Source organism: Lygodium microphyllum, chromosome 28, assembly GCF_053477565.2.
Source record: "Lygodium microphyllum isolate KBCC chromosome 28, Lygodium_microphyllum_v1.1.10, whole genome shotgun sequence".
Lineage (NCBI taxonomy): Eukaryota > Viridiplantae > Streptophyta > Polypodiopsida > Schizaeales > Lygodiaceae > Lygodium > Lygodium microphyllum.
Genome location: NC_141162.1, coordinates 122,119,980 through 122,192,068, shown reverse-complemented (window position 1 = coordinate 122,192,068; position 72,089 = coordinate 122,119,980). Strand labels below are relative to the sequence as shown.

The window sequence follows — 72,089 nt, the reverse complement described above, 5'->3', positions numbered from 1 at the left end:
GCACATGTAAAGATGCTTCGAAGACATTGAGAAAACATCTCATGGGGTGCACCTATAAAAAATCATCTATATAACATGCATTCAAAGGGTATTAAAGAAATACCCTTTCTTTATATGCTATAAGGCCATAAAATGATCCCTTTTAGTTTACTAAACTTATGGGTGTTTTAAATTATAATTTAAAAATCTCTTTTGTAAATATAATCTTGTAAATTTTACTAATTAGAATACCTTTTTCTTTGAACTCACAAGGTATCTTGCATGTTCTATAAGAAAAATGTATGACACTTGCATAAGGCAAAGAAAGATACAATTAAAGTAGAAATTATATGGTGCATGCAATGGCAATCGAGGCATTAGTGATTATGTTGAAGAAAGATACAACTAAAGTAGAAATTATATGGTGTATCCAATGGCAATCGAGGCATTATAAGTGATTATGTTGTGGAGATAAAGCAGATTGTGGAGGACCTTGCTTCGATAAATGCACTTGTGGATGATGATGACGTGGTTTCTATCATCTTGAATGGACTTGGACCTGCATACAAGTCTCCTGACACTTTTATTTTTGTGAGAGGTAGTTCTATACCTAACTTTGAGGAGTTGGTTTCCTTATTGCATAATTGAAGAAGTAAATTTGGGTCTTAATGCATCTAATAGTGGGAAAAATGTTAGTCAAGACTGTGTATTCTACCATCAAAGAGGTCGTAGTAGCTCATCAAGAGCTAGAGGATCTTCATATGGTTATGAAGACAGTTTTTCTCATTGTCATAGCCCTTTTTGTCATGGATATTTTATGCCTAGAGGCAAGTAGATATTCTTTTTTCAAGGTAGAGGATGGTCTAGTCCTCATAGAGATAGTGCTTATCATTACTCTAGACAGTTTGGCCACTTTGAGAAGGAATGCTACCATAAATAGAATGTTATATCTAGATGTCATGGAAGGACACAATATGGTCATTATGCAAGTGGTTATAAGCAATAGGTGAGGTCACATGGCTTGAGAAGTATGATTGAGGAAGAAAGGTGGCATCAAATGCATTTAGCAATAGGAGTGGATTAATTGATGTTTTTAATTTCAGGGAGCTTAATCAAAAACTTTGTGGCATAATAGGCATATAGGTGACACATGATGGAGCACATGCTTGATAGAATTTATGCATGTAATAGGGCTAAGTGGATGGCTCCTGATTGTAGGCATGAGGTCCTCTCCAAGTATCAGGTCTCTGATGATTCCTTGGTATTGTTTGCATGTAGGATGATCTATGTGAGGGAGACCTTTAAAGGCCCCCTCCCCTTTTGAAATTTAACATCACCTTCCCCAAAGATAAACCATCCGTTAACTCTACATATGTGGATTGAAACGAGCATCTTCTAAAGCAATGAGCCGGTAGGAAAGTGGCACAAGTGCATTCAAAAGATCACCACTATCTCCAAAAAACATGGGAGAAATAATGCTTAGATTGTCCAACAAGTATTCGATGAAATTTTGTTGTCTAAAAGTCACGTTCTTAATTCTCTTCGTTGCATCTACTTCACCTATTGCAAGAAGGTGTTGAGTGTTTTATTAACTATTGGTAGGTTGGTCAAGTTTCAACTATTAAGGTTCAACTAGAGAGTGCCCAACATGGTGGAAGGGGAATCATTTCATCAATGGTTGGACTATGAAGGCAAAAAAATGTCATCGTATAACCCTCATGATGGAAGATGATAGTGGTATTCTCGTTCAAGATGAGGAGTCCATTTCCAAAACTTGTCTCAATAGTTGGCTCTTAGCATGTTCAAGAAAATAGACTTGAAGAGCTACATGTAAATTTTCTCAGTCATGAATGTCCATGCCAGTAGAAAAGTTTCTCTTTTATTGGATAGGCCTTTAAAAGATGAAGAAAGGAAAAACCCTTGGAACAAATGGCATCCCCCCTAAGGTTGCATAGGCCATTTAGTAAAGTCAAACGACATCTTGCTGTGAAAAAGATGAAGAAAGGCAAAACCCCTAGACATGATGGCATCCCCTTGAGGTAGTCATTGCATTGGGAGGTGTGCTCATTGAATATTTCTAGGCTATTGAATGCAGTTTGAAGTCCTAGGAGACTCCTTACTTTGCAAAATGGAAGACTTTATCATTCTAGGTAAATGTTGCACATAATATTTTATCTAAACCCTTTGCATCCAATTTAAATTTCTATTGATTGCACATGGTATACATGTTTGGATGTACTTCCCCAAGCTTTCAAAGCAACCCTTCTCCTTTCTTCTATCTCATCCTCATGTGCACCTTGTTTTAAGAGTGACGGGGAGAGTGGATAATGCAATTGAAGTGTGATTGAGGGACTTGGAGAGCGAATCGCTTCTCTTCTCTCCTTTCCCTTCTTCTTCTTCCATAGTTGGAGGGAAAGAGAGAGTGTATGAGATTGCAATTGAGTGACAGTATCTATGAGGAAGAGTGAGGTACCAATTGGAGAAGCTCTTATCTACTTTTCTTGGAGATCTACTTTTCCTCACTTTGATGGAGTTCTCTAGATCAAATCCAATGCAATGGAGTAGTAGAAGTTGATTAAGGAGCATTGCATGTATTGTGAGGTAGGCGGCAAACCTTCTATGTCATTTGGACTACAATGCATGAAGGTAAGAAGGTGAGTCTTTTACACCCTCTTGAGTCATCTGGCTTTCTTAGTTGCATTAGGATTACAATGGGAAAGCATAATGCCTCAAAGATCAAAATGTGATCCAACTATATGAGAGATGGTTGCACTTTGCATTTGAAACTCTTGAAAGAATAAGAGTCCATCCAATATCCCATCATTAAGCATTTGTGCCAACATTTTAGTTCCATTGCAAGGGCCTCATATGGAATCAATCATAAAAGGTGCTCACATTCTACTGTGCATTAGAATAGGTGCCTCGTGCACTTGAGAGTGGGATGGAGTGGTGAGAAATTGATCTCCCATTTTCATGCCTTGCTCACTTCAAAACTTGCACGGCTAGATTAGGAAGCTAGATCGATGATTGAGGAATCAATTCAAAGATTGAGTAGAATACATTAGAAGTATTTTAAAAAAGAAAATATTTTTGAAAAGCATTTTTTAAAAACTCTGTTTGTTGTTTCTATTTAGGACTTGAAAAGTTATTGGTTTCTTTGATGGATTAACTGCACTTCATGATTAATTTGTTTTGTAAATGTTGTTGTGTGTGTTGTTATGAGGGGATTGTATAAATAGTTAAGTCTCTGTATAAGTTGAGTTAAGTCAACGTATATTAAAATGAGTGTGTCTTTGCATGCTCGTGTTTGAGTTAGAGTGTGTTGAAATGAGTGTCTCTATGTGCTTGAGTGTGTAGCTCTACTTGAGATCAAATTAGATTAAATGTTTTGGGACTCACTATGACACAATCCACCTTGCCACTCTCAACAAACCCATTATCAAAGCCTCATATGCCTTTGTAGAACGTTAGTCCAATATGCTCTCCCTTCCCTCAGTCAACTCCCTCACCACTTGAGTGCATCACCCACTCAAGTACAACCCCATACCATTGAGTGGCCATCACTCAAGGCCACATCACTTGAGTCCATCAACTCAACTCCCAATGACTCAAGTCACCACTTGAGTACACCTACCATTCTACATGCCCATAAGGATCCGATTGCTCGATACCCTCTAGCTAGTCATCCTACTTGACCTCTATATGTGATCCAATTATGTGTAATGAGTGAACTACATACAGAAGCAGAGGGACAATGAATGCTTGTGTATGTGTGCATTAGAGAGCTCAAGAAGTTCATGTTGCCAAAAAATATATTTACAAAGGATCTCAATATGCAATTACACTCACTCGAATCTCACAAACGTTAATCTTCATAGGATGCAACCACTTGACATTGGTTGTTCTTGATTTTCAACTCATTATAGGTGCTTCAACTTTCTCTTACTTAATCTTCTTGAATGGTCCAAAATGGTTCCATGATGCTGAAGTGTTGGGATGCTTTAATGTCTAAAGCTACATTGTTGAGGATAAACAAATGATACAATTCAACTCAAGGATTCAATTGCACATATATGAGTCTTGAAAAAGAGGTTAAAGATGTTATGTAGCTATATTTGTACTTGATGGAGTAGGGAGAGCTCCCTCTCTTGATAATAAAGTAAATATGGCTATTTTATGGAATCCATGACACATTCTCTCTCTCTCTCTCTCTCTCTCTCTCTCTCTCTCTCTCTCTCTCTCTCTCTCTCTCTCTCTCTCTCTCTCTCTCTCTCTCTCTCTCTCTCTCTCTCTCTCTCTCTCACAACCATGTGAGAATGCCTAACCTCCAACTTGATAGCTCTCTAGATCCCTCAATCAACACTAGTTATTCGACATGAAAGTCGTTTGTTTCTAGCACTAGTATTCATCTCACATATTCAACATGTCTTAGGCCAATAGCCTCTCACACATGCCGTGAGTCAACACCTACTCACACAATACTAGCATAGCATTTGATGTTTCTATGGGATGGCTTGTCACACGTCCTGTCACACATCCATCAAGGACCACTATGTGTTCCCTTACATCACCACCATGTCATGAAATCCACTCAACAATTCTGCATGTGTCTTCCACATCAAGTCGTCACCAAGCTATCAACATTGTCCCATGTTCAAGTCACTCACAAGGATTTGACCTAGGCAAAATTGCACTCCATTGATTCCTTTTTTCAAACGTGCACTCAATAGCCACCCAAGTGACCCCTTACATAACCTCCATGTCATGAAATCCACTCAACAATTCTACATGTGTCTTCCACATCAAGTCATCACCAAGCTATCAACATTGTCCCATGTTCAAGTCACTCACAAGGATTTGGCCTAGGTAGAATTGCACTCCATTGATTCCTTTTTTCAAACATACACTCAATAGCCACCCAAGTGTCTTCTATCAATTCACCACCCCCTAATAGTAGAGTGCTTTATTGATTCTCCCACTCAATAATCCAATGCCCTTGATGAGCAGCCCTCAAGAAGAAGTACACCATTTCTCTGAGCTGATGCCTCTATAAACCTACAAGAGTCCTATAGTAGTCAACAAAAATTTGAGTCCATAGGCATCAGGTCCAATCTCCCTTTGGGAAAGAGTGGACTTAGTTGGACATGATAATTCTCGTTCCACTTCACAAGGAAAGTACGGGATGGTCACCCCTAATAGTAGTATAATGTCTACCTAAGAAGAGTCACTTCACAACCAATCAAAGGTGAAAGTGGGCTAACATGGCACATCATTCAAAGAGAGTGGATTTGTTCTTTAAACTTCAATGGCCATTAGGACCTATACTCAACCACAGTTCCATCCCCTAAAATTGTGTTAAGTTAGTTCTATCCTACCAATAGCCCTATCTAGTGCTTAAAGAGTTACCCAACCATAGACGATTGATCGTTAGGATCGATACTTCCTACTTTTTTAATGAGTTTGCTTTAGTTATCTATATGATAAGCAAGGCATACTACCATACTTTTTGACATATAAAAGCAGCTTCCCTTTTTTTATTTGTTGCACAAGGCTCATTAATATAGACATGACAAACACTTCAGAGAACAATGCTTTGCATTATTTCATAAAGTCTATATTAAACCATCACTCTTGCAAGAGTGGAACAAAATTTCTCTCTCCCATAATGGAGGATAATTCTCTCACCTCTCAAATGGGACTTTGCAACCTCATAAGGTCGGACCATATGTGATTGCATTCCTTCTATAGTCACAAGGAATTTATGAGCTAAAAGCTCCCTAAGCTTCCATGAGCCTCTAAAGCCATCCTACATAACAAGGGCACTTATCACTTGGTCCTTTTCCCTACTAGGTGTTACAATGATCAAAAAAGTAAAACACCTAGCTTAAAGCCCCAATAAGCTTCCCTGAACCTCCAAAGCCATCCTACATAACAATGGCACTTACCACTTGGTCCTTTGCCCTACTAGGTGCTAGAGTGATAAAAAAGCAAAACACCTAGCTTTCACAAGAGCATAGGATCCTCATCCTACAAGGTGAGTTTTTCCACATCCCACAAAATGCTAAGGTGCATTGGTGTGGGGATCCCATGGCCTAAACCACCATAATCTCTTTTTCTTCTAGTTGTCTCACAAGCACATATCTCTAAATTAAGATAACCATCACATCCAAAATGTGTAAAAGGAGTCATGCCATGACCATAAAACAATGCTTGTAAACATCTGTTAATCACATTATGTATGCAAAATACCCTTTCTCCTTCTTTGTCACATTCCTAAATAGCAATTATCATTCCAAAATTAATTTCATAGTTTCCTTGGGCTTGTTTAAATCAATTCTCAACCAATACAAATTGTAAAGCCAAAATAACACTTCTATGCACCCTTTTTTAGCCATGTCAGATATATTTCTTTGAGTCCCACTATAATATGTATGACATTTTGCATAATTTAATGAAGAAAAATAAAGAATTTTTAAGAAATTCTTTGAGTTAAATTAATGAACAATAATTTTTTCAAACCTAATTATTTTCATCAGCCTATATGTTGTCATTATGTGGAGCCACCACAACTTTAGGCTGGCATGTGCCCCATTGATATCTTGAGTTGCACAAGTTCCATGGCCTCCTTAGATTGCCCTCAAGCTTCGGGTTAAGCTTCAGCTTTAGCAATTAGCTCATTGATGGTGGGAGCACAAGTGTTCTCCCTATGTCTCTTCAAGGCAATTGAAAACAGACCTTGAGATGTGAGCTTCATAGATGTGTGTGAATAGCCTCCAAACTTAGCTCTAATGTTGCTTAGGCATGTGAACTTCATGAGTGTGTGTGAGCAGCCTCCAAAATTAGCTCTACTATTGCTTAGGGAAAGGCAAGGATATAACAACACTCATGAGTTTTTCAAAGACAATTGAGATTCTCTTTAGCTTTCCTGGGCTCGATTACTAGAAATAGGGCTAAAGTAAGTGACTAGGAGTTGGAGATGTGTAAACAAACTTTATGTAAGCCATAACATTAGTTTCTCACTAAATATGAAATCAACAACAATAAAAAAGAAGGTTCCAACATGCTAGGATGCTAATGGAGATTATAAATAGCAAAGATATGGATTGTGCACTTGGAATCCTATTGTTCTCATGCTTAGGCACCTCTAGGGGTTGAATCTCTCTCCAAAAGTTAGGAATCCATGGGTTTTTGCCCAAAGAGAAAGGTTTATATAGATGTTTAGGGAAGAGAGTGTTTGACAGGCTTTTCCCCTTTTCTCTGTTTTTCAATCACTCTAAATTGAGTTTAACTTTGTTGAGCGTCCTTCTCCCCCAAAAAGCCAATTTGTTTTTAATCCCTCTATTTTCACTAAAAAGCCCAATTTTCTTTTCCACTTCTAATTTCTTTTCCCTTATCCCATTATTTTATTGAACCAAAAGCGCTTTTATTGAACCAAAAGTGCTTTTATTTCTCCACTTTATGCCTCATCCTCCACTTTTAATTTCTTTTCCCTTATCCCATTATTTTATTAAACCAAAAGTGCTTTTATTTCTCCACTTTATGCCTCATCCTCCACATTACTCGACTCAATCCTCCCACTCAATAGCAACCCACCACCTCACACACAAATCTTCACTTAACTTCTCCCACACCATGTAGTCTGAGACCTCCATAGCACATGAGTTGAGAAAGAAAATAGAAAAATATATTCACTTTGAAGGCTAGTTGAGAGGGTGAAGGAATAAAGGAAGAAGAATGAAGCACTCAAGACTACAAAGAGAGAGAAGGGAGGTTTACGCTACATGCACACATGTAGGATGTAAGAATGAACTCTTATTCTTTCAAGAGCTTCAACATACAAATATCAATGGCTCTCTCACATAACCACTACAAGTGTTCCACTCAAAATCAAACATGCATCTACCATTTCTATCCTAGAAAAGATAGATGCAAATTAGTATTGAATGTAGTGATTATCACCTTACCTCTTTGTTATAGTCTCACTCCAAGGCTCATCACATACTCTAGAATCCACACATTACTTTTTGACATCCTTGCCCTTGCCCGCCATCTTCACATACCATCTAGAGAGGAGAATATAGAAAAGAAGGGGGGAAGATAGACAAGAAGAGCTTATTCAAGTTCCTCGATCTCTCTCACTCAACTCCATGCACACCCTTTAGTTCACCTCTCACCAAGAAGGGATGAATAAAAAGAAAGAAATAGAGATAAAGCTTTATGTCATATGCATGGACTCCTTGCCTCTAGCTAACATAGAAGTTGTGAAAAGCTCAATTAACCTCCTAGCCACTTAAGATGATAGCATGTTTTAGCACCATGTTGATATTTTCAAATAGGTCCATGGAGCCTATATTTTGATTGATCTTTGTAAGTCCATTCACACTGATCACACATCCTTTGAGCCTTTGGTCCATATACCCTCATTTCCTATAATAGGCTATTCCTTGACTCCTTAACCCCATCAATGCTTTAACATATTGGCCCACTGCTTGCTATTATAGTGTTATGATTAAGCTATCCTACGGACCATATGTGCTAAGGATGTGCTAACACTTCACCTCTCTAGTTCCTCACTCCCTCTCCCTCTCACTCTCTCCTTCTCCTTCACTCTCTCACAAGCAAGCAAAAACAGAAGCAAGAATAAGAAGACTCAAAATTTGCACACACATGAATAGCTTGTTCTATTATTTTTCATTAATTGTATAGAAGATTCCTAGGGTTTCCATCCTCTTGGACATCCTTCCCACTTTCTCCCCACTTTATGCCCCCCCATGTTTGATTTTATTCTCATTGCATAATTTTCCTAAGGTAGGTGATCCTTTCTAAGGTGGAAAATTGCATTGAGCACCTTACTTTGACTTTATGAGTCCATAGAAATAAATACAACTTGGATGGGAGCAAGGTTGGCTCTCATTTTTATAGAAATTAATTATGTTGTCATTTTGGCAAATACATGTGTCCCATAAATTAATCTCAATGAGGCTCAAAACTCATGCATCCTTCAGGGTAACTTTCAATAGTTGTACTTTGTCTTACATTGGCTAGTTCTTCAAAAATGTAATAGGTTGGCTTTACTTGGTGTAACAACATGCACCACCTATCGTAGGGTTATTCATCCATCCATTTATCTAAACCCATCCAACTTCGCCCATTAGGTCACACTTTTAGGCACTTGTTAGTGAACATCACATAGCATAGGGGTGTGGGCCTATGCTCCCTTCAAGAACATAGGGATGCAAACCCTAGTCCTTAGGTCATGCACATACACTACACCCATCTATCCTTAGACATTCTTATCCTACTTAGGAACTTTTAGGTGTAATGAACATTTTAGGCCCAACCCGATTAGAATCTCATTAGAACAATTCAATGCATTAGGCAATCCTTTGAAACACACCCTAGGCCAATTCACTTAAATCCAATCCACATGTCTAACTTAAGTGCATTAACATATTAACCAATTTAGAATCCACCTAATCTTTTGAATCATCTCATAGATTTAGTTAGACCCAACCTAGATGTAACGACAGTCACTTAGACACTCAAGACATTCTCTCTTAATACTTACATGTAGAAACACATCACAACCTTAAGCATATGACCTCACACTTTGCATGATTAGTAAGGCACTGCATGATCCAATCATCATCAATGTACACCGTGGTATTTGCATTAGAATTAAATTTACATTTAGCCTCTAGGGCCACACCTAATCTAGAATTTCCCTTTCTTACCCTACACAAATCATAGGTATCTAAACTCTAGCCTTATGTTGCACACTAGAACCCACTAACCTACACTTAAACCCACCCACATAAATCACTAAGATATAGTCATCAATTGCATACTTGGTTCACTCACTCACTCACACCTAGACACACCTAGGATAGGGCACATCTAGTTCCAACGCACGTGGATATAGACCACCTAGGACTGCAACTCACATCACGAATTAGATAGACACAAGTCAACTTGATTTTAAAAGAGGGACAACTAACATAATGGCAATAAAATTGTGTTGAAATTACATGTTAGACTAGGGCATTCAAGAGTGCTTAAGACCAGGAGATGGCAAGACTAAACATAACAAGAGAAATGAGCTTATTGGACATTATGATTGAGCTTTAACAAAACTCCCTATCCAAGGATTAGAGGTATGAAACCATTAGGGCTTAGACTTGTGTAATCAAGATCTAAGGATCTAGTCACAACAAATACAAGCCTCAATTTAGGTTTCTACTTACCCAAACAAAAATTACCCAAGATTGCTTTTATAAGGTTCAACAAAGTACTCAATGCTTGAAGCCAAACTTCACTCACTCATTTTGGTTGACATACTACATAAATTGACCTCAACATCAATTGTGCTACTAAACTAGCTTATTCCAAGTTTCCTATCAAGCAAAGCTTGCACTCATTGACCTAATTGCTCATAAGTTTCATTTTAAAAGAAGAGCTATAAGGATTTCATTCCTCAAGGAAACAACCCAATTAGCCTCAATCTATCAAATACAAAAGGTACAAGAATTGGCAGAGACACACAAGTGCACACAATTAATAAAACATAGGAGAGTCATGGGAAAATTGTGCTTCAATAGATCATATTGAGAGTTCATAGGGTGAAAAGACATTTTAACTATAGATTTGTGGTGATCAACATAAGAGACTTGAGGAAACAAAATCCAAAATGGAAACATCAACAAAACCTAAAGCTTCAAAAGTGAAGCATACACATAGCTTAACAAGAGCCAAATTTACCTCCAAGGACTACAAACAAAGGTATAATCTAGAGTGGATAACAAAACTCAACTTTATAGGAGAAGTGATTCATTTGATTACCTAGAGCCTAATTTCCTAGTCAATGTGTTTATGTAGTAGATTAGAAATCCCAACTCTATGATCTCTTAGTTTTGAATGCTCGTGACATCAACTAGAAATCGAAACCATTCCCATCTAGGAATGCACAACAAAATAGCTAAGCTAGCTTGTCAAGAAATGGACCTAGGACTAGTTGCTGTGATGAAAAGTCCCCTAGAGGATGTCCCACATGAAATACAAGAGTCCATCCAAAAGTTAAAAAATGCTATAGAGTTTGTTGACATTCGCCAAATCATTGATGAAGTATCCTTGATCTTTAACAAAATCTTCAACCCCAATGAAAATATACTCTCCATTAGTTGTTAGAACTAAACACAACCACACAAAAAGAACAACCCAAAATGTAAAGAGAAATTTTTGGAATAAAGAGATTCATTTTGAATTTAGGAGAAATGGGATCCTCTAATGATTCCCTATTGGATTTAGTGTAGCTTTGACTTCTTGATAAGTCCAACATGCTCCAAGTATGAATACACATAGCCAATAACTTGTTGAATGACTATGTATAAGCCCTAGGACTCAAGAGCAAGCCAAAATTTCCCTTATTTGCTTTTAAAAAATAGAAAAATATAGAGTAGTGGCATACTTAAGGAAAGTGTAAGCCTTTGGATTTAGGCATTAAAGGGCAAACTTGATTTATAGGCTTGGATACTTAGGTGAGAAATCACATTTCTCTACACTTAAAGACCTCTTCATAATGTGCTTCATTGAAGCCACCTACAAAGATGACCTCATTATATTGCTAATCAATGTTGAGCTGCCGAAAGGAGAAAGCATGAAAGACTATGTGTCTAAGGTGTGAAGTCTTTACAAAACAACTCCACAAATAGAAAGGCTAAGTGCAAAAGTGACAAAAGCCTTCAAGCATCAGAGATGAGAGAGTTTACAAAGCTATGGTTAACCACTCCCACAATCCAATATCAATGCTATACTAAATGAGGCATTCAGAATTGAGGATCTCTTCAAAGAGAGAACCAATGACTAAAAGAGAATAGGAACTCAAGAAATCCAATCAAGTTCAGGTAGCGAAGAGCTTTGTATGACACAATAACTCCTTGTTGCTTTGCAACACAATAATTAGAGCTCATGAAACTTCTAGAAATAGTAAAGGAACCAAGAGCTTATAGACCAAATGCATAATGCATACATTATGGTAGAGACCACTCACCTTCAGAATATTATAGATTCAATCAAGGATGCACCAATTGTGGCCGCATTATCCATGACACAATCTATCATTGAGCCCTTGGAAGGCTACCATACCCGGTCCCACAAGCATGTGTTAAAATCTCAACAATAGAGGCTCTTCCTATCAGAGAACCCCTCACTTAGCATTGCCAACCGATACTCTTCCTATCATAAAACCCCCCCACTTAACATTTCCAGACCCAATAGAAGCTCTTCCTATCAGAGAACCCCTCACTTAGCATTGCCAATCGATACTCTTCCTATCATAAAACCCCCCACTTAACATTGCCAGACCCACCTAATTAAGGGCCAACCATCCCAAGGACAAATATTAATCCTTCAAGGATACAAAACCCCAGAACTAATCAAACATATCCTTGTAGCAATCCCTTAGCACACCTTATGAAAGAGCAATATGAGGATAAAGAGTACACAAGTCCTTACGTTACTTACAATGAAGAGGGTAATGCTATTCTTATAGACTATCACTTGATTCCAAACATGTCTCTAGTATGTGAAAAAGGAAGAGGTATGAACTATCCATGAGAAATAGTTGATTGGTGGAATTGCAATCAATCAACACATACTTCAAATAATTGTCCTAAGAAGCAAGATCCTATAATGAATAATCAAGCAAACCCAAGATGCAATCGGTGTGGCATTACTCATATGTATCAAGATTGTCTTAAACACCAGACCAATTGGATCTATCGAGCCTAACATTTGAAGTAAAAAATTCAAGGCCACACTTAGGGTTAAATTTATTGCTAAGAGGGAGCATATAATTTATGCTCCCATTGATGAAGGAGTGGACTCTAACATCACAAATTATGACTCATAGATTGAGATCAAACAACCAAAGCTCGTGCCAACAAATGCAACCATTAATATGAAGGGTCTCCATATTCTCTCCTACATAAATGCAAAATTCTTATGAATGTGGAAACTAAGAGCATACAATCATGTTCTATGTGCTTCTCAACAACAACCAAGCTATAGGAAAACAAGTATTTCTTGGAAGAACCTTCAAGTATATGACTAAATGTAATGTTGATTAAGGAGTGCAACAAAGACACATGAGTTATAAAGTGTCAATGTAATTATAGCTTTTAGTACATGATATCTTGCTTATTTCCAAGGGAAAGGTAAGAAACCAACCTCAACCACAAATGTAGTGAGGATAGCAGGAAAGTACTTAAGGAACTACTTAAGGGGCAAGTGGAGAAAGGAAAGTCATTCATTACCACTTCTCTTGGAGTAGGGAAAGAGGAAGATAAGGCTATTAAGAACATTGCAATAGGCCCCAAGGTTTCCATAATTGGACATCAAAAGGCCCCAAAAAGAAGGAACAGGAGACCAAGAGCTTATCAACGTAAATGTTGGCGGAGAGCTCACTTAAAGCCATGATGGGTTTCCAAAATCTCATTGTATGATCAAGGTTGATATGCTAGAAATTAATATATATGTTTGCCTAAACCACCCACACATCCACCTCTAATGAGGATGTCCAAGGTAGGAAGAAAAGAAGTAGAAGTAAACACAAACCTAAATCGTAAGCCAAGCTAATTGAGGAGCCCAATTCTCATCATTTAGAGGCCAACAACCCAATCCTTGTCTATTGTAGAGACATCATGGCCTACTTGAACCAAACACAATAATCACAATCAACTATTACTTCACAAGAAAGACCAAAGGTGCCTAAGGCACAAACAAATTAGAAGAAGAAAACTACTAATCAATCCAAGGACCCTAGTAAGCAATTATCTTTGACTACCAAAATGGCTAAACCCATGGAATCAATAGCTATTACTTTCAAATCCTAGGTGGAACCCAAATAGTCGCACCCTCCAAACCAATCAACTTAGCCAAGGAACAACTTTCCAAGATTTCAACAAAAAAGGATACAAGTTTTGAATCAAAACTCACAAACCACTTAGTGATTGAAGTCACCTAACTACAAAGGAAACACGAGCTAAAGGAAATTCCATGGATGATTCGATGTATGTAGTTTCTTCTTCTCTCTTGAGCACTCATAGATATATGAGGTATCAAGCTAGCTAAATCAGTCCAACACCACCCTCTACTTGATAGAATCCTCATGGAGGACAAGGCACATATTGCTGGTAGAATGGGCCAAGGAAACATGGTACTTGATGTCAATGGATATTAAATTATTACTAATCATGATGCCACAACTTCTTGATGTCTATGCTTCATTCCAATACAATACTTTTATCAATGGCTTATTCTTGGATTGAGTGATGTTCTACCGTAGTCCACTAACTTGTATATCAATAAATAATCAATTGCATTTTTTGTGTATAAATAAATTTCTAAATAGAAGAAATATCCACACGCACCACAAGAGCCCAACCCCTGCAATGCTCAGAAGCATTGCAACATGTCTTGTACATGGGAGGAATGAGCTATAACCTTAGTACAAGGTAAAGTGGTGAATCTTAGCATAGGCTAAAGTGGTTAGAATCTGAACTCCTAGTCAAAATTTCCAGTCAACTTGTGGTCAAAATTTTCAAATTCTTTGGAGCTAGATTCAACTACACATTGCTCTCAAGTTTCGGTATAGTAAATGAAGACAAAACATGTGACAAGCAATAGAACCTTGAACTAATCAATTTCCTCGAAAGGAGTGCACAACTTATTCCTTCAAGCTTACAAATCTTCACTAGCAATTGTAGTTCTTCAACAATAATAATTGCTTCAACATCAAGGGTTGAACTCTAATAATATTGGCCTATTATTCATTTTGCGTACTTCACTACATGTTACAATTGCTCTTCAAGTTAATGTTCTTCTTCAACTATCCCTTTTCTTGAGCATTGATCAATTTCCCATCTTCATCCAACAATTTCATTGTTTCACTAAGTACATTAACAAGAACTATTGGAACTATCTTCTAACTATATAATAGCATATGTAAGCACATGCAATTAGATAGTAATCACACTATAACCTATACATGGTTTGTGTCCACAATTGTTGGACAATACTCCATGTTTTCTTAGAATTTGACCCATCTCCCAAACCAATCCTATGCACCAAAATAGAAGACTAGTATTTCCCTAAGAAATGGATGCACATGAGGTATTCATTGCAAGCACAGAAGTTTGTGGAGATTCCTAGACCATCACCATCCTTCAACCATGGTTCTCCCATCTTCTAGAACCTACAATCCAATTCCCATGCCTATTCAAGCTTATCCAACAATAGGACTATCAATCAAGTAGACTAACATTAACAACATCCCCCTCTACAAGTTGTGTCACCAGCTACAACTTCAACCACCAACTATTGAGCACTAGCTAGTATCCTCCAATCTCTTCATCAATCATTACTCCTCCCAAGGACAACATCTAGGCCATCCCAAACATTTCACATATACTGTGCAAGCTGAAGCATGCTACCTATGATGGTGAGTGCCAAGGGACTGTGACTCATCTAGGAGGGGGTAATGTTAACTGTCATGAGCGAAGAAAGATGCAAAATTCAAGTCAAGTTAAGTGGAAGGATGCAACTCAAAGTTTTGAAATTATTTTTGAGAGGATTATTTTTTCATGTTTTTAATATGTTATCTTAGGAACTATCCATATGTAATATGCAGTTACAAATTGTCCCATCCATTAATTGTTGATGCACAAGTCTTATTATTTTTGTAACATTATGTGAGAGTTGAACTTTTTCCTATGCAAATTGTATGATCTTCCAACGTTAGTTAGAGACTTGCAATGAAAATGAGGGTTGTGAGAATGCAACTTCTATTCATTTTTATTTAAATAAGGTCTGATTAACTTAAAATATATGAAAAAATAGAGAGGACTAGTCAAAAGCCTAAACAATGGGTAGGGTTCCCAACTTTTGATGGACACCCTAACCCTAATATGCAAAAACCAAAAAAGTGAATGTAAGAGCCAATTCATGTGTGTGCAACTTTGGGAACAACCCTTTTTCTTGCTTTTGTCTCATCCTCATGTGAACCTTGTTGTGCGTGAAGGATAGTAGGAGAGTGAGATTGAGAGTGTGAGTAACAAACTTGGAAAGAGAAGTTCTCCTCTCTTCTTGCCTTCTTCCTCTTCGTCCCCTTCTTCTTCCATGGCCTAGAGGGTGAGAGATTGACATTGAGTGAGAGTACGTATGACGAGAGTGAGGGACCTATTAGAGAAGCTCTTCTCCACATCTTTGTTCTTTTTCCTCTTTTCCACTTTTTCTCTTATCGATGGAGCACTCGTATATTGGATCGGATGCAAAGGAGTAGTGGAAGTGGATCAGGAGTGCCACACAAATCATGAGGTTTCCAATAATCTTTTAGGCATTTAGACTACAACACACGAATGTGAGTCTACTATACCTTCTCGAGTCATTTAGCTTTCTTGGTCGAGTTACGATAGAGTTGGCTAAGCCATTGTGTGTTTAAAACTCTTGAAATATTAGGAGCTTGTCTAATGTCTTGTCATTGAGGGTTTGTGCTAACAATTTGCAAATTCGATCTTCATCATGGAGATGAAACTTGTGAGTTTGAGACTATTAATAAGTATGCTAGCTCTATCCCTACTTGTCAAATTTGTGATGTCTTGTGTGATAAAAATTTTTGATTGAAAAATTTCTCTTTCAATTACTTTCTTTCGTACAAAAGAGCTTTTATTGCATGGTAATCGTACACCTTGGAGAAAAATTTTGTGCACTAATTAAAGAACAAGATTTGAACCATTGTCTTCTCATCTCCTCAATTGACACATATTGATAAAGCAACAAATTGTCCCCCACCAATGTCAAGAAAGTAACCGAATCCAAATGTGCTTAATGACCACAACATGTATGCTGGTCCAAGGCCCTTTTCCAAAGAGGATTACCTTCACACATACCCAATCATTTACCTTTCTCCAATGGAAACTCTTGGCTAGTGTCCATATCCTTCTTTTTGTTTTAGGAAAACAAAAGTTTTTAGTAGGTTCAATGGTTCTCTAGCCCTTAGTGAAACTTATAAGTATCAAGATGTTGTGATTAATGTCTTCAAAGGTGCTAGGAATTGTGTTCGAGTGCATATAATGTTTGCTAGGATCCTGGAATCTGCTCCTAGGTAAAACTTTCTTCTTTTTTACAAGGACCCTTGCTACTTCTATAGACATTTAAGATGTTGCAAATATCTCCATTCTTGATATATTTTCAAATTAGGAAAAAACAAGGGGTGCACGTGCATGGGCACGAGCATTGGTATTATCTTGTTATTAACATCTCTTTCTAAATCTAGGTCACTTAACTCAAATTAACTAGAGGTAACTTGTCAAAGAAAAATTACGTTGTCACCGCAACATTATAATAGCATATTCCACAATAGTCAATGATAAAGAAAATGAAAGCAAACAATTACCTTTTTCACCTATTGGCCACTTTACCCTTCTTGACTTCTAGCAAAAATATATTCAAAGGTGCCAATGGGATCGTGGCATAGTGGATTGAGTTCTAAGGGTCCATGCGTCCTGCATCCCTTGCTGCACCTTACAAATCTATTTGCCACAAAAAAAAAAAGGTTCGCTGTTTGAATGAGATTTCTCCATAGCTTCCTTGGTTCCCATTTGCATTTGAATCCATTGGGAGAATTGGGACATTATTTGAGCATTAGATTCTACTAATTTGTCAACTGAAGCCTTCGTTTGGGTAGTGGAATCCACCAACTTATCAATAGAAGACTTTGTTTGATTAGTAGACAATACCATCTGCTCCACTAGGTAATAGCTCCATATCCCTTTTGAGCATGTCTATTCTCATATTCACACATGGTATTATTGAGTGCATTGATTTCATCTTTTATTTGAGGCTCTTCAGGGCCCTCTTAATGTGTATTATCCAACATAGAATCTCTAATTTGATGTGCATACTTATCCTGGGCCTTACTCTTTCCATTATGACTTGCCATAGTAGTGTAGTCTTGCAGTATCCCTTGTCAGAAAACTGGCTATAACTTGAGCTAAGAAACTCCAAATTTCAAACTTTTTGATTCAAATTGAAGTCAACGATGCCCTCTTCAAGATGAGTTATAGCAAGTCATAACAGGTTTAGGATAGAAAATCCTGCAATTCAATCTCTTTGAGGTTGAACTGTCCAAGCCTGCACCCTATTTTAACATGTAAGTACCCTATTTCCACATGTACGAATAAAATGGTAGTGCCTAATGGGTATCAAACTGTGTAGGAAGCTAGATAGGACATGTGGGCACCCTATAGTACCTACACATGTACTTCAGTAATGAAGATGGTACATATAATGACCTGTATATACCCTGTAGTGTCCTATAAATCCCTTATTTTACCATGTTTTGATCTTGAAGGTACTTGAGTCTTTGAAAGTGCTTCAATCTTCAATTATCCACTCGTTGTACCTGTGTGAGGGATAAAACGGCAAGACAGGCTCCCTACACGGCTCCCAATCAATGCGGGAGGTAGGCAAAGTTTCCCTCGATTCGGTTGGTTGCATCACTTTGGGATCTTCAATAGTGAGGGAGGGTCACCTCTCTTTTATCTCACTATCTCCCTCGACATCCACCTTTTTCCTCGATGGGAATATCAACATGGTAGTGGCATACTGATCTAATCAATCATCACGATATGCATTACTAAAATTTCTATTCAACTCTTTTCATGAAATGCAAGAGATTTGAATTTTGGCAAAATGAATGGGAAGAGGATCTTACCAACTAGTGACTCACTACTGACTTACCCTTTTACAGTGGATTATGATATATTTTGCCATGAATGAACAATCATTGGCAAATCAATGGATTAGAGTAGGCAATCTTATCAATCAATGGGCTTAATCAATTGGATTGAACGCAATGATCGAATATCAGTTTTAGGAGCTTTTAATTCATTGAGATTGGATCCAATATGCATCAAGTAAACATTGCATTCCATGAATGGGCTGATTTAAGCAATGATTGACTGAAATTTGATGGAAATTATATAATTCTCTAATCTCTCAATGAATTGGATAAAGCTTAGCAATTAGATGAATGAGAGAGATTAAGAATTGAAGAGGAATACCTTTTGTATGTTTGATCAAGGCTTGATTGATCCCCAAATGCTTGATGAAGCCTTTTGTTGTTCAATGTTGCTGTAGTTAGTGCTTGAAAGCAATCTTGAAGCTTTAGATGCTTAAGATTGAAGCATTAAACCTGTTTCCCACAAATTTTGACTCCATAGACGCTCTTCAGCTTCAATCCGTGGCCATTCGTGCTTAATCCTCCAATTTCTTCAAGAATCCTTATTGAAACGAATCCCCGGGCTGAAATGATAAAGAATCTTCAAGAAATTGAAGAGAAATGGAAGCTTGAGTTGAAGCTTTTATGGATATTCATGGCTAGGGTTTCTCAGAAATGGAAGAAGAGGAGAATGCCAACATTGCGAAGAATTTGTTGAAGTTTTAGCTTGCCAGAGATTCAGATCAAGTAATGATCACAGCAGCAGCAGGAATCAGCCAGAGAACAGCTTGAAATTTTCGGGGCTGTTGACAACAGCAAATAGCTCAGTTATGGTGCAACTTGGTACTCCTATTGAGGATGAAGAGTAGAGGAAGATTCAAGCATAAAATGAATATAAAACTTCACGACCTTAGAGCTAGAAGAAGATCTCTACTGAAAACTCCATCGAAGGTTGACAAGAGCTTGAGGAAAGGGGAAAGAGAAACCTCCCTTGAAAAGCAACCACAATTTATTTCCCTTCTAAGTGTGGTTAACTCCCATTTGACCAAGTTACCTTCAAAATTGCATGAAAATTTGATGACAGCTTGCTATTTTGTCCTTCCACCACCATATCTGTCCCAAAGATCTCCAAATATAGTCTTCTTCCAATTGTAGATGTCATGTAGGCCACTTCTAGTCATTGTCCATGTCTTGTACATGTAGTACTTGTCTGAAATTGATTTTTATGATGAAAATTTGGACTGAATATGAAGGAAAAAAAGGAGAAAAATGGATCAAAGACCAATGCTTTGATACCACTTGTCGAGAGGGGAGGTGGAGAGACAGCAAGAGGAGAGATAAGTCTGCAGCAGTAGAGAGAGAAGAAAGAGTGCAGAAGAGAGAGAAAGAGAATGATGAGAAGAGAGAAGTACTAGAAATGGAGACAGAAAGACATGAAGAGGTGAGAAGCCATAGAAGTTGTGAGCAAGGTAATGAGATAAGAGACTGTAATGTATTAATGCTTCCAAAAGATATGAAAAGTTACAAGTCTCTCCCTTTTATACATATGTCAGTGTGACATGGTATTACTATTATTTCTTCACTAAACATCTATTCCTCCCAGCTTCTTACATTTTTGTTTTAACAACACAAAAGTTTTTAGTAGGATCAATGATTCTCTACCCCTTAGCGAAACTTACAAGTATCAAGTTGTTGTGATTAATGCCTTCAAAGGTGCTAGGAATTGTGTTCGAGTGCATATAATGTTTGCTAGGGCTCTGTGATCTACTCCTAGGTAGCTTATTTTAAGAAAAACTTTCTTCTTTTTTGTAAGGAGCCTTGCTACCTTTGAAGATATTTAAGATGTTGCAAATATCTCCATTCTTGATATATTTTCACATTAGGAAAAAACAAGGGGTACACGTGCATAGGTATGAGCATTGCTATCTTGTTATTAACATCTCTTTCTAAATGTAGGTCACTTAACTCAAATTAATTAGAGGCAAATTGTCAAAGAAAAATCACGTTGTCATTGCACCATTATAATAGCATATTCCACAATAGTCAATGGCCACTTTACCCTTCGTGACTTCTAGCAAAAATATATCAAAGGTGCCAACGGAGTTGTGGTGCAGTGGATTGAGTTCTAAGGCCGGTTACACACCGGGGCTATGGACGGACAGGAGGTGCAAGTTGTCCATTACTTTGTGTACACACTAAACTGCGCCCATGTATTACACCAAAAGGGGGTTGGCCCAATGGTAATGATTCAGAGGTGTAAGGGGATTGGTGGGGGTCAATTCTTGTCAGTCTCGTGGGCCACTTTTTGGAGAAAGGTGTTGTCGTCTTGTACATTGGGCGCGCCCGAATTTCGAGACGGGGGAGATCCCCCGCCCAGAAGTGTTTGCCATTTGCAAAAATTGGGCCCAATGGCCTTTTGACACGTAGAGCAACGGACGCCTCTTTTTCCACCCTGCGTTCGTCCACAGTGTGTATCTGGCCTAAGGGTGTGTGAGTTCGATCCATGGGTAGTTCATCCCGTGCTGCACCTTACAAATCTATTTGCCACAAAAAAAATAAATAAAAATCAAAGGTGCTTTTTGTTTGTGGAAATTTGCACAATTTGAGAGGTGTTTGGGAATATTTTCAGGAAAATGAGAGGGTTTTGTGATTTTTCGTGATATTTGCAGGAAAATGAATCAATTCCCCTCGATGGGGCAGAGCAAACGACCAGCAGCTCGGCGTAGATGTGATTCGAGGGAGAGAGGAAGGGGGTTTGGAGCATCAGAGAGCGCTACAAGTATGGAACTCTGCGTACTGAACCGCAACTCTGTGTTTTTTTGTGGAAAATCCTGAAGAACTGTTAATCACGCGCGCGAGAGAGAGAGTGGGGGAGGTAAATAAGAATATGTATCCTAATAGTCACTCGTTTTTGGACTGCTTGGAGTGAATCTATCAAGTAGCGACTTAAGACCATCGTTTTTGCTTATAGCTTCCAGGGGATCGCTTTTGCTTATAGCTTCTAGAGCTCCCCTGAAAATGAGGATGTCTGGCTTTGTACCACTGAGCAATAGATTGCCTTTATAAACAGAAAGTGTATGACTGTGTGTAGTGGGTCTTGAAAACCCTATAAGTAACAGCATTTGCACGCTTAATTATATACATTGGCTACACTTGTCTTACAAACCCTGTAAATAACAGCATTTGCATGCACAATTGTGTACATTGGCTACACTTGTCTTGAAAACCCATATGTAACAGCATTTGCATCCTTAAATATATACCTTGGCTACACTTTTTGCACATTTGTTGCAGGCACTTTGGAAGGAGGAAAGTAATGAAATGCAATTCTAAGAAAAGCTAATCTGCTATATGCAGATTCTTTTATTTGACAGAGACTTGCCCTCAGCTCCTCAACAATGGCTTTGCATCCACTTCAAGCTCACTTAAATAATGTTTTCCCATCAGAAAAGGTTTGGTGGAAAATAATTTTGGAGTCAGTTTCTTATATATTCCTTGCACTACTGCTTATTTAGCAATTGTGGTTTGTATTGTTTGCTGCAGGCTTGTTTTCACAGCTTGGACACTTGGAGCTGGAGGAATGCTGCTCACTTCCCAAATCTTAAACAATGTCTGTCTATGAATTGTGCGAATAAGGTCTTCAGCCCAAGCAGTACATCAATAATCGATATGGATGTTGGCTCTAGTGAAAGCAGCCCGAATTTAAATAGCACTCCACTTCCAAGTGAAAATGGTATATCTTTGCCTTCTTTTTAGTGTAATACGTGTTTAGTCATGCTTTTTATTTCATGTTGAAGTAGAATTTTAGGCTGTTTATGGATGCTTGTGAAAGGTCAAAAGAATCAAGATTGAGATAGCTAAGAATATCCTTAGGGTCCTCTATTATAGGCTTTTCTTCATTTGTTAGTTCATGGTACTAGGTACAATGTTGCAAGAAGTGAGGGAGAGGTGGTGGCTTTGTTATTTCAAGCATACTCCACAAATCCTTTTTATCCTCTACCTAGCTTTCACATTTCCATTGCTGTGGCCGAGAATAAGTTTAGTGATAAGATACATTTTATTGGGTTGGATTTCACCACTTGTTTGGATATTATGGAACAAGTGCTAGAGACCCATGGTGTTTGGGAGCTTGTTCAAGGATAAGAATTTAGAACAAACTGTTTGCATGGTGGTTACATCCTCACACCCACCCATTGTTTGCATGATGGTTACATCAGTTAGCTTGTATTTGTCAGTCTATCATCTCTTGGTTGTGAGCGCCGTCAGAGTCTAATGGAGACATAGGAGCTATGATTGTTTGAGCCTATTTTTTTTGTGTGCATTTCTCTTTTAGCGAGTTTAGGGTGTGTTCACACTAGCACTAGCTTGTTTGCATTTCTTTTCATTGGTTGGGCAATCACATGAGTTGTTTGTGTTGAGATTGTGCTGTAGTTGGAGGAGTGAGCAGGTGAGAGAGAGAGAGAGAGAGAGAGAGAGAGAGAGAGAGAGAGAGAGAGAGAGAGAGAGAGAGAGAGAGAGAGAGTACTCCGCTCATCTCTAACATGCACAAAAGCATCACAATTGAATATTCGTAAATGGTCATATGAGGCCTATTTGCCAGACCAAAACTTCTTAGGGATGCCATTATTTAAGGACCTGTTTTGAGAGTGGTTGCAAATGTAAACCGCGGTTTTAAGTGCCTCTCCCCAAAACTCATGAGGGAGATTAGCAATGTACCGCACTTTCACATAGAGTCCTATTGTATCTTTTAGCCACCCCATTTGAAGAAGGGCAGTAAGGAGCTGTAAGCTCTCTCTTGATTTCATGCAAGTCACAAAAAGACTTAAACTCAGTAGATGTGAACTCACCTCCATTGTCAGTTCTCAACCATTTCAGCTTTCTACCTGTTTGAGTGGTCACAAATGCATGAAAAGTTTTTAAAACAGCAAACACTTCACTTTTCTTTTTCAATAGATAAACCCAAATCTTCTTGGAACAATCATCAATAAAAGAGACAAAATATGCAGCACCATCCAAAGATTTCATGGGCATACTACATACATCAGAATGCACTAAGTCCAAGACATTGGACTTACGAGAGACACCAGAGTAAAAGGAAATTTTCATTTGCTTTCTAGACTAACAGTCATTACAAAAATCAAGTTTAGAGCCTTTTCTGTCAACCCTCTTCAATGAGGTAAGGACATAAAGTTCTTTTTGGCTCATATGGCCTAATCTCTTATGCCACAACTCCAAATGACAACCAATTACAGCAACTGCAAGAAACTTGCCATTTAAAGCTTACAGTGCAGACAATACAAAGTGCCCTTCTTGGTTCCTTTTGCAATCAGTATGGAACACTTTTTCAATTTCCACAAACCACCACCAAACAGTGTAGTGTAACCATGTAAGTCAAGCTGACCAACAGATGGTAAACTCTTCTTGATGGCAGGCATATATTTGACATCTTTCAACACAAGCTCTTGCCCATTATCCAAAGATAAGTGCATAGTGCCTATCCATCAATGCTGCAAGCATGGTTATTTCCAAGATACACTTTTCCATAATTGCCTTTATTGAACATAGCAAAACACTCTAAGCAAGGAGTTATATGGAAAGAGGCACCAGAGTCTACAATCCAAGTCTGAGTGACACCATCATTAATTGTCAAAAGTGCATCAATCACATCAGCCTTGGTAATTTGCATATCCTGCATGTGACATACAAAGGTATCATAATCAACTGCACATAATACATCGTGTGTATGTGAGAGCTTCTCTATGACTACATTGGAGGCCACATTGGCCCTTTCCTTGCCTTTGACTGCCTCAGATACATCTGTCTTATTCTCTTTCTTATTTGTGTCTCCTGCATTCTTCTCTCTCTTGTTCCTTCTTGTAGTACTTGCAATTAGGCTTCTTGTGGCCCTTCCGACCACACTGATAGCAAGTAATATCACTCTTTTCCTTTCCTTTGCTCTTGCTTTTGTTTCTCTGTCTAGCATTTGCATTTTTCTTTTCAGCCCTGCCTTTAACATTGTAAGCTGAGTGGATTGACTCCCTCACACCATCATATGAGAGATTGGGGTTATTACTGAGAGAAACTACCAAGGTCTCCCAAGAATCAGGCAGTGTCATGATCAGAAAGATATCATCAAAATCCAAATTATCATCCTTGAGCTGATTTAAAATACCAGTAAATGTACTCAAGTGCTCAGCTGTAGGCTTGGACTCATCCAGTTGCATATTCACCAACTTGTGCAAATGCACTTGATCAACAGGTGTGGTGATCTCATTGGTAGATTTCAACTTCTCCCATATTGCATAACCAGTATCTAAGCCCTTAATGTTTGTCAAAATGTCATCAATGACACCCATCTTTATATAAGCCACAACCCTTTTGTTGACTTTGGCCCAATAATCTGCATCAGACATTTGTGCGGGTTTATCTTCCTGCAAAGCATTCTCACAATCCTTTAAGAACAATATGCGTTGCATACAGTCTTTCCAAGGGTCAAAGCCTTGACCATCAAACCGTTTGATTTCCTAATGTCAGAACTGGAAGAAGTTGCAGCCATTTTTATTACAAACACAAGAGTAGATGCACTGAATTGCAAGAGCACAAGCTGAACCAGCAAATACATTGCTGTTCTTGCCCAAACAGAAATAAATGTTTGCTGTTTTTACATAAACTACCCACCACACGGGCAAATACTGCAGAAATTTACCAAAATCTGCACAAAATCCTAAATGTCCAGGTCCAACAGTTTATAAATGTCAGCCAATTTGACCTAGCTGAGCAAAATTTCATCAATACATGAAAAGCCCCAAATTTTTCGGGTCCAATGTTAGGAAATTTTACTTGAATGAGCAACATTCCGACAAATTTGGCAAAATCCCCAATTTAATTGAGGTCAACACGCACAATGTCTGCAATTTTTGACACAAATGTCACTGTTAAGCATAAACAACTTCAAATCTGGGAAAAGCCCCAAATTTTCGGACTAGATTTGCACAGAATTGAAACCATGGTTCCATGTGCGAACGTCCATCAAAGCAAGGGGATAAGTGGGGTTAAAAGATTTTGTGATAAAAAATTGAAGGGGGGGGGGGGGTCCGTCGACCCGTCTCATTTGAGGGCCCGTCCACCGCGTGCGCTTGTTGGCACTTGGTCAGCTGCCCACCTCATCGATCCGTCACGCTGGTTGCCACGAACTCCGTTCCACTCGCAGCACTTGCCGCCTGGTCCACACCCGCTGCCCAGTCGCAAGCACCTGCCACCTGGTCTACGTGTGGGCGCCGTTCGTTGGTTTGTCAGCTACGCTCTAGTTCCTCTATCGCTTGCAGCCCTGTCGTTGGATCATTCACTCCCTGCTGGTCACCTGTGACTTGTTGAGTTGTAGTTGTCGACTAATGCCTGTGGTCTCGGGAAGTGTGTACAACTTGTGCTCTGATACGAGTTGAGTGTGTTGCAACTGGGAGAGAGAGAGAGAGAGAGAGAGAGAGAGAGAGAGAGTACGATACGATTTGGATGTACCAGCAATGTGTTGGTATACAAAGAATAAAATGTATTTAAACTTAGGGCACGTAAGGGTACATTCACATGTACAACTAAATAATACATGTGTACAATACACGAAGGTAAATGAAGGATTTTTATCCCAATAGTTTGGACTGCTAACACCCTCTCTCAGATCATGGATGATCTGATACAATAGGAGGATACAATTATAAAGACTAATCATAGTTCATACGACAAAGAATCACCAGACTAGAACCATGGATACCCAAGCAGTGGGTGATTAAGCCACCACCAAGGTGCCTTGGAGAGAACCTAATGTCGATGTTGATCGTACTAGCTCTTGAAAAGAGAGAAGAGTCATAACATATCTCTATGTCCTTCAACAATGTGTCACAGTAGCATACAAGACCCTTCTATCAAAAATGCCTTTGAATAAGTGTCCCCTCATGTGAGCTCGGCGGACTAGGAGCTAATCCCGCTCTTTGTTAAATAACAGTCCATCATGAACCTAGATGTCAATCCCAACTCCAGGATTTGATCTTGCCAGACTTCAGTTGATGTGTTAGGGACGTCTCTCTTTGGAACTTGTGCACTTGTATACCTGTATAGACGAGGCTCGGTTGGCCCAACTTGCCACTCTCTCACACTTCCTCTCTGGCATTATAGAGTTGTGAGGGATGACTACATCACGTGGACTAGAAAGCAACAAAGGAAGGGGCAATCAAGCCCTTCCCTCGGTCTAAGAAGTGGATTCCTTCCATGCCTTGGCCGGAGGACGAAGTCGAAGTCCAAGGAAGAGGAGGACTTCTTGGAGGGGTCCGCATTCCGCTTTTTCTTCTTCTTCTTTTTCTTTCGTGAGGCTGCTTGCTCCTTATAGTCCTTCCACAAGTGTCCCTTCTTACCACAGTGATAACATTGGGCCTTCGACTTCTCCTTGTCACCCCTCTCTGAAGCTATAAAGGCCTCACTAGAACCTCTATAGTGAGATGGAAGCCTCCCCTGTAAATGCAAAGATGCCTCATGCTCAAGTAGCATCAAGGACATATGTGTAAGGCTCACAAGTATAGATGATATTTGGGGCCGCAAAGTATTGGCCACTCCATCAAATTCTGGGTGGAGCTTGTAGTGTCTACGAGATGTGCCTCTAGAAGGACAAATTGTATACATCGAAGTTGGTGTTGTACTTGTGTGATATGGAGCAAAAAGGACTGAATGGTGTCCTTCAGCTCAAACTTCATATGCTGAAGCTGTCCATAAAGAGTCATTGTATACATGGTGGAAGGTGCCTCGTACAACATTTGAAGCTTAGACCATATTTCTAGGTATGTCTTGTAGGAGGTAACCACCGATAGAACTTTAGAAATACACCGAAGCTATACAAAATACATGTGCATCATTCGAATCCCATGTAAGCATAGTTTCCTGATGGTTGTCCTTATCAAAATCTTCAGGAAGAGGAAAAGGATGTTGAGGCCGATGAATAGCTCCGCATACAATGTACCAAATCCGCTTTTGCACAAATTAGGCTTTCATCACAGCACTCCACGTAAGATAGTCAGGTCCATGTAGCTTATCATCTGTAGAAGTGCACAGAGGCGCCATCATTCGAATCCCATGTAAGCATAGTTTCTTGATGGTTGTCCTTATCAAAATCTTCAGGAAGAGGAAAAGGATGTTGAGGCCGATGAATAGCTCCGCATACAATGTACCAAATCCGCTTTTGCACAAATTAGGCTTTCATCACATCACTCCACGTAAGATAGTCAGGTCCATGTAGCTTATCATCTGTAGAAGTGCACAGAGGCGCCATGTGGAGAGGATAAGAAGAGAAGATAGAGAATAGAAGGTATATAGAGAGAGAATACAACCAAACCAATAGCAAAGACTTTGCAAAATGAGAGTTCACATGTAGTGTAACCAAAAATCCATAATATAATGCCTAAATAACCTAGCCATGCTCGGCATAGGTTAGACTCACACATGAGCTGTGTGGACTGCTAACAACCTCTCTGCTTTCATGTTTCTCCTCTTTTTGGGCATAGCTTCTATTGTACGGTTTAGTCACAAACAAGAGACAGTGGTTGCCTCCACTACTGAGGCTGAGGCCAAGTATCAAATGGCACTATTGAGGCCATCTATTTGAGGAGCTTGCTGATAGAGCTACAGTTCCCATATAGCATACCGACTATTGTCTTCTATGATACTCGAGTGTGATAGCACTAGCTGGTAACCCCATCATTGGTCCAAAGGCAAGACATATTGATGTGTACTACAATTTCACCAAAGAGTAGGTTGAGCTTGGCACCATCTACCTAGAGTTTGTGCCTTCATTTGATAATTTTGTAGACATTTTGACCAGGTTGGCCGATCCTTTAGTTCTTGCTTTCACGGATTTGTGTGGATGCTCCCTTCCCTTCTACATCAGCCTCACGGGGAGAGAGGATTTCCATGGCTTTTTCCCTTACATCATCTGATGGTGAGAGGAGACAGTTGCTTCTCTTGGTGCTTATAGGATTTTGGTCACCATTTCTTTAGTGACATGTGTGCTTTATATTATCATCCGTTTCATCTTGATGATCATGATTGTAAAAGGGTACTTCTAACAAGCGAACAATTCCCTTGTGAGGTATATCCAAATGGCACTATTGCATAGCATCTTGCTTGAGCATTCAAAGTGGTTTCATCGCCTTTGTAGGTATTATGGCTGGCTGGCCTCTTGTAATTCTCTAAAATTCCCCAATTTTCGCAGCTGAGTTTCAAGTCTAAGGCCTCAGTTTTTGAGCACACTTCCCAAAGCAGCTGTCAAACTCTAATTCCTACTTTAAATTAGGGTTTAGCAGTCAAAATTCTTCAATTGCACCCTCCTACGACTGAATTTGGTTGAGATCTTTTGAGGTAGGCTGTGAAATGGCTGAGAGAATAGAGAGAAAGCTGTACAAAGAGAGAATTCAGAGATATGTTGTGAGAAATTGGTGACACTGAGCTGCTGTCCCTGTTTTCTAGTCCCCAAATGGATTTACTAGCAGCAATTGGCGCATCAAAGGCTACAATCTTCAGGAGGTAGTGCATCAACAGCGATTTGCCAGCTTCCCAAGGTCAAGAATATGCAGTTGCTTCACCAAAATGGACTCCAATGGCTGGAAACAGTCCCAAGAGCAGGTGGCAGTGGCAGTCCAACACCTCTCCCCAACAGATCACAATTGAAAATTCAGCTTCTCTCCCCCCCCCAAAAAAACAACCCTACACTGAGCTGTTGTCCCTGTTTTCTAGTCCCCAAATGGATTTACTAGCAGCAATTGGAGCATCAAAGGCTGTAATCTTCAGGAGGTAGTGCATCAGCAGCGATTTGCCAGCTTCCCAAGGTCAAGAATATGCAGTTGCTTCACCAAAATGGACTCCAATGGCTAGAAATAGTCTCAAGAGCAGGTGGCAGCAGCAGTCCAACACCTCTCCCCAACAGATCACAATTGAAAATTCAGCTTCTCGCCCCCCGCGCCCCCCCCCCCCCCCCCAAACCAATAAAACAACCCTCCCACCTTTTGTATGGGAAGTTTTGCCAAGCGGCAGCCTTCCTTATCCATTTTCTAGCAATTAATGAATTTTTAGAATATTTATTCTAAAAATCAATTTAATATTTAAAGTTTGTGCTTAGAAAAATAATTGTGCAGCGATGGAAGTGTAGAAGACTACTGTAATAGATTGCACAATACAAGAGAAAAGAGAAAACAAAAGAATACTGCAAAGGTAGAACTGAGGTATATGCTTGGGAAATGGAACCCATAAGATAATGCCATGAAATAAATGGGTCGGCCAACATCATAATGCAGTTGGCCAGCAATAAATGCCCTAAATCATCAGAATGATGACCATAAAAGATACCTAAAATATCCTGAAGTGCCTAACCTGCAAATATACATGCCTCGCTCATGAGCTGATAGGCAAGACATTAAATGCAATCATCAACATTCAAACAATGCAGAAAATCAAATAACGCAGGCAGTTGAGACTAATCGCAGTCTAAGAAGCTGAAAATCAGGCTGATTTTCAGCAGGGACAGGTTGCTTGGGCAGCAACAAATAGTAGGAAATTGATCAGCAGCAAATAGGTGCGAGGGTACATTATCCACATCAGAACATAGCACCTAGAGCCCGAACACAAATGTTTGATACCATGTTTGAAGTGGGTGATGGAAGCATAGAAGACTATTGTAATAGATTGCACAACACGAGAAAAGAGAAAATTGAAGAAAACAAAAGAACACTGCAAAGCGGGAACTGAGATATATGCTTGAAAAATGGAATCCCTGCACCAGACACAAGATAGTCGTGTGTAATAGTGAGTCACTAGTCGTGTGGGCATTGTGAATGATGATACAGACTGAGGGTGGAGCTAGAATATATAGGCATAAAATAATGCCATTTGTGGGTCTTGAGGGGACCCTTGACCTTGGCCTATTTTATCTAGCATGTGCATATGGTTTGGCTATTTGGTGTTATGAGGCTAGACAGGCTAGAGATGTTGACCATTGGTGGTTGACGATAGGTTATTGCTTCATTTTAGTTACAAGTGCTATCTTGTGAAGTAGCAAGGAGCAACCCACAGTTGCCCTATCATCTACAGAGGTTGAGTATTGAGCCACTTGTACTACCACTTGTGAGATAGTTTGGCTTTGGTTGTTGGAGGAGCTTGGCTATTTATAACGAGAAGCTACTACACTTTTGTGTGACAATGAGAGTTGCATGCTCTGGCATGGAAACTTGTTTTTCATGGTAGGATGAAGCATAGAGGTACAATATTAGTAAATTCGTGAGAAGCTCTTGGACGGGATCATAGATGTGGAGTATTGTAAGACAAAGAATAATGTTGTAGATTTGTTTACCAAAGCACTTCCTTAGCCCATTCTTCATTAGCATTCCAGATCCCTGAGCCTTATGCCACGTCTAGGATCTAAGAAGGGGTGTTAGAGATCTGGTCATCCCCAGAACGGGTATAGGTTATGTCAAGACAATTTAGAGCAGATTTTCCTTACTTGGGGCAGTTCAGACTGTGTATATGCAGTTGCCAGCATTTAAGAGCAGTTTAGGCAGGGTGGACAGGTGTCATATAGGCAGCGTTCACAACATTTCTTGATTATTTTATTATTATTTTCTTCAGTTTGCTGCAGTTGGCCAGTTTGGCCAACCTGCTACATTTTATTATTTTATTTTGGGCTATTTGTAGCCAGCTTGGCTGGGGTCACAATGTTTCAGTTTTTAGTTTTTTGCAGGTGAGAGAGAGCGAGCTTTGGCTGGTGATACTCTGACAGCCCGTTGTACAAATTCTTCTTTAGTCTTCAGCATTCATACTGTGCAGTCTTCAGCTTTTGCTCTTTCTCCCACCCTTCCCCCCCCCGGCCGGATTCTTGTCATCCTTCAGCCAGTCATACACTTCCGCATTAATTGCACTTTGATATCTAACGTTTGACCATGGACTTGAATCTGCTTGTTGTAAAAATAGAATGGACAAGCTTCAATAGCACTTGCAATCTAAAAACATGTATACAATGAGACTATCTCTGAAACTAGTCTTCCTTTCGGGGAAAGGGTGGTAAATAGCCCAATTAAGCACTAACTACAGCAAGCATAGAATACACAAATGTGGAAATACACTCTTACCACTTAATATTGGACACTAGAAACTTGATTGGCCCCAAAAACTGGTGCTCCTTGTGGTATTTCTTTAATGTTTATTGCTAAAGGTTGAAGCACATTGAGATCTAGCATAATCTCCTTCAATCTTCAATACATGTTACTATCCATAGCAACCAGCAAGTCCTCAAACCAATTTGTCCCTTGGTTTGCTTGGGAATTGGCCTTCAATTGACCTTTAGCTGGTCAAATCTAACCCTAAATCCAATTGGGATGACTGGCTTCTTGAAATCTCTAACAACTCCTCGAATTCCAATTGCTAATTTCAAGTACTAAGCCTTCGATTTCGTGGTATAGAAACGGGACCGAGATGGTTGCTAAACCCTAATTTCTATTGTAAATTAGGGTTTACAGCAGCAAAACATAGGTGTTGTGCACTAAAGCTTGAAAATAGCTGAAATTTGCTAAGGGATTTCTTGTAGAGGAGAGAGAAAGCTCTGATTTCTATTGTGAGAAAGCATCAAATTTGCTGTTGCTCTACTGGAAATGGCTGAATGGCTGCAGCCCACCACCAACGAGAGCCCCACACGCAGTTGTTTGCCCTTGTGGGCCCCAAACTTGCTGTCACGTGTTGAGAAACCCTTCACCCTTCACTTGCAGTTTGCATTTTTTGTGTTTCTGCGTTTTGCGTTTAGGGTTTGTAGCCCCAAAAAGGGGCGCCATCCTAGACTGACTGTGCCTCTTTATAGGCCACTCTCTCATTTATTCCTTACGGTTGATTCATTTAGTCCTTCACCTCTTCTCTCTAGCCTCTCCACTACCCTCACACCCTTTCAGGAGGACATTGCAGTTCATGGTTCGTGGCTGTCTTCATCATCTTCCTTGTGCTACAGTACCCTTGGTCCCTTGTATCACATTCACTCCATGATTCGGAACTTCATCATTCCATTCATCAGAGTTTCTTCTCTCTTCTCTTCTCTTCTCCATGTTTGCCGAGTTAACTCCATGTTCCTCCCCGCCAACCCTATTGTCTCATTGGTATGTCATCTTTTGACATGGTATCAGAGCTGGATCTGCTCAAACAACGGCAAAGATCTTCCACTCCAGTGAAGGCAAAGACCGGTGGCGGGTTCGGCTTTCACTTCTCTTTTTCTTCTGCTGCATCAAAATCTCGTTTTTGCAGGTTTCAGGTGTTTTCAGCTTGCTGCCCACACCCCTTTCGCGGAGGACATTGCAGTCTCAGTTGTCCCTTGTTGTCATCTACAGTCAGGTGCTTGTTTCCAGCCTTCCACCCGCAGTTTGCAGCTATTTACAGCAGAACGACTGTTGCTGATCACTCTCCATTCAGAAAACAATCTCATTTTTGCAGAATTCAGGTATTTCAGCTTGCTGCCCACACCCCAAACACGGAGGACATCGTGGTACAAGTTGGCCATTGCTGTCTACAACAGTCTGGCGCCTGTTTCCAGCCTATCACACACTGTTCGGAGCTGATTTCAGCATATTGACTGCTGTTGTTTTTTCTTGCGTTTTTAGTCTTTCTCTGTCCTGCATGCGGTTCTGCCTGCGTTTTTAGTCTTTCTCTCTTCTCACTTGCGTTTTTCTACTGGTTGCAATCTCTTACTACTGGTCACATTCTCCTTCCACTGGCAGCTCACTTCGAGCCCTTCCACTATCCTTCCACCCCTTGAGGCAGACATTGCAGTTCGTGCTTCACACTACCCTCATACCCCTTGAGGTGGACATTGCGGTTCGTGGTTCATGGTGGCTGATCTCTTCCTTTCTCAGCAAGGCACATTGGTATCCATGGCTTCTTTACCAACAGATGTCTAGACTACTAGGTGCTCCTACTGTGGCATCATCGGACATACCATCGATGCTTGCCGACTTCGACCTTTGCTTTCCACCCCCGGAGTATATGCGTCTTTCACCAGGCACTCCTTGTGTTATCTCTCCTTTCTGGGCCACAAAGATCATTGTGCATCGGCTATCAGAGTACTATGCTTAAAGCAATAAGACGCAACCAATGGGCACTAAGACCTTTCGAGCACATGGAGGATTGATTGGCGCTACGATCTCCTGGAGATCGTCACAATGCCAGTGGTAGTTTTCTCCCACTTATTTTCAGGTACAATGGCTTTCACGACCTATGGCTTTGCAGTCCGCTCCATTGAGAGATAGTGATTGTTTGATATAGTTTTCTCGTTAGTCTGCTCCTTCGAGAGACAATGGCTGCTCGACTCCTTCCTCTTCTTGGGCTACCCAGTTTGCTCCACTGAGAGACAGCGACTGTTACCCACCCTTGGCTCATCCTGTGCCTCCTTTCCCACCCTCTTCCAGTCAGGTTCGAGAGGTCACTCCTGGGTGCTTTCTGGCTTCCTCTTCGGCACCCCAGATACCTTCTTCAGCACGACTAGCGGCACTTCCTTCGTCATCAGACATTTCGGAGTCCATGATCCATGAGTTTTTGGATTCCCTATCTACTTTAGAGGGGGATTCAAAGGGGGATGTTATTTCTTTGCTCTCAGAGGGGGCATCTACTTCTTCTTCGACTTTAGCGGGGGCCCCTCCACCTCCCACCTCAAAAGGGGAACCTACTCCACATGAAGTTCTTCACCCATCCTCTACTTTCTTGGGGTGGCTGTCTTCGACCAGTCATCTCTTCTACTAATATCCAAGATCTTCAGGTACCACCTAGATCGGGTCCTTGGAGGTTCAGCCGCGACTTGGTGATGAGGCCTTCATATTTCTTCCAGCATGGATGCACGGAGCTAGTGGCTTCTCTCCTACAGTTGTGTTGCGGGTTCTCCCGTTCACACTGTCTATTGGTCTTTACTGCAGTTTTCCTTTCCGGTGGAAATCTTGGATCTTAGGGATACTCTATATCTTCTTCCTCCTCTTCTCTTCTTGCCTTGGTAACTTGGTTAGCATGGAGCCACCTCCCGAGATCGAGTACGGGCATATCCTTATGATTCTTGGCACCACACAAAGTCCGACATTCCTCCTATGCATTGCATGTTTTCATCATCTTTGTACTAGGGCGCTTGGGCAAGTGAACAAATTCCCCACGAGGGACCTTGTCCAAGTGGCACCTGCTGCATGTGCATTCTTTAGCATGTAGCATTGCATCTCCACCTCACTCCTCTTGTTCTGGGCCTGAGAGGGGGTGTTGAGAAACCCTTCACCCTTCACTTGTAGTTTGCGTTTTTTTGCGTTTTTGCGTTTTGTGTTTAGGGTTTGCAGCCCCTAAAAGAGGTGCCATCCTAGATTGACTGTTCCTATTTATAGGCCACTCTCTCATTCATTCCTTACGGCTAATTCATTCAGTCCGTCACCTCTTCTCTCTAGTCTCTCCACTATCCTCACACCCCTTTAGGAGGACATTGCGGTTCGTGGTTCGTGGCTGTCTTCATCATCTTCCCTGTGCTACGGCACCCTTGGTCCCTTGTATCACATTCACTCCATGATTCGGAACTTCATCATTCCATTCATCAGAGTTTCTTCTCTCTTCTCCTCTTCTCCATGTTTGTGGAGTTCACTCCGTGTTCCTCCTCGCCAACCCTACTGTCTCACTGGTACGTCATCTTTTGACATCACCTGCTTGTAGATGGCCTATAGGGGCTATCATATGTCTCCAATGGCCTTCTAATCAGTTGGTAGGAGCTCTTTGATAGTCTCTGATGGTTTGGTTGATTACCAATGGCTGGAAAATTGCAGCAGCAGCTCTCTCTCCTCCTCTTCCAACCTCCACAATGTTGAAATGAGGCTCAGCAAACCTCTAATATCCTTTCCCTTACTTGCACGGGCAAGTTTTGCCAAGTGGGAGTCTTCTAAACGTAGGTTTCAACCATTTAATTAAATTTTTAGAATTACTAATTCTGAAAATTAATTTAGCCCTTTGTCTTTGTTTAGAAAACTAGCAGTGCCCATCCACAATTAAATTGGCTAGGCCATACTGCATCCTAAATTATCCTATGCATGAATTGACCCTTGAACTAGCATTAATTCATTAATTAATGCCTTGTTCTTAATGCCACCATTGACAAATAAATGCCCTAAGGCCTAGGCTAAAAATGATACAAGGCACTACTTAGTACCTATCTAGCTAACTTATTTTATCTTTGACACCAATTGATATCTCAGGGTCCTTGGTCCATCATTGTGGATTAACTATCTTGCATAACACATGTACACCTCACATCTGCACATTTGATTAACAACTAAATCAAATGCTAAGCAAAGCATAAAAAAATTCATGTCCTTGTGAAAGCCTCCATGTCAAGAGGTGATCTCCTTTGGTTTCAGAGGGTTTTCCTTTCTTGTGTACACCTACAGAAAATTGTTGATACGTCAAGAAACAATTTTTGTATCTCCTTAATATAGAACATGAGTGTACATTGCTATCAATTTCTCTTCATTCCCAAAATGATAAAATGGGATTGGGACTTCACACTACCTAGCTATAATGCCACTATGTATCATATTTAATTGAATGCCTTGGGGGTGGTTTTGAGAGTTCCGATTCATATGTAAGAAGCCATATATTACATGCATTTATAATGGTCGTAGTTGATGCATTGGAGTAGCACTTATTGATGTGCTAATTAGCTACAGGTATGGGGCATACTGGTTGGTTCCACCTGCAGGCATTCTTTGGGTCGACCACTTTGCTACACCTATAGGTGCAATGGTCTAGAGTAATATCCTCATATTTACAGCTTATGATATTTGGACTAAAATAAGGGGCCGCTGGCAATAATGGGCAACACTGGCCTATTGTAAGGTACTAAAGCCAAGGACAAAGTTGGCTAGTGTGCCTATATGTAATTGAGGATTGTGTGTTATAGGCAGATATGTTAGAGATTGACATTCCTTGGACAGGCAGTTTCCTTTGTGAGTAGTTTTTTGTAGTCGCAGCAAGCAAGCCATGTGGTGGTCAATCCGTATAGGTGACGACAGCAGGTGGTAGGAAAAATAGGTGCCATGTGGCATAGCAGGTACAATTGGTTAGCTCTTGTGCAGTCAGATAGCTATTGGGCAGTCGGCTACATTTAATGCAGCTGACTTGCATTATTTATGGCATTTTTTGTTGGCTATTTATTTGGCCCAGCCTCCACACAGTTTGATAGTTCAAATCTCAAGTTTCCAGGCTGCTGATTGTGGAGACTGCCCTTGGGGTATGACTTCTCTTCTTCTTACCTCTTAAACATAGTCCGAGCTTTGGTATGCTCAGTTTGGCCGCCTCAACTATGATTACCTATGGAAGGCGTCTAAGGGACAGCTTCTTCGAGGTTTGCTGAATATTGTGGTGAGCTAGTAGCCTTGTGTATCCTGCATCCGTGGGAAGCAAACACATGATGCTATTCCCAACAAGGCTTCGAGGCGGTCTTTAGCACCCTTGGAGCTTGTTTCTACTAATCTTTGTGGACCGATGAGGACGGAGTCCCTTAGAGGGAGCTTGTATTTCATGCTAATTGTGGATGATTACAACAGGATAACATGGGCTTATTTCTTGAAGCTGAAAGTCGGAGGCTTTCTCCAACTTTACAGATTGTTACTCTTTGAGGAGAACCAATCGGGCCGGAAATTGAAGACATTACGATTGGATAAGGGCGGAGAATTTGTTTCTAATGAGCTTGCTGTTTTTTGTGTAGATGGTGGTATCCACTAGGAGTTCGCTAATACAAACACCCCTCAGAAGAATGGCATATTAGAGCAGGAGAATTACAGTGTGATCAAGATGGCCCATACCTTGATGGAGCATCGGCAGACACATCAGTGTCTATGGGCTGAGGCTGTTGCTATTGCATTCCACATTCTTAATCGATCCCCTACTTACTCTGTGGTTGGTATGACCCCTTATGAGGTGTGTTTTGGATCTAAGTGAGATGTTTCTTATTTCAAGGTTGTTGGGTGTGATGCCTATGTTTACATCTTGAAAACATAGCATAAAAAATTTGAAGTGGCTTCCAAAAGACAAGTGTTTGTGGGCTATAGCTTGCAGTCTCAAGGCTATTGATTGTATGATCCCGTTAACTGGGATGTCCACACGAGCCATGATTTTCGGTTCGTGGAAGTTCCAGCCTCAGAGGGGAGTGAGGAACACCTTGTTCTTGGAGATCTCGGTGATAGCTGGGCATCGGCGACTGTCCCTTCGAAGCTTGTGCCGCTTAGTTCTCAGCCATCAGACTCACCGATTAAGCCCCCCAACAGTCGTTGGACTTTCCGGAGACTTCAGCAGATGGAGAGTGATGAGGCGAGATCCAGCCTCCTCGTTGGGCTCGTGACAATCTTTGTGATGCAGGGATTGAGGGGGTCCTTAAGGAGTGGCAACCGTAGGATAGCCCGGGGTGCTCTCTAAGGAACGAGGCACACCACACTAAGCTTGTGCACACTAATTACTGTTTGATGACTCGTGCCATGCAGGATCGGGAGCCCACCTCTGTGAAGGAGGCTTTACAACATGATAATTGGTGGAGAGCGATGGAGTAGGAGCTCGAGTTGATTGAGAGGAATGGCACTTGGTACCTTGTGCTGAGGCCTTCTCATAATAAGATCATTGGAGTAAAATGGGTCTTCAAGACCAAGTACCGCAGTGGTGGCACGTTGGACAAGTATAAGGCCCGCCTTGTTGCAAAAGGTTTTGCACTTCGCCCAAGCATTGATTTCCATGATACTTTTGCCCCTATAGCTCTAATGGCTTCTATTTGTGCAGTTCTTGCCTTGGTTAGCCATTGGAGATGGCCGGTCTATCAATTGGATGTCAAGTCTGCCCTCTTGAATGGGGAGTTGAAGGAGGAGATCTATGTTGAGTAGCCTCTAGGCTTTGGTTCTTCTGATGGTAAGGTGTACAGGTTGAGAAAGGCTCTCTATGGCCTTAAGCTAGCTCCCCATGCTTGGAATGAGAAGATTGACTGGTTCCCTCCAAGAGAAATTGGGATATTGGCATTCCAAGGCCAACCTCCAGCTTTATGTTCATAGGTGGATGACTTGATTGTGATAGGTGACCATGCCAAGATGGCCAAGCAGACGAAGGCAACATTTCATGAGAAGTTTGAGATGACAGATATGGGACTTCTTTGTTTCTTTCTAGGTCATGAGATCTATCAGACTCTGAGGGGGATCTTTATTTGCCAACAGTAGTATGTGTTGGAGCTCTTGACTACGTGTGAGATGGAGGGATGCAAGTCTCTTCTGACTCCTATGGTTTCGAATTGGAAGGCTACAGTTCATTCCAATTCTCCTTTGGTGGATGCTACCCGTAATAGGCAGTAGTTGTTTGGCTCCTTGGTCTGGCTTCTCAATACTCGTGTTGACTTATGTTATGTTGTAGGTGTGCTGGCCAAGTTCATGAGTGAACCCAAGATGGTGCATTGGTAGGTTGCGCAGAGGATTTTGAGATTCCTACGGGGGATCCCTGATCTTGGAATCTATTATCCAACAGGTATAGGTGATGCAAGCTTGGTACTTAACAGGATGGAGTGATTTAAATTGGGCTGGCTATGTGGATCATCAAAAATCCATGACAGGTTATTACTTTACCTTGGGTGCCGTTGCTGTTTCATGGAGCAGCAAGAAGCAACCCATGGTTGCCCTATCTTCGACCGAGGTGGAGTATAGGGCGGTGTCTTCTACTACATGTGAGTCAGTGTGGCTTCGCAAGCTCTTGGAGGAGCTTGGCTGTTTGCAAACAAGTCCTACTATTCTTTAGTGCGACAATGAGAGTTGCATTGCCTTGGCCAGGAACATTGTGTTTCATGCTCGGACAAAGCACATTGAGATCCAGTACCATTCCATTCCAGAGAAGATTTTGGATGAGACTATTGCTCTAGTGTACTGTAAGATAGAGGACAATCTTGGTGACTTGTTTACGAAGGCGCTTCCTCAGGCTTTACTTCTACAGCACTCAAAATCCCTTACCCTTTTGCCTTGTCCAGTATTTGAGAGGGGGTGTTAGAGATTGGCTTTCCCTGGACAGGCAGTTCCCTTTGTGTGCAGTTTTCTGCAGTCGCAGCAGGCAGGCCACGTGGCAGTCAGTCCGTACAGTTGACCTCAGCAGGCGGCAGGCAGCGCAGGTGCCATGTGGCACAGCAGGTACAGTCGGTCAGCTGTTGTGCAGTCGGACAGCTGCTGGGCAGTTGGCTGCATTTAATGCAGCCGACCTGCATTTGTTATGTCCATGTGGCAGAAGCTGCTGCTACTATTGGAACTCTGCTCCAAAAGCTTGTGTGAGTGGGATATAGTGAAAGGGATGGCAACTGGGTTGCTTCATTGACACCTGCAACACAGGATAGTTCACAGTGGTCCTCACTAAGCATCTACATGGCTGGTTTTGCAGGTACCAAGAGCAATGTCTCTATATCTGCTTGTGTTCTAGATTCTCTTATCCGTTGCTACATTACCATTGTTCCCTGGATTGGGAATTGTTTGTATAGACTTTGTAATTTTCAGTATTGATCAACTAAATTTTATCGATTTTTTTGGTGCCTTTATTCACTCAAGTATTCTTAGCATACTTTTGGAACAAGTTGTTGGTTTGTATTGCCACTTCCTAGTTGTAACACACACACCACACAAGGCATCTTCACACATGTGAGTATGTCCACATGACAGCAGATATACTTCATTCTCCCCTTCAAGTCATGAGTTTTGACAAATTTGGAGGGCTTTGTAGACCCTTTAGGCTTTCAGTCTGAAAGGCCTCTAGGACTGCCAATATATCTTGTGGCTGCTGTTATTGCTGATTCGTCAGGCTGCTAGAGGGTGCTATTTCTGCAGAAGCACAACTGTCTGAAGTTCTTTGGGCAGAACTTCTGCTGTTCTATGCAAAGATGGGTTGTTTGGATGGGATTTTCACATGAAATGATGGTACCTTAGGCTAGTCATGTTAATTGAATGAATAATTCAACGCTCCTTTCTGGACTTTCAACTGGGCTGAAGAGATGAACGTGCAGACTTTGAGTTAAGTCAGAAAATTTATTCCTAAATACACTGGGAGTTACACATGTATGGAGGGGATTATGGTTGGCTTTTATATGGAGCCAGAAAAGTTGTTTACAGCTCTGGAATTTTTGTACAGTTATGATCATTTCCTATGGTTCCTAATAGCTTATGACTTAGTTTGTTTAAACAGAAAACCCATATATGATGAAAGCTGTTATTGCTTGTTCAAAGCCTTCTCAGCATTTGTTTACTATATTGTTTCAGATTCTCCATTATCATCAAATTGGTGGTCATTTTATGGTAGCAGAAACTTGTTTTGGTTACCAGCAATCAACTATTTACGATTATATTAACCGTTTTGTTTTACAGAAAATGAAATCTTAGGAGTGTCAACTACCATTCTAAACTTTTCAAGTATGTCTGACCCTTTTGATGCCCTCAGCACACCTCTTTATCAGACTGCAACTTTTAAACAGGTAGTTTTGCAAAAATACATTCTTACTTGACTTGTTTTTGCTATAATGAGTTTCATATTGTTGTTGTTTTTGATATTTAACCATGTTCTAATTTCCATGTTTTTTCAGCCATCTGCTACTGAGTATGGCACCTATGATTATACTAGAAGTGGAAATCCCACTCGTACTGCTCTCGAATCGTGAGTGAAAGTGCTAGGATCTTGTTCTGTTACTTGAGTCCTGTATCTTAATTGTACTTATTTAAATTTGAGCTCAAATGTGTTTGAAAGAAAACATCTTGAAATGAAACTTTTTAAATAGCTCACCATTTTGGCATTCTTTCATTGCATTAATAGTTAAAGAATGCAGACTTCTTGCCAAGCTAGAAGGTGCCGACAGAGCATTCTGTTTTACCAGCGGTATGGCTGCCTTAGCAACAGTTACTCATCTTGCCAAAGCAGGTGAACAACCTTCTATTCTGTCTAGCAAGGAGTTGTGCTTATTTCTGAGAGAAGTGCTAAAGCATGGCCTGTTTATTTAGCAGGGGAAGAGATAGTGGCGGTTGATGACATCTATGGAGGCTCTCACCGGTTACTCTCGCAGGTGGCACCTAATGCGGGCTTAATTATAAAGTAAGAATTTATGAAGGAAGCTTATGTGCTGGTGCTTCTAGTTATTCCTTTATCAGTACTTTGTTATGGTCTTTAGAGGCACAGTGAAATAATTTGGAATTTAATTTTGTTGTTAGAAGCCTTTTCAATCCTGTACTACATAGGGTTACTAGACAAAACAGTAGTGACATACCAAATGACAGACCTTGATTCATGTATCTCACAGCATGAATAGCGTGTTTAACTCTCTTAAACATGGAAAAAGAGACCCATTACATTTAAGAGGAGATGCAATTTTGTTAGGGGATTTTAATGTGATATTATATGCCTCTAGAAGTGAAATTGCTATTGATCGGCATGATCCTGAGCCTACGTCAATGTGTATGCACGACTCCTTTCTGGGTTTGGATGTGAAATCTGAACTTGCCAAGCTTAGATCTTGGCATTACAGCAGCGTTTCCTGTCAAATTCTCATGTCTGAAGAGCTCTTGTCCACAAGGGGACTAACTGCACTGTGTACTGCATGCTTGGAGTTTGTTTTTAAAAAAGTGCTTTGGCCAGCTATATGGGACAGAATTTTTGATTTTGTCAGCTTTTATATCATTGGAAAACGCTCCCATATGCAGAGGAAGAACTTGTAGTCAGCTCACAAATTGTCACTTTGCTGTGCCATGCACCCAAGTATGTCCACCTGCCTGGCTTGCAACCACTAAAAATAACAACTGACCAGAAGGATTACCTGATTTGATGCTTCAAAAAGAGTTTGAGCCATTGAAGAGATTCTGCAGTTCTCATCAAGTAATCAGCCCTACCATGTATTCAGATGGAAAATCAGGTTTCACACCGTTTCTCCATTACTTGCATTATTGCTAAAAAAATCGCCTTTTGCAGTCTTGAAAGTGTACTGCTGCAGCAATGAGCAGAAGACTTGCACTATAATGCAATAAATAGCGTTTTTGTTGATCAAGTCAGCCCCATGTGCTGATTATGTCAAGTAGCTTTGCCTTGCTCATCAAATTTGGGATGGACAAGTGAAGGGGAATGATCTTAATCAGCCACACCAGTTAAGGGGAAGCTATCTGTTCACTTTGTGACTTGAGGAATCTGCATCCGCAGGCATAGAGTGTAAGCTTTGGCTTGTTGAAAGTAAACCTATTGATTACTTTCCACTGTTGGGCTGTAAAATGTACATGATAAAGAGGGATCCATCATTGTTAGCGACAAGTCTGTTGTTCCATTCCATACTAGGGTGACAGGCATGATCAATTTGAGGATGTTTAAGATTTGGCTTGAACCTCTTGTATGTGTATGGTCTTACTTGGCTAGGTATAGAGGTTACCTTCACTCAAGGATCGGAAAGGTGAGGTGAATGGTTGCATACTGGATCCTGCCAAATATGCATTCATGAAGAGCACATTTACTCTATTGCTTTTTGGGCTAGAGATGGTCAATATTAATTTTGTTTTACCCTTCAGTCTTACGAATGCACATGCTATTTTTTGGCAAATAATGAATTATTTGTTTAGTGGTCACCTGGAGGCTGGGAAACTGCGTTATGATGTTCTTAGATGACACCTTGGTTTACATTGGAACATTACAATATAATGTATGTAATTTAGATTTGTCTTGGAAATTGTATGGAAGAGGATTTTGTATACAAGGATTAGTAGTCGTGATTTCTTTATGAAGCAGATAATTTATTTAAGACCCACAGTTTCTGTCAAAGGATTTTATAGTCATTATGATGCTATCCATAAGGTCATGCAAAGGCCAAATACCTAAGATAGTCAAACAACTTCCATGTTTCCTAGGACATATAGTCTTTCTTAAGAAATCATTCAGAGATTACTTTAAGCTCACTCTGCCATTCACAGATGCCGGGTTGTAATTTGAATCAGCCTATTTCTTGAAACGATCAGATGGATCCAACTTGAATAGAAATTAAATTGAATATTTCAGAAGCTTCTGTAGTTGCTTTATTTAATCCTAGTTAGTCCTCTTCTTTAGAGCTTGATGCAAGTATTCATGCAGCAGCAACACTGCATTCTAAGAAGGTAGGCCTGCAGCTTTTGGGAGTAGAATGCTGACAGAACCAGGTAAGCGTGTTCTTAAGCCATGTGGAAACATAAATAGCGAGAGGCATTTGCCAATATCAGATGAGTTATACAATAGAATTTATGCTCTCAAGGTTTGGATACTTTATTTGTGTGGCTCTGACCTAAGTGACAGCCATTTTGAGAGATTCTTAGATTATGTAATGATGCAACTTGTGCTGTCCATCTAGGCATGCACAGGATACTTGTCTCTTGCGAAACAAACTTTCTACCCTAAAATGAAAAGAATTCTCAAGGACTAAGTAGAATGTCAGCTGACAAGGCCAAGAGATTTAGGCAAGCTGGGATGTTAGAAAATTCATAAACCGGAGAGAATTATTGGGACAGTATTTTCATGGACATTATAGTGGGATTGGATAGAACTTAATGAAGCTGTAACAAGCTGTGAAGGTCAAGTCTGATGGTTCATGATATAGTCTTGTATTCTCACCCATTAATTGAAGGTCCTATCTATAGCCGAGTTGGACCACCTATGGTAAGTTATGATTTACATAGAGACCTTATTATCACTAAGAGCTGCCTATATAGACTTCTTGTAAAGGAGAGTTTACAATCAATCCTCTACCTAATCAATTGAAAGAAGATATACAAAGGGATATGTAAAGCCATATTGGTCCTATGCATGTGTTGTGTCAGCTTGATAGATGTTCACTTCTACCAAGAATTACCTTAGGCTTTTGCCATCTTGAATATCTGTGGATGTATTCATTTTGCTAATGCTTATCAGTGTGAAACTTCAAGCAAGTCATCGGCCGATGTCATAGCTCTGACTGAACAGTTCCTTTGACTGCAGACGAGTTGATACTACAGATTTGCAACAAGTGAAAAATGCCATTTCCTCAAAAACTAAACTAGTTTGGCTTGAAAGTCCAACAAATCCATGTTTGATGATATCTGACATACAGGTGAGTCCTTACTATGCAATGCTTTTTCTTTTTGGCCATTCCACAGATCAAAAGTTTCATTACTCCACTATCTGTCAACACATGGTAGCTTGACTAAAGATTACATTTTGCTCTTTGTTTATTTGAATCTATGTACCCTTCTTTCCCCTAAAGTAAACTGGAGACAACAATAAGTTTGGCTTGATGTTATAAGCAAGGAGTTTCAGATATCAAATAAGGTTTTCAAGTCTGATATAGGTAGTGGATATCATGCAATATGACAAGCAACTTTTGATAGTACAGAAATCCATACAGATTTTTCTGGTAATCTGAGCGTTGCAGAAATTTTCTTGTAGTTTTCCTCAAGCTAGCATCTGTTACACTTGGTAACTGGCTTGAACACATTCTTTGTGATCAAAATGTGCACTGAGTCACGAAGATAGTCATTTACTATAGTAACCATTTAGTGTGAACAATAGTGTCAAAGAGTGGATGGTGTAATGCTGACCTCAAGAGTGGCATCCACAACTCAAATACTCGGCAAGCGACAAACTTTGTCGGGAATAATCCATCACTTGTGTGAAAATACTTTGGCATGTGAATACACTTCTTACTGTGCGAGTGTGTTTCACATTATGCAAACACATTTTAGGTCCACTCAAAGGAGCAATTTCCTATGTTTGTGAACACCTTGTATGCAAACAAACCAACCCCTCACTGTGTGCGTGTGTTTCACTGGGATGATTTTGGGAACAATCTCTCATACATGTGTGTTTTGTGTTGCTATAACTGTGCTCTCATGCGAGAAATGTTAGCCTCCCGGTCCTGGCCAGTGCACAATTCCATTTAAAATGATGTGACAGTTCCAACTCAGAAATGATGGAATCCTCATGCTGAAATAAGAGTGCAACATTTCCACGAGTCAACACACCTAAATACTTGGTTGTTACCAAGATAAAATGATGGCAAGGTAGGAATTCACCAGCAAACAAAAACATACACTGCTCTGCAAGGACTTGAGGGGCTTTGTAGAGGTTGCATGTAATGAACAGATCCCCAATCATCATTGTTTCTGATAATTTGCAAAAACATTACCAACCATGGGAAGTGTTTCACTGTTCTAGCAACATTTTGTAGTATCCTGCAGAGGCACATATGCCTGAAAGTAGAAATTGGTCAATTTCATTGTCTGGTGTTTCTTGTCTGATCACATCTCCATACACTTTGGTTTTGAAAGCCCCTAAATTTGAAATCTGAAGTTTTCAGGAGATATCCAAGATTGCTCACGAAAATGGTGCCCTTGTTTTAGTGGATAATAGCATCATGTCTCCCGTGCTCTCAAAGCCTCTTCAGCTTGGGGCTGGTAAGAACTTATAATTACTACCAGCATTTTACTACAATGCTAGGTCTTGAGGAGCAATCCTTCTGCATGGTTGCTTATATCTTGTTTTCTTAATTCATGTCCAGATATTGTTATGCATTCCGCTACCAAGTTCATTTCTGGGCACAGCGACCTGATGGCTGGAGTACTTGCTGTGAAAGGGGAAAGGTCAAGTCCAGGATACGTTCTTCATGTTTGTTTGTTTGATATATACATGATATTGAGCTATTCTTAGCAGTGCCATACGATTTTGAGCTTGGAAAAACCTTCATGCTGCAGCTTGGCAAAGGACATCTACTTTTTGCAAAATGCCGAAGGTACTGGTTTAGCCCCATTTGATTGTTGGCTTTGTTTGAGGGGTATAAAAACCATGGCACTTCGAGTTGAAAAACAGCAGGTGAATATCACTACAATCTCTCTATTGATCATCTCAAAAGGGTTTTGAGGAATATTTCCAAGAACAATATTTTAAAAAATGAAGCTTTTTCAGCTTGCAGCTTGGTATTATACTTTTAGAAATAGTTACCTTGAGTTTGTTAAATGTGGCTGTTTCTAGAACAATGCACAAAAGATTGCAGAGTTTCTCTCTTCTCATCCTCGAGTAAAGAAGGTGAATTATGCTGGACTGGCAGGCCATCCCGGAAGAGATTTGCATTTTTCACAGGCAAGTGTAAAAAATCTTAGACATACTTAATTTGGACCTTTATTACATTGTCAGTGTTGACTGCACATTGAGCACATCTACTGGCTTTACTGCAGGCCAGAGGAGCTGGCTCTGTATTGAGTTTCACAACAGGATCTTTGGAAGTTTCCAAGCACATTGCAGAAACCACAAGGCTTTTTAGCATCACAGTAAGCTTCGGTAAATATTTCCTTTGCTCTCATAAGCTGATTTGGCTACTTGAATAACCAGATGCTCATATTTTAAACGTGCACTGCTTTTGTCATGTAGTACTGTCCAGATATCAACTACGTTCTTTCTCTTCTTGAAAGTATCATATGCTTGAAAATGGGACATCCAACATTACTATTGAAAGTAACTATTTGCTGTGCTTCATCCTCGCTCCATCACCTATAACTTCATTATTCATCTGTCACCTATGGAATGTGGGCAATCTGTATTCCTGTCTTGTGGTGAGGGGTCTCTTCTACTTCTTTCTGCATCAGCTCACCTCTTCTGTAGGCATGCAGCAGCCTTCCTTGACTTATTGCTCTTGTGTAGGCTACAATCGGTAGGGTTTCTCACCTCCAGAACTTGTTGCATGCAGCACTTTTTGGCCCACTATCTTATGTAGGTTGCAATTGTCTATCTCTGGTATAGCTGCCTACGATTTGGAAGCAAAGGTGTAAGAGAGGGGGACTTAATAACGGGGAAATACTAGCTACACCGGCTGGTATATAAGGTGAGAGAGACTTAATTTTTCATTATCAGATAACTAATAGAAGTCTTCTTTCTCCTTCACCTTGCTCTCCAAGCTTCTATGTCTTCTCTTCCTCTCTTCCAATCTTTCTTTCTCCATTTCTAGTCTTTCTCTCTCCTCGTAATTGTCTTTCTCTCTCTTCTGCTCTTCTTCTTCTTTTTCTCTGCAGTCTTCTCTCTCTTCTTTCTCTCTCCCAGTCCCTTTCTTTGACAATTGGCATCAGAGCCTAGGTTCCTGGTCCCAGTTAGTTCTTCATTTTACCTAGTTACAACTTTCTAGTTACATGTAATTTTGAGTCACAGGTACACAGGTACAGGGAGCAGTAGGGGAGTTCCCAAAGATTTTTGGACTACAAGGACTGCAGGCAAGAGTATTAATGGCGGCTTGGACCAAGTTTGGAGGAAGAAAGACGGACTTTGGTAGCTCGTGGGTCATTTTTGGCCCATTTTAAAGGTAAACTCTTAGTAACCGTGGTCACAGGAGTTAGAAGAAAGTCTAGTTGGGGTTACTTTTCAGGGAGGGTCTTCTCTCTCCTCATTTCTCAAGCTTCTTGCAAGCTTCCGTGGAGGTAATCAGCCCCAAATCTTGCTCCCTTCTCTTCCATGGAGTGTCAGCCTTCTTCCTTGCATTTCTGGAGTTTAAGAGTAACCAACCGAGCAGTGTATAGGCTGTGGTGATCATCCCTAACCCTCCAGGAGCAACCCCGTAAAATCCGGCACAAAACGTGGGCTGCTTCCAGGTTAGAATGATAGCACCCTAGGCCTCCTCTTCTTCTTGGCTCTCATTCCCAGCTTCTTGCAGGTCCTTTGGGCAAGATTGAAGCCTCCTTTCTCAGCTTCTTGGACTTCTCTTCCACCTCAGAAACCCTGATCATGTGCAGTTCATGGCAGCCATGAAAGCTTGGCATCAAGCTCAAGAATCTTGAAGATTTTGGTCTTTTCTTGGTCCCGGGGGTTTCCTCTTCAAGCCTAGCTCAAGATTTGGCCATCAAGAAGCACGGGAAGAAGATTAGAAGCAAGATTTGAAGACATGCATTTGTGGCAGCCATGGCTATGGAAGTAGAGCTCCAATTTCAGCAAGAGCTCTTCATGGGAAGGTTCTGAGCCATCCTATCTCCAAGCAACAGCCACATTGGAGCTCATTCTCAAGATTTGAAGGCTTCTTGGAAGCAAGAAGGCATTATGGAGTGCCCATTTGGAAGGAATCCTTCTCTTGATCAGTCTATGCAAGCAATGCCCTTCCCCCATGGAAGAATCCTTCTTTCCCAAGCTTGAATTCATCTCTTCTTAACGGAGCACAACCATTTTGGAGCTATGGAGCATACGGGATCAAATTGGAGCTCTCATGAAGGACTGAAGTGGCATTAGTGGCTGCAATCTTCATCAAACAACACAAGGTAACCGATTCTTGGCTCTCATTCTTTCCCATTAAGCCTCTTGTTGAATCTTATCCACTTCTTTAAGAGGATGCATGAGTCCAAGTAGGTAATAGGAGTCCCAAACATTGTATGCATGCTGAATATTAATCTCAGTTATTCTTATTTGATCTTATGGCATTGGAATGGATTTTATTCATGCTGAAGCTTCATTGAGATTATATTTTTGCTTACCCATAACCCGTTTGACTTCTTGTGAATTGGCTGAGCTAAGAATTGATTAAAAAATCCATTGTATAAGGGTGAGTTGGCAGTGAGTCACTTCCGGTAAGCTCTCTATCTCTATTCCCAATTCCAATTCCATGCACTTCATGAAAAGCCCAAAATTTTCATTCCTAAAATGCATCTCATGCCGGGTGTTTAATTAATAAATGTTTGCCATGTATATTCCGGGTGAGGAAAGCCCGATGCCAGGCGAGGTGGCAAGACAAAAGAGCGGTGACCCCCCCTTGCCATCAAAGACCCTGAAGGGGTGCACAACCCGGCCGGGGGGGAACTTTGCCCACCTCTCGGTAATCCGGAGCCCAAAACTCGTTTGCAGGTGCAGGTATTTCTTGGGAAATTGAGAAACTGACTTGGCATGATGGAATTTTTGATGACTATGGCATGACACACTCTTGTGTGCATGGGATGTATGGATGTACCTCAGCAAATGTATCAGCAAATGTATCTTTAGATACACATGCAGCTATGTATGCAGTGATGTATGGGAATGCATTGCTTTACTTGGGTTGAAGATGGATGCATGCATCATTGGATACACCTATGTAGTCATATATGTAGTAATGACAGTGATTATGCATGTATGAAAGTCTATCTTGTTGGATATGGTCATTGGAATGCTTACTCTTATACTCAGTAATGCTGAAGTGATGCTAAACATGCTAAGGGATGCTAAAGTGATGTATGATGCCAAGCAAACAATGAATCCCACAGTGCAATAGAAGGGGAACCCAATTTCAGCCCTCTTGTGACTGTTTCAAGGTGCTGTAGAGAAATTGCTTGCATTTGCAGAGGTGTTGCCACTCCTAAGAATTGAGGTGCTGACCTTGGAGAGTACCCTCAGGCCTTGCCAAGAACCCCGCTCAGTTTTGGATACCCACTTGGAGCATACCAAATACCTACAACCCAAAACAAGCCTTTCCTAGGTGTGGACAGGGTGCTGGACTGCATAGAACAGTCCCACATTTTTGATTACAGAAATTTCTGTATAAAACTTGGGAATGCGTGCCTATGCTCATCTCGAAGAGGGCATCCCTGCCTCCGTTTTGAACAAAAAAGTAAGTCAATCGGAGTTGTCTAGTTCTAGTTATAGCCAAAACAGTGACAGGTGGTCTCACGGGACTGCACCTAGACATGGCGGGTAACAGGGGGAAAATCAAAGCAAATGAAGATGTTCAGCAACAGATAAGGGATGCGCGCACCCCGAGGGATGACACCAACTTTGAGGTTGAAGAGGAAGACCTCTCTCACTCCATGGGAAGTCTTAGTGCACTCAATCATACCCTCAGTTCACACGAGACTAGACATGCGGAGAGGCATAGGGAAGTAATGGAAGGTCAAGCTCAAATGGTGACAGAGATGCACCAAATGACCTCTACCATGGAAGCACTTGCAGCCAAGTTCTCAATGTGGATGGATTCCCAAATGAAAGGCAAGGAAAAAGAGGATAGACTAAGCATGCAAGCTGAAAGAGTGACCATCCCATCCGTGAATGCAGCCTATGCAAGCACCCAAGGCATTTTGGGAAGAATGAGCATTCCCAACATGAGCTTTGAGCAAGGAGAGCCCTCACAAAGGCATGAGGAGCCCATAAACAATGGGATGAGGAGTAACTCTCAGCCACCATCTGCGCCCATGCCACTTATGCGTACTTAGCCGTCTTTTGGAAGGAATCACTCAAACAATGGGTCATTTCTTGGCAGCCCAATGGATCAGCCCCACTTTGGGTATATGGGACAGCCCCCCAACCATGAAAGGGAGTTGAGAGACAAAATCATTTTCTCAAAGTTCAATGGCCAGTCGTCCTCCCCGGTTGAATTAGAAGAATGGCTCTCGAAGCTTGAAGACTACTTTGACATAATGCCAAGAAATGACGATCAAAAGATACACTTTTCCACGATACACTTAGAGGGCTTTGCCCACACGTGGTGGCGGTACATAAAGAGGGGAAATCAGCAGCTTGTTGGGATGCATTCAAAGCTCTTATGATTCAAGTCTTTGTATCCCCGGTTGAGAAGGAGAAGCTTGCAAGGCAATGGTATGGCTTAGAGTAACGTGGGATGATGGTGCGTGACTATACAAACCAGTTCCTCAATCTCACAATGTATATTGAATCCATTAGTGATGATGCAAAGCTTCACAAATACATTTATGGTTTGGATCCCCAACTCTCGGCTGATGTTTCAGCCCAAAGTCCATAAGATTTGTTCAAAGCTATTGAGTTGGCTGAGAGGTACTCTCGTAAGTATCGCCGAGATGCTTCATTTCAACATGGACAGCAAAGAGGGGCGTCTCAGCCACTGTTTGGGCAGCAAAGAGAACCTATGCAGTCACATTTTGGGTAGCAAAGAAGTACTGTAAGGCCCGGGCAGTTTGGGGCATTTATGGTGGTAGAAATATGCCATTCAGCACCCCGAAGATCCCCACATATCCCACCTTTAATGCCTCTAGGAAAAACAGTAATTTTAGGACTACAAACCAAGGAAGAGCTGAAAATAGACAAGGGGACAACAGGGGTAAGAATGCTTCAGCTTTTGGTGGTCAACGCTCTATCCCGATGGATCTCTACAAAGAGAGGAAAGAAAAATGACTTTGCTTTAAATGTGGGGAAAAGTATACAGCCGAGCATGCATCTAAATGTGCTTATAGGAATGCAAAAGCAAGGGTACATAGCATGTTAGTCTTTGATGAATTTGATGAGGATCATGAGGATGCAAGTGCCTTTGCAATCACGGCCGAAAATGATGGGGCTGAAGAGGAATGTGGGCAAGAAGAATTCTTTGACTCGGCTGATACCTTTTCATTTGACCTCGGTGGTCATGTAGATGTAAATATGGGTGATAAGAATGGTTCACATGCTGCTGCCACTGTTTGTACTATCTCCCTGGATGCTTGGACAGGATCTAAGAGCCCCAACACTCTTCGTCTTCAAGGCAAGATTCATGGGAAAGATGTGTTTGTCTTGGTAGATAGTGGTAGCACACACAGTTTCATAAATAGAGCAATCATGGACAGGCTGAAATGTTTTGTCTCTGATTTACAGCAATCAATGAGGGTGTAAGTGGCCAATGGGAGTGAGGAAATTAGTACTTATGTATGCCCAGCTGTACCTATTAAGCTTGCTGAAAATTATAAGCAGGAAGTGGATTTGATTGCACTCAATATGGGGCCGATAGACATTGTGTTGGGCTACGATTGGCTGAAAAATTTGGGCACTATTTCCATGGATTTTTCATTGCTGTACATGCAGTTTTTCAGGGCTGGACAGCTTGTCCACTTGCAGGGAATTAAAAACAGCAGTGAATTTCAGCCTATTACAGCCAAACAGCTCAAGAAAGAGTTCAAGAAATGCTCCCAAATTTTTGCGCTGCAATTAAACAAGGAAAATGCAGATCAGTCCTGAAAAATGCATGATAATTCAGCCCTTAAGGCTCTACTTGCAGAGTATGGTGACTTGTTTCAGTTATCTACAGCATTACCTCCCAAGAGAGCGGTTGATCATCCCATTGATTTGGAGCCCCACTCCAAGCCGGTCAATAAACCCCCTTATAGGTTGTCCAAATTTGAAAGAGAAGAAGTGGCCAAGCAGGTCAAAGATTTAGTAGATATGGGATTCATTGAGCCTAGCTCATCCCCTTTTGCATCACCTGTCTTGCTGGTAAAAAAGAAAGATGGCACTTTCAGGATGTGCATTGATTACAGAGATCTGAATAAGATCACCATTAAGAATAGATACCCTATTCCTAGGGTGGACGACTTGTTAGATGAGTTGAAGGGAGCTAAGTATTTCACAAAGATTGATTTGAGATCCGGCTACCCTCAAATACGCATGCGTGAAGGGGATGAGATAAAGACTGCATTCAAGACTGATCGTGGGCTCTATCACTTCTTGGTCATGCCCTTTGGCTTGACTAATGCACCAGCCACGTTTCAGAGCCTCATGAACAAAATACTTCAGCCTTACTTATTCAAATTTGTATTGGTATTTTTCGATGACATCCTCATTTATAGTCGCTCAAAGGAAGCTCACCTTATGCACATGAGACAGATATATGATATACTTAGACAGCATAGACTCTTTGCTAAGGAGACAAAGCGTTCGTTCATACAGACTGAGGTTGAGTACTTGGGACACATTGTCAGTGAGGCATGCATTAGAGCTGACCCAAAGAAAGTGCAGCGTGTCAGAGATTGACCCACATCTGAAAATACTACCTCTTTGAGAGGATTCTTGGGTCTCTCCTCATTTTACCGCAGATTCATTCGGCACTATGCCACTATTGCAGCCCCTCTCACTGATAGGCTGAAGAAAGAAGCATTTTTCTGGGATGCATTAGCAGATAGAAGCTTTAATCAGCTGAAATATTTGCCTATTTCAGCCCCTATCTTGGTATGCCCTGATTTTTCTAGGGAATTCACCATTCAGTGTGATGCCAGTGGAAGAGGAATTGGTGCAGTCTTGCTGCAAGAACATGGGGTCATAGCTTTTGAGAGCCGAAAGTTGGCTGAAAATGAGAGGGTTATGAATGTCTATGATCAGGAAATATTGGCCATCCTTCATGCCATCAAGAAATGGCATCATTATTTGTATGGTAGCCGGTTTAGAGTGAAAAGCGACCATAGAGCACTCAAGTACTTCTTGTCTCAGTTAAATCTGACTCCGAAGCAAAGGAGATAGGTAGCCACCTACATAACTATGACTTTGATATCACCCACACTCGTGGGGAGGACAATGTAGTGGCTAATTCTCTGTCTAGGATGTGGGTATGTAAAGTCTCTGCTATCATGGAGTTACACAATGATTGGATACATGAGCTTCAGGAGGCTTACCTGTTAGACGCTGATTTTAGCAATGTATTTCAGAAATTACAGCAAGGACAATGTGTGGAAAACTCTTCTATTAGCTGAAAAATGGGCTTTTATGGTATAATGGCCGAATTGCCATCCCTCATACCTCCCCATTCAAGCAGAAAATCATGCAGGAGATGCATTCAGCCCCTATAGCTGGTCATTTGGGAGTTTTTAAGACCTATGACAAAATTGCTAAAAGCTTTTACTGGAAGGGCCTTTGGAGAGATGTGAAAGACTTTGTCTTGGGTTGCGTGCCTTGTTAGCAAAACAAGGACGGCACCTTAAAACCAGCTAGTTTACTTCAGCCATTGCCTATGCCTGAAGGCAAGTGGACACACATCACTATGGACTTCATTACTGGCCTACCGATCACCAAGAAAGGTTGGGACATCATCTATGTAGTTGTGGACAAACTCACAAAGGCAGCCCATTTCATTCCTACAAAGACTCAGCATAATGCTTCTCAAGTAGCCAGCCAATTCATGGAATATGTTTTTAAATTCATGGTTTACCATAGGTCATTGTGCATGATCGAGATGCTAAGTCTATGAGTAGCTTTTGGCGGGCAGTTTTCAGCTCTATGGGCACTCAGTTAGCCCCTTCCACTGCTTACCATCCACAGACAGATGGTCAGATAGAAAGGGTTAACAAATGGTTGGAAACTTACTTGAGGCATTTCTACCATGATGTGCAGCATGCTTGGGACTAATGGTTGCATTTGGCTGAGTTTGTCTATAATAACTCTACACATGCTAGCCTTGGAGTTTCACCTTTTGAGGTCTTGTATGGCACACCTTCTTGTGGTTATCTTCAATGATAAAATAAATCCACAAAGCAAGGAAGAATCGGATAAAATGCAGGCCTTACTTTAGCAGTGTAAAGCTAACTTGAAGAGAGCTCAAGATCAAATGAAGCTTTATGCTGATGACAAAAGACGGGATGTGGAGTTCCAAGAAGGGGATTTGGTGCTCTTGAAAGTGCCTAATTCTAGACATGCCTCCCTTAAAGATGGGTCCAGCAATAAGTTGGCACACAGGTTCTATGGACCGTACTGGATTATCAAGAGAGTGGGAGACTTGGCATATCGACTGGCATTACCCCCATCTATGAAGATCCATAATGTCTTCCATGTGAGTCAGTTGAAGCCCTTCATTGGCTTAGCAGTGGACTATGTTTAGGAACTCCCACCGATAGATGAAGAAGGCATCATTCAATACATACCCGAAAAAGTCATAGGATAAAGGAAAAAGAGGCTTTGCTCTCGCTCGATCATGGAATACTTGATTAAGTGGCAAGGTTTACCACTCCAGGAAGCTTCTTGGAGGCCAGCTTTAGTTTTGGAAGAGTTCCCATACCTTTTAGAAGCAGATTTGGTTGAAATCTAGCTAACTATGGTCCTGTTTTTCCCCAGACCGATTGCAGATATCATTCTGTTTTAAAGCAGATTTTATTCTGCACTACGGACAGCAATGCACACCATACATGGGCTGAAAGTACTTCTTGAGATTTCTGTTTTGATGTATAGCACACCCCGTTCGGAGCCCCCCACAGAAAGTTATGACAGATTCACTATAGGAGGGTCTTGTAGTAAACAACATGCTGTCCACTGTTTGCAGCCCGCATTTACTCCAGATATTTGGGTCAAAACTCATGTTTATAACTGCCCAATAAGGCCCATGTATCGTACATACCCTATGACCTATCATACATAATAATACCTCTTCATTCATCAGTATATCCTTGTAATAATGCCGCAGAGTAGTACTCTGATGGGCCCCTCCCAGTTGCCACACATGCCCAAATTGTTTTTGAGGGCAAAAACCTTCGGGTGGGGGAATGTAAGAGAGGGGGACTTAATAACGGGGAAATACTAGCTAGACTGGCTGGTATATAAGGTGAGAGAGACTTAATTTTTCATTATCAGATAATTAATACAAGTCTTCTTTCTCCTTCACCTTGCTCTCCAAGCTTCTATGTATTCTCTCCCTCTCTTCCAGTCTTTCTCTCCCCATTTCTAGTCTTTCTCTCTCCTCGTAATTGTCTTTCTCTCTCTTCTGCTCTTCTTCTTCTTCTTCTCTGTAGTCTTCTCTCTTTCTTTCTCTCTCCCTGTCCCTCTCTTTGACAAAAGGCTTAGCTCCGCTTTCAAGCTCTTGCTAATGTGAATGACGAAAGGCTAGGTTTTGGGCTCGGTCAACAAATATTCTAAGCTAGGTGCTGGGATCACGGCTGTTCTTACTGATGTGGAGTCTTCTTGGCAAGGAATTGTGGTTATGAAAGTTTGACTGTGATTGGACATGGCATTGATGATCAATCCAATGGTCAACTGCCAGAAATTTAGTCAAATTTTTAACATCAGATCCTGTTTTTTCTTAATTTTAAAACTCTTATCATTATGACCTTAGTTTCATCTCAAATGTCTTATGGCCGGTAGAAGTCATCATTCAAGGGCAGACTGGAGTCACAATCATGGACATGATGTATCGAGGTTTGGTTGTTCATTTCACTCCAGTGTGTTAACTTCTTAGCCAGTTTTCTTTTCCACAAGAGGAGACATCCAATTTAGTATAACTCGCAACTACCCCTTTTACTATGTGTACACCCCATTGAATCTGGTGGGCAAGACCATTCAGAAACATTGACAGTCTCATTGATAGTAATGCCTAATTTGTGGTTATGGTGAAAGCCTCATCACAAAGTTGAACAAGAGCACAAATTTATCCTTCAACTGAGTTAGATACTGTGGTGGTGTTGACCTCGATGTAAAGTTATGATCCATAGTCACAGGGGACGCACGGGATGCAGGGACCCGTCCTGAAATGTGGGACCTGTTTCTGATACATCCAGAAAAGGGTGTGTTTCCATGCGATGGCCCTTCACAAGGGGACGCGTCCTGGGACAGGGGGACCCCGCGGGGGGGGGGGGGGGGGGGTGAGTGTTGGATGTAGGCCCAGAATGCAGGGACCCTGTTCTGAAATGCAGGTCCGGTTTCCAGCATGTCCTGAAAAGGCTGCTTTTGCGATGGCCCATCACAAGGGGACACGTCCCAGGACAGGGGGATGGGGGGAACGTGTGGGACATGTAAGAATTGCGGGGTAGCGCACATACTTTTCCCACCAAAAGCCGTCTTCTTTTACGTCAGGCAGCTGTTTTGGACAATGAAGTACTAGAGACTCTGCACCATTGGTATTGTTGCTGTTCCATTGTGGGATCTTTAGGATGTCCCAATTGTATTTCTGTCCTTCTAAGCTCTGCATTTTAGGTGAAGAGGACTTTGAAGCAGATTGAAATGAGTTTGTCCCTTGGGGTAAATATTTATGCCAATCTATATATAACGCGGATATGAAAACTTGTTTTATAAATAGAAGTTTTATTGAGAAAATTGGAAGTATATGTCAGGAGAGATTTTATGAAGACTGGCAAAAACTGGTGCTTTTGTAATGCTTGATGAGCTAGGCTCAAAAAGTGTGTTGAATTATATGAAGTTTTGTTTCTTTGCAATGGAACCACAAACCTTGCACTTAATTTCTGTGTTTATACCAGGGAGTGTGAAGTCTTTGATAAGTCTTCCTTGCTTCATGTCTCATGCAAGCATACCTGCTGAAGTGCGAGAGGCCCGTGGTCTGACTGAAGATTTGATTCGAATATCGGTTAGTATCAAGTTTAAATTCACTGCCAGCTTTGCACAGTGCAGGGAAAGGGAAAATTAAATTTAGAATATTGCAGGTTGGGATTGAGGATGTGGACGACTTAATTTCAGATTTGGAACATGCTCTCTTGACAGCACCAAAGTAGTATGATTGGCATTTATTACATAACAAGGAACGACAACCACATCGCATATCGGGAGTGATGTGGTGCCTTCTTTGACCTGACGGGTCAAAAACCTGTTAGGGCTAACAACTTTGTGTCATTTTTGTTGATACCAGCACAGTGCAAATTACATGCCCTTTTTTGAAATTTTATTGGTTAAGAAGGGGCTTTTGAGAATCTGTGATCTATCCATCCTATTAATGAGTCCACAATACAGACTAGGAATTGGTCTTTGAAGTCTCCAAATAATTGGTGTTACCAGCAGGTCTTTAGGTTGATGTTAGCAAGACGTGTGAATTGTGAGAGCACATGCCAAGAGGGTAAACTGGTAACAATGACTTGGGTGTCACTGATCTGGGCCTTTTTGGATACCTTTAAGAACCCATCCCTCCCTAGCAAGATCAGACCAAGAATGTTTAAAGGTATCCATGAGATAGGCATTCAAAAATGGTGGATATAGACTTACTGAAGTAATGCATTCTTCTGCTCAAGTGCCTAGAATGGGAAAGTCCTCTGGCACTCTTTAAGAGGTGAAAAGACTTACATTTGCCTACGTCCAAGTCACTGCTTCACATGAAACTTGTAGTTGCCAGTAGGAAAGTGGTACATGTCAGTATGACAGTGGCACCCACCAATGTGTTAGTGGTAGCTACTAGCATATGATGATAGCTACCAACAACAGAGAGGTAGCTACCAGCATGCAATGATAGCTACCAATAGGACAAAGCTACTTACCAACTAACAACAGAATACTAATAGATACTAGGATGAAACGGGTAGCTACCAGCAGGAAAGTGTATCTACCGGTATGACAATGGCATCCACCAATGTGTAAGTGGTAGCTACTCAATGGTAGCTTTCAGCATGCAGTGGTGGCTACTAGAAACATAGAGGTAGCTACTTGTAGAGTGATAGTTAGCTAATTAAAAACTAGAATTCATTGTTCAACCATATGAAGCCTTACACACAAATTAGCACAAGAATCAACTATTGTTTCCCAAAATAGAAGATTCGCATTTCAATGGTTTGACTTCAAGAGTAAAGACTCAAGGGTTGTTCAATGGAAGGATTACTTTTCTATGGAGGTATTCTCCCTTGCAAATATTCAATTTCTAATTGATGACAATACTTATCACAGTATGATCCTCTCCATTGAGATGTGATTTTTTGTGGTTCAGAAAACATTGAATCATTGAAAACATAAAATCCTAAGACTATGAAATGTTGCTTTGGTGTCACAAGATACATTAAATTAGTGCATAAATCAGATAGGTAATTGCTTGTTTGAATGTTTGTAAAAGCACAGAATGTACCAATCTTCATAATTTTCTACAAATTTTAATGTTCTAGCAAATCCTTAGTTTATTGCAAATTATATCTAATGCTTTGTTACCCATTCTTGATGTACCTAAAGATGGCATTCGAGTGAGAAAAAAAGGGTAGTGGGTTGAATCAATTGCCCCTCAACAAACAATATAATGCATGAAGTCCTAGTGGAGTTAACTTGAATCCATACCTGGTGGATTGTCAATTGCTCAACTTAAGAGTTGTCATTATCTCCTTTGACCTTAAAGAGCGATCAAGCCAATGCTCCTCTTGCTATATGCAAATCTCTATATCTAGACCCCTTGTAGCTTGTAGTAGTAGCTCTAATTGATGAGGGCTCTAATGTCAATCTCGCGTTACCATCATTTCCTTTGACCTTCAAGAGAGTGAAGTCAGTATTCTCCTTGCCTATGTGCAAATATTTGTATCTAGACCTTCCATGGATTGTAATAGGAAGCCTATTTGATGAAGGCTTTGATGTCAATCTCCTTTCCAACTAAGTGAGCAATTCATAGGTCCTACATTACTTCATCCTCCTCAAAGGCATTCCCATTATGTGGAACTTAAGTTGAGTTGATACCAAAGTGTAAATACTAACTCGAAGGTGCACAACTTGAGGCCATCTAGGGATATCGATGTACATAATCGCATGGTGTTTGAAGGTCCAACTTGTTTGTTGTATGCATTACCTTGGAGTTAAGCTAAAATGGCCCTCAACAATATATATTATTGTTGTTTCCTTGGTTGATCTCCCATCAATCATCTTTATGAACACACACACACACACACGCGCGCGCGCGCGAGCGGCGTAGGTAGATATGAAATCCCTTGAAATTTTGATATTTCAAATGAAATGTTCATGGGTTTATAGATTTGATTAACAAATGTTGAGAATTTCTATAATGGTGTTTTGAACCTATTCCAAAAGAGCAGACATTTGAAGGTCTTTACATTGGGAGTTTGCTAATTATTATGTACTCAATAAGGAATGCAAGGTTGAATATTCCTAGATCAACTCAAACATTATGTGATTTTAGTTGTGAAAGTGGATAAAAAGTAATTGTGGGTCAAATGCACCAAAATCATACTTTACAATCTCTTGGTTTGCATGGAGGTATTTGGTTGAAACAAAATCTAAGTTATGTTTCTTAAAGATTGTTGTTGATCCTAATTCTTGATGTTGATAAATTGAATGCAAGTCAAATCCATAGTAACATGTATAACAATCATGATTGAAAAAAATGTTAATTAGAGATAATCCAATTGGGTGCAAGTTAAATCCATAGTAAATTGTATGACAATCATGATTGAAAAAGATGTTAATTAGAGATAAACCAAGTATCTATTTGCAATGAGATTGATGTAATACCATTTTGAGGGTGACAACTAAGATCTTAATTATTGGCTATATTAGATTACTATTCAAAAATAGGTAACTACAATCATATCTCAATAGAGGTGGAAAAATATTGAGAGAAAAAATAATGTTATTTTCTTTTTTTTGAACGTATTTGTCTAGTTGTTATCATGTCTAATTGTAGTTTTTCTCTACTAAAGCTTGTATTTTTTTGATTTTGAGAAGAGTGGTTTTCTACCTATGTTGCAAATAATTTTTTTTAAATATTGAAGATATAAACATGTATTAACATGCTTTTAATTTTGCATGTGTGCAAAGGAATATATGATCATTTGGTTACAATTTAAATGTTCTTTTCGATTTTTACTAGTTCCATCTCTAATCTCTTTGTAAATGATATGGTTTAACATCTTTCTCTATGGCTTGTTGTGACCTTTGTTAGCTTTCATTACGTCTGGCTTTTCATTGTATTGTGCTTCATTTTGAATGGTCCTTTAAAAGAAGATGCAAAAAAGTAGAAATATATTATATGAGGATATACAACCTTACAAAAAGTGTTTGAGCCATTATTAAACCTTTTAATCTAGAAATAACCACACTATATCTTGCATCCTTGCATTTGATTGATAACATGCTAATAACCCATTGAGAGAATTTCTCAAAACAATTTGCTAGATCAAGCATAATCCAAGTAGCTCCTTAAAAGGCAATATAATTTTTACATTTCCAAACACGGTGAATAAAAACGCATGTCCTCAGCATATGCTAAAATTCAAAGAGATTGGGAGATCAGTTATGGTTGCCCAAAAAATGTATCCTTCTAAGAAATAATATCATGTGATTGAGCTCTATTGAGCCAATCTTTAATCTTCCTCCAATATCTTTTGACATATTTGCATGACAAAAAAAGAGGAAAGATATCTTCCCAAATATTTACACAAGGGACAATGAGTAGCCATTTGTTTTTATTTAGACAATCTAGCCTGAGTAGGCATTTTTTAACATAACAAATCTCCATAAATATGAAAAACATCCATAACATATTATATCTTGCAAAAGGGGATATAGGGCCAAAAACATTTCCAAAACAACACGCATAAGAAAATGATTAAGTTGCTAATTAGTTGATGTTTTAAAAGAATGAACCTTTCAAATTTGACCATTCAGATGTGATTAATGATATAATATGTTATTCATTTAAGAGGCTGATCATTAAGTGTTTAAGGATGTTAACTCATATCAGGGATCACTTTTTGACCATTATTCTTTCTTTGTAAATGGTTAAATATTTTGCTATCACATTTTTCACCAAAATCATACTTGTTTTTTTTGTCTATAGTTATTTAAACCATTGCTCTCTCCTCTCCTATTCGTTTCTTAGTTCTCAGAGCAACAGATTATACTTTGTCGTAAATATTTTCACTAAAATCATATTCGGTTCTTACCACCATTCCGCTTTGGTCTCCCTTCGTCTCCTTTCACATACTCTTGAGAAGATAATCTACAATCAAAAGAGTCTCTGCATAGAGGACCATTGCTACTTGCTTGACGACTTAGCTACAGAGATATGGGCCTTCATGGACTTGAAATGAGATTAGCTCATCAATTTTCAACATGCCTAAATGGGTTGGGATATCCAAGCTGTATTTTTACTTTGTCCCTCAAGTAATCCGTTTAGCAAGATTTTGTTTAAATCAAATCCAAGCCTTTTCTTTTATCTCTTCAATTTGATCCATAAGAAAATGATTAAAAGAGACTCACGGTGTTGATACAAATTGATAGGGATAGATATACTAAGGATGAACCTCAAGCTAATAGAATAGAAAGTGAAAAGATTCACATTGATCTTGGCACTTGAAAATAGAATATCTTCATTATATTGTGTTGTAATGTCAACTTTTTAGCAAGCATCAATGGATAAGATAATGATAATACATTTTAATAAGAAGAAAGGAAGTACTTCGATTTGTGGGAGATAGAAACATTGATTCAAAAAATCTTGCTACTACTTACAAACCTCATTTTTAAAATATTTATTGTTTAGTTTTAGTTTATTAAAATACAAAAAAGAATTAACCTAGTAATAAGTAAAAGTAGTAGTGGCATTGTGCATCATATCCACTTAGAACTAAGAGGATTTCATGTTTGCAAGATGCTTTAGAGAATATGAAGGATACAACTTTTTACTTGATATTAACTATTGGGCGTCCTTTTCTCATCATGCCCTTAACTATGATTCTTAATAGCACTATTGGGTTCGATATTCTCAATTGCAATTCTTAATAGCGCTATCAGATTTCAATACCTAAATGGTGACTTGATGTCATGGGATGATGCTACTCATGTTATTCTATCCTTAGCAATCTCTTAAGATCTCTCCCCTTGATTTGTAGGAAGAAATAGAAAGGTCTTAACTCTATTTCTTTCACTTAGAACTTTGATTCTAATGCAAATTGATTTTATGATTGAAAGCACCACTATACTATTGATGACTTATTCTTGTATGTCTTTCTTCAAATGTAATATATCTTACATTTCACAAAGAATTTTCATAAAAACAATTCTTGTGATTATAGATCTCCTTACTTTATAGCATTTGTGATCTTATTTGTTTTTTGAAAATGGTTTAAAGAGTATTAGATAATGTTATACAAAGTCATCTACATGAAATACCATGAACTTTTGGTAAATCAATGGAGTTAGATAAATAAATTATTAGTATTTTTAAATATAATAATATAAACTTTTGATAAGTTAATGGAGTTGAATAAATAGGTCATTAGTAGTCAAAATCCTACAAAAAATCCATGATAATTGATATAATTATTCAATATCTCTTCAATCCTTTTCTATAGCCTAAAATGATAGAATATATTATTTAGCAAAGCCAAATTAAATTTCATAAATCTTAAAAATATAGTCTTTTTAAAATGAAAATAATTAAGTAAATTGATAGAATAATTAGCAAAGAAATAAAAAATATATTATCCCAAAAATATATAACTATTCAACACCTCTTGTATATTTTTAAAGCTCCTAAAGGAGATAGAATTTATGTAGTAAATATATACTAATGCAATATCTATTAAAAAAGATAGCCCCTGTTGTATCCAAATTATGTAATGATAGGTAGAAAAAAGTAGAAAATGCCTAGCCCAAAAATTTTCAAGACTTATTAATCCTAAGATACTTTGGAAAAAAAGTAAAAGTATTTTTAGAAATTTTCACCTCACTTGCTATTTGTAGAATATTTTAAGACTAAAAGTAAGTTCAAAAATAAAAAAAGCAGAGAACATAGGACTTGCCCATATGGTGTGATTAGGGGGATTGATGGTACCACTAACCCCCATAATCATGCCATATGAGCAAGTCCTATTTTTTCTCAAGTTTTCTTGAACTATATTTAAAATGTTTGATTTTTAAAGGATTTTTAAACCTTGAGTAATATAAAAAAAATTAAAAAATTTACAAAAATATCTTGGGATTTGACAAAATTTTAAGAAACTTTAAAACTCACTTGTTATTCTTAACCTATTTTAAGGATAAAAGTATGTTTATTTAACAAAAAATTACAAAAAATAGAGGTGCTTCAAAGAAATCAGGAAATCCCAAAAAGCAACCAACCATCTTATCCCAAAGGCTACATTTATCAAACTGATCAAGGATATCTCAAAAAGGTTGTCTAGGGGTTGTCACAATTGATGGACTCCATAAGAAGTCACAACTTTCAACTATAATTTGTTTACAAGAGGATGTAGAGGACTTCATCATTGATTTCATAAATGATGTTTACATTGTTGTTGCCCATGCACATAGGGTCACATTGAGAAACGAGGACTTTAGTATGAGGAGGATGTTGAGATATTTGCAATCACACCTACTTTAGTCCCTTTGTGAGAAGCAGTGAGGGCTCAGGACCAGAATCCCATATGCACAGTAGGAGAGTACCACCACTCATTTCCTATAAAGCATTGTACTTGCACTCTTTTTCTAATGCAATGATAGTACTCTTTTCTTTCCAGTAAAGTGTCATGTCACTATCAATACACAAGATTGTGTTTTTTCTACTTTGGGGAAACATTGAGGATCTCAAAGGCTTTATAATTAGTAGTGGGCAAGTGCTTCAATAGTTTGTCAAACATATAGCTAAGTCTGCTATGTGAAATACGCGGGATCTAGAGCATGGCAGATACGGAAGCTATGGAGGTTGAAAGAGGAAAAATAAACTTATGAAGACATTGACCTTGACTAGGACAAATTGTTACATAAGTGAATTAGGTTCCAAGATTGAGACTTGGACTCATAAACACAATCTTGTGTATTGACAATGACATGACACTTTACTGGAAAGAAAAGAGTACTATCATTGCATTAGAAAAAGAGTGCAAGTACAATGCTTTATAGGAATTGAGTGGTGGTACTTTCTCCTACTGCGCATATGGGATTTTGGTCCTGAGCCCTCACTGCTTCTCACAAAGGGACTAAAGTAGGTGTGATTGCAAATATCTCAACACCCCTCCTCAATCACAACCAAAAGTACAAAGTGTGTAGAGGATTTAGTGAAAGCAACACCTGCAAAGTGTGGGCACACCATAAACATGGTAAAACCACTAGAGGCTATCGCAGAAAAGGCTAAATGTGTGTACCACAAACGTGATGGACATCCAGAGGCTATAGCAGGGACCTCACAAAGTGTACAAAGGCTGTAGTACAAGGATAACTAAGGAGTTTACAAAATTATGTTTGAGGCATTAGGGCTAGGAAATACAAAACTAAAAAAGTCTATCTGAATAGAAGGACTGATGAGGTTTGTCCTTCTCCTGGTGGTCTTCTTCTTCTTCTTCCTTTTCTTCTTCTTCTTTGACTGCAACTAGGTAGGCCATTTGGGACCTCTTTCTAGCATGGGAGAACTTCTCAGTGTGTCCGGTCCTTTTGCAGAAGTCACAGAAGAGCTGATCCTTCTTGCCTTTGTACCTGTTGCCAACAAATAATGCATGCTTATCTCTAGAGGTACTTGGTTCTTCCTTAGTTTTTAGCTTATTTTCCTCCTCTAATAGTGATGCCTGGATATCAACAAGTTCAGGATTTGGCATGTTGATTAAAGTTGTTGATACATTATTATATTCAGGAGGCAAACTCTTAAGTAGAACACCGATGCAAACATCTTCTTCCATTTTAATATTGATTCATGTAAGTTGGGTTAGAAGTTCTTCCATGTAATTTAAATGTGTGGCAAGTGATGTGTTGGACTTCATTTCAAGCCTGAAAAACTCAATTAGGAGACCATACTTTGATGATTTAGACTGTGCACCGAACAAGGTGTCAAGTCTCTTCCATGTATCCAATGAAGTCTCACAGTTATCCACATGGTGGATATAGATGTCATCTAGCTCCAGTTTGATAATGGCCTGAGCCTTATTATCATTCTTTTGCCAAGTGAGAGCAAGATCCACATCATGAGGCTTCTTTTCTTTTCCAGTGGTAATGGCCCAGAGGCCCTTCTTCATTAGGATCAATTTGATGCGAGTTTGCCAAGTATAAAACCCGACTCCTTTGAAACGGGTAGTTGGAGAATCTTTGCCCATGTTTAACTTGAGAGACCAGCAGCAAATTAGCTTCAAATGACTGAGAATAACCAGGAATGAGTTGATCTTTGTATGTGTCAAAAAACACAAGCAATGGCAGTGAAGTATCAAAAGATACTAGTTTGAAATTTGATGTTTGTTGCTTGAGTTTGATTTGATGATCTTCAAAAACTCTTCATAGCTTTCCCTCCTTGCTGATTTGATGGTTGAATACTTGCTGAAAACTTCAGATTAGAGTGGCCTTGGCTTGGTTTAAGTGGCAGGAGAGAGAAAACGAAGGAAACATGAGCTTAAAAGTAAGTGGCTATGGCTGTCCTGTCAAAACAGGGTCCAGCAACTCGTAAATGAGCTCCCACGCGCTCCACAGGTTGAATTTGCTCAAACCCTTTGAGATGGAGGACCCTCACTAATGGATCTAACTCCCCCTAAGAGGGTTTGTACTCATTATGCTTGAGTTGAGAGATTTAAGCCTTCAAAGTGGTCGCTGTCAAAACTGCGCCCAGATTTGGAAAAATGCAAATGCTGGGCATGGTGTGCATCAATCTCCTTGGTTTTTGTGCCAAGAAGTTGTGTCTTGACCTGAAGAACAACTCTCGAGAAGAAAGCTTGAAGAGATATGGCCTGATTGATGAGATATGGCTGCTCCAATAGAGATAGGTAGGTGTTGTCCACAGACACAGTTATGGCAGCAACTCTGAAAAGAGGCAATGCTGAAGCTATAGTTGCCCAATCTCAATGATTGAGGTGCCAAGAAGGAGCTTTGGAAGTAGAGAAACACTTCTCTAGAAGGAAGTTCAGAGAGATTTGGCCTGTAGAGAGAGATATGAAAGCTTCAAACCGACAGGGTGCTGTTGTCTATGGCTGCCATGGAAGCTTCATTGAAGGTAGAAATGAAGTTGGAGATAGGGTCCAGTACTCAAACTGAGCTGAGAAAAGATGAAAAGGAGCTGAGAGGAGTGAAAAGAGAGTTGGGCCATGCTCAACTGAGCTCTGATACCATGTGAAATATGCGGGATCTAGAGCATGGCAGATGCGGAAGCTATGGAGGTTGAAAGAGGAAAAAGAAACTCATGAAGACATTGACCTTGACTAGGACAAATTGTTACACAAGTGAATTAGGTTCCAAGATTGAGACTTGGAGTGGTTGGTTGCATTAACTTTTGCAAAGTTCATTGCACCTTCATTCTCTTATTTTGGGCTTTGTTTCTATGCAGGGCATACATTGCTTCTCTTAGTGATGAAATTGCTAAGAAAATATTTATTGTTGATCCACTTCTCTCTACGGATCTTTTTTCAAAGTCAGGTTCAAATATTGCATGATTTTTTAATATTTTTAATAGACATATACTTATCTTTTTTCCATATGTTGAAAGGTAAATCCCTTATATATAGTTAATTTTGGTGATTTTTTTCATATTTGTTGCTAACTAATGTTTTCTTTACAGGGGTCATTGGAGTCTAATCTACTTTGATATCCTTGCTCAAGAGGTCATCCTTATGAATTCTCTTTTAAGAATTCATGGCATGGCAAAAATGTATCATTGATAGTCTTTTCTTGTTTTCTAGATTTGTTGTAGGTAGTCTTTACTGTTTTATTTTCCACTGTTGTTAGACTTGTTGCTACCCACTTGGATGCTAATTTTGAAGATTTTGTTGACTTTGAGAGAACTTTCAAGTTTCTCCTTTAAGAGGTCCCACTACAAAGTGATGTACACAGTTGTGGATGGAGAGTTATCTCAAATGTTTGTAGGACTATAGATTCAAAGTTATTGAGCATAGATGGGGTGAATGTAAGTCTTTTATCTTTTACTTTTAAGTTAAAATTCTATTGTATTCTCAATGGAGTTGTTGTGTGCTTTGTTTCAGTGCAAAGGTTACGCTGAGTCGTATATGTGGTGGATAAGGGAGAGGTATATTGAGATAATTTTGGATATGGTAATCACACTGGTGGACCTTGACTCCCCTCTTCCTTCTAAATCTTCCAATTGCAAAGTCAAGAGATAGGTAAAATCTACAAGTGGTAAGGGCATTGCCAAGGCAACCACCAAAAAGTCTTTTGTTGCCTCTATAAAGAAAGGCAAGGCCATAGTTAACCACCAAAAAGACTCTAGTTGCCTCCACAAACAAAGTTATGCCTAAGATTTTTCATTTGAAGTTTGATCCATCTCCTTTGAAGCCTTAAGAGAAGAGGGTACCCATGAATTAAAATTCTTTTAGCAAAAAAAAAAAAAAAAACACTACAATAGGGAAACTAGTGATGATAAATGAAACTGATGAAGATGAACCTGTGCCAAAGGAATAAAGTTCAAAGGAAGAAAAACTAAAGATCAAGAAGCCGACTAGCCTTGTATTTAAACCTTGTATTTAAACCATGATAAGCGTATTCTTCTAGATATCCTTCTAGGAGTTATGGCCTTTTGAACGTCTTTGGCTATTCTGAGTTTGAAGCTCTTTATCGTTACTTCATTCAAGAGTCTTCCAATTCCCAATTCAAGGATGTAAGGTTTGGAAATGGTAAACCCTCGACATGTCCATATACACCTTCTCTTGTCAGAACCACATCTTGTGCATACTATATAAAAATCCTACCTTCATTAAAAAAACTTCCGATTTGATCAATATAGATATGTTTGCAAATTCTTTATGAGTTGCATAGAACGTGCCACTAAGACTCTCCACAAGTTGCCATTCAGGTCTTGTCAAATAAAAGATATCCAACACCAATATTCCACTATTTACTTAGTGCTTTAATGAAAAAATATATTTGCATATAAGATTCAACTCAAAACCAAACTTACAATGGCTTTGCTGAGGAAAACGATCATTTGGAGGCAAGTGCATTTCCTTTGCCATGTAAATATGTTGCACCTTAGTAAACCACCCATGAGTTGTGATTTTGAAACCAATGATCCATCCCTTCTAGTGATACTTGATATCATCTCGTTTCGTTTTCTTCATCTTGTGAGAGCCCTTGCAAGATGGCAACATGGTAACATAATCGTTTATACTAAACATTTTGGACTCCCATTTTCCATTTGCACTTTAGTTAAAGATAGTGCAAGAGTTTGTAGAATGAGCATCGGCTTGTGAAAGCCATGGAAAAAAGGGAGTGCAACCAATATGCAAAGAAGATATCTTAGAGAGAAAAGGTTGATGAACTTATAAACGAATGTCAGCAAGGCTAATAAATATCCACTCACCACCAAGAAAAATATTCAAATGTGTCTTGAAAGCTACAAAACTGATAGTATTAATTGCATCTCGTTTTTATCTCATCTTTTGTCAGCTTTTATTAGCTTTATGAGCTTTGGAACTACCAAAAGATGTTAGATCTGAGAGATTTTGGCCAAAAAAGAGGAAAAATCTGTGAAATAGTCTCTAGTGTCTCCAAAGTGGAGGAGACAAGAATAACATATTTTTGCACACGTAGTAAACTCTTATTGGCTCTTTCATTAATCCAATGATTAAAAAAAGTGCAATTTTTGATGCATTTTGGCCCTAATACTAAGTAGCAAGAACAAGGCTTTTGAAAATCTCTAATGTTAATGTTTTGTTTTGCTTGAGCCAAAAAGGTATAAGCCTTCAATATCTAAACTTTTTTGTAAAGAAAAATGAATATTCTCAAGCCTTGAAGCCATAAGTCATAACACTATTAATAGTCAAGCACTATCTTAACTTGTAGAAAAGAGGAAGTCTATTTCTTCTTAACTTCAAAGAATGACCATCTTATAATACCTTTGCAATGTAGTTTAAAGGCCAATTTACCGTTAGAGTAAACCAATGAATTTTATCATTATAAGGCAAGGGGAAAAGTGAGATGGACAAACTTGTCACATTTTTTTTTAGTAGGCCACTCAACATGGCCAAGAAACAACAATCAATTGGGCCGTCTTAGAGCCCCAATCTTAGATTCTCTAAGCTACCCCAAAAATTGAGTCAAATTACGTAGTCTTTACCCTTGATTTGAGGAGATGAGATCCAAGAGCAAAGCTATCAAACAAAGTAATGGTAAGAGGTATTATTTTTCCAAATTATTTTTAAAAAGCAATCATTCAAAAGAGTATACCAAATCTCTACTTTAGGGAAACCTCAAAATGTGATTACTTTTCCAAATCTAATGTCCTTTAGAAGAACAAATATTGTTAAGTCCTCTACGACATTTTTATTATTGTCTGTGACCTATGGAGAACTCTCCATTAGGCAAAGGAGAAGCTTTAACACCTTTCGAGGTGTTAACCCAAAATGGCAATGGCTTGTAAGTCAAAGCAGTTGGTCAACAATCATCAAAGCTAGGTCAAAAGGAGTTAGTAGAGGCCATCTATCAAAAGAAAAGAACATCTATCAAAGAAAAGAACTAGTCTTCAAGATGAAAACGTAAGAAGGAAGACCAAAAGGGTGCTAGAAAGTGATAGAATAATTTTTAGGGAAATAATCTTTAGGCCCGAGAATTCTTTAGATATGACATTTCAATCACCTCTTTGTATCCTATAAGATGTGAAGTATGGTTTCATAAAGTCTAAGAGTTGGGCTCACTTTTGTGCACATTGTTTTTCAAATTTGAATGAGAATTTAAGTCATGTATACACTAAAACGGCATAAGAAAGAATGTTGAACTATGGAAAAACTAGCTAAATCTTATAAACATTTGTGCACGATGTTAATCCACTATGGGTAACCCACAAAGGCCCAAATGCACTATAACTAGGCAAGACTATTGAACTAGGGAGAGGAAAAGAGCTTAGACCACCCATCCATGAAGCCCATTTATTTAAATTTTCAAAGTGAATAGGATCTCTTATTCTTGTGTGCGCAACTTTGTAAGCTTTTGCTTCTCTATTATCTTGTCATCTTCTTGACTCCATCATAGCTTGAGAGAGAGAGAGAGAGAGAGAGAGAGAGAGAGAGAGAGAGAGAGAGAGAGAGAGAGAGAGAGAGAGAGAGAGAGAGAGAGAGAGAGAGAGAGAGAGAGAGAGAGAGAGAGAGAGAGAGAGAGAGAGAGAGAGAGAGAGAGAGAGAGAGAGAGAGAGAGAGAGAGAGAGAGAGAGAGAGAGAGAGAGAGAGAGAATGTGATTGGTAGAGGATTCCCCTCCCATTTTCTTGTGTCTATTCTCCTCCATTTTCTCTATTCTTGCAGTTATGTGGAGCTTGAAGCCATAGCCATTGCTTGAGTGATAGATTGAGAGGTAGTGATGTGGCTAAGAGTGTGTGATAGAGTCTATGAGAAGCTTCCCTTCTCCTCTTATATTCTCTATTCTTTTTCTTCTTCCTTCTCTTGCTTGTGATGGTGGCGGTGGATGGATTAAGAAATAGAAGGCTATGGTATACCGCACTTGAATTTTGAGAACATAGAAGCCCCTGTCAATGGATTAGACTACAATGGTAGGGAGGCAAGTTTTGGGTTTGATACAACCTTTGGGCTTGCTATTTATTTCTTATATTATTGGGATAGGGTGGAGAGAGTATGGTTGATTCAGAGCTTGCAAGTCGGCTATGTGAGTGACAGATTTAGCCATAGTGAGTGGAACATTTGCAAGAGTAAGGGTTCTATCTAATCTTGTCTACATTGAGCTCCCCTAACATTTTGATTCCATTGTTGGGACCAATGTGGGATCTACTCTTTTTTGTTGCTACTGATCTTCCCATGGTGTAGGAATAGGAGACCATGATTACTAAAGGATGGAATGAACCATTTCTCTCCTTTCAAGAAAACATAGCTACTGTGAAACACACATATGGTTGCTTAAGGATGGAGTGAACTATTTCTCTCCTCTAGAAAAGCATAACTACTTCGAAACACACATATGGATAGATTA

At 39.8% G+C, this 72,089-nt stretch overlaps 1 protein-coding gene across 7 annotated transcripts; it reads left to right on the top strand.

The window, feature by feature from the left end:
• The first annotated feature begins 21,371 nt into the window (after positions 1-21,371).
• On the top strand, positions 21,372-58,241 carry CBL (cystathionine beta-lyase). 7 transcript variants are annotated; one of them, XM_087670043.1, is made up of 15 exons: positions 21,372-21,533; positions 22,112-22,206; positions 22,298-22,487; positions 41,194-41,300; positions 41,409-41,479; positions 41,649-41,740; positions 41,821-41,911; positions 44,798-44,909; positions 46,155-46,251; positions 46,356-46,437; positions 46,549-46,666; positions 46,826-46,933; positions 47,029-47,131; positions 57,788-57,845; positions 57,922-58,241. In XM_087670043.1, the coding sequence occupies exons 2-14, from the start codon at positions 22,153-22,155 to the stop codon at positions 57,820-57,822; spliced, it is 1,260 nt and encodes a 419-aa protein (XP_087526169.1). In that variant the 5' UTR covers positions 21,372-21,533; positions 22,112-22,152; the 3' UTR covers positions 57,823-57,845; positions 57,922-58,241. The 7 variants fall into 7 exon arrangements, with proteins under 7 accessions (XP_087526169.1, XP_087526166.1, XP_087526164.1 ...); XM_087670040.1 differs by having other exon boundaries at positions 21,373-21,533; positions 22,049-22,206; positions 57,739-57,845; XM_087670038.1 differs by having other exon boundaries at positions 21,373-21,629; positions 57,739-57,845.
• Positions 58,242-72,089: the final 13,848 nt, after the last annotated feature.

Coding starts and splice junctions, on each gene's coding strand:
- CBL (XM_087670040.1), top strand. CDS start 22,153: ATGGCTTTGCATCCACTTCAAGCTCACTTAAATAATGTTTTCCCATCA. Junction 41,480..41,648: donor ACTCGTACTGCTCTCGAATC/GTGAGTGAAAGT, acceptor TAAAGAATGCAG/ACTTCTTGCCAAGCTAGAAG. Junction 57,846..57,921: donor AAGATTTGATTCGAATATCG/GTTAGTATCAAG, acceptor AGAATATTGCAG/GTTGGGATTGAGGATGTGGA.